General features: G+C 43.3%; 2 protein-coding genes across 3 annotated transcripts; one reads left to right on the top strand and one right to left on the bottom strand.

Annotated features, from left to right (window-relative positions):
• Nucleotides 1-29896: 29896 nt before the first annotated feature.
• Nucleotides 29897-42864, top strand: LOC106577773 (uncharacterized). Of its 2 annotated transcripts, none has more exons than XM_014156111.3 (8): nucleotides 29897-30034; nucleotides 38094-38154; nucleotides 38763-38804; nucleotides 39072-39104; nucleotides 39788-39883; nucleotides 40176-40244; nucleotides 40589-40631; nucleotides 42369-42864. In XM_014156111.3, the coding sequence occupies exons 2-8, from the start codon at nucleotides 38103-38105 to the stop codon at nucleotides 42412-42414; spliced, it is 381 nt and encodes a 126-aa protein (XP_014011586.2). In that variant the 5' UTR covers nucleotides 29897-30034; nucleotides 38094-38102; the 3' UTR covers nucleotides 42415-42864. The 2 variants fall into 2 exon arrangements, with proteins under 2 accessions (XP_014011586.2, XP_014011592.2); XM_014156117.3 differs by lacking the exon at nucleotides 29897-30034 and adding an exon at nucleotides 32096-32237.
• A 3522-nt stretch (nucleotides 42865-46386) lies between these two features.
• fxyd5a (FXYD domain containing ion transport regulator 5a) lies at nucleotides 46387-70340 on the bottom strand. Its single transcript, NM_001123723.1, has 12 exons — nucleotides 70290-70340; nucleotides 68383-68428; nucleotides 64383-64469; nucleotides 53105-53377; nucleotides 52692-53018; nucleotides 51929-52003; nucleotides 48857-48907; nucleotides 48292-48348; nucleotides 47814-47843; nucleotides 47610-47684; nucleotides 47424-47469; nucleotides 46387-46754 (listed from the first exon to the last, which is right to left on the bottom strand). Exons 1-12 carry the CDS (start codon nucleotides 70299-70301, stop codon nucleotides 46730-46732), a joined length of 1104 nt encoding a protein of 367 aa, NP_001117195.1. The 5' UTR covers nucleotides 70302-70340; the 3' UTR covers nucleotides 46387-46729.
• Between the last annotated feature and the right edge of the window lie 1749 nt (nucleotides 70341-72089).

The following is a 72089-nucleotide window of genomic DNA, read 5'->3' as shown; positions in this document are numbered from 1 at the left end:
GGTGCTTGGAGAAAGGGCACTTTGGCTAAACTTAACAAAGAAAAAGTGGACCTCCTGGAAGCCCCTGTGACACCCAACGGAAACGCTCTCAGTATAGTAATGTAGGATTTTAGGTGTTCTACACATGAAATTGTCATTCCAAACTTTACCTGCAACTGTACAGTATATTCCATTTTGTTGCGACTCAAGCAATTCTTCTCTGTTCTAGCAGCAGGCTACATGGAGAATGTACCACATCTAAAGACCTGCAAAAGCTATACTGAGAGCGTTTCTGTTTCTAAAAGGATGTATTTGGGTGTTTTTGGAGCATTTGATCATGTTTTTACAGAGCTCCCTTACTGCACAACAAGGATGAGGAAGTTAATATCTAGTTGGGGAAGTTTCTTAAACACAAGTGAAATCACACAAAAAATAAATTGTCTGCGCCCTTCTAGAACATGCCATTTACATAAGAAATGTAGATTTTTTTTAAAAAGCAAACTTCTCCTTTAATGTACCCTTTGCATAAATTGTGATGTAGAAGTTATATACTGTAGTAGTTTTGCAAATTTAAATCCACTGTCAACCCTATTCCTTTGCGGTATCCCACTACGAACTGTGTACCGACACCTGTGGTACTAGCTGTGCCAGCCTGGTGGACTCCTTCACCTACTCTGCTAGCTGCTTCGAGGGCTGCTAGTGCAACGTGAGCTTCGTCTCTGACGGCGACAAGTGTGACTCCATGGATACGTGCGGATACGTCTACGAAGGCCACTATCTGATGGTGAGTCTCTACCTTTTATTTAACACCATTATTAATGCTAGGTCACCCTACAGAATGTTTTATTGTATTCTACATTAATGGCACTGAAGTACCAGGATTCATTTAAATTGCCAATTCAACCAGTATACCTGAGAATTTACACTCAAGTTTCCCATACCACAGTAGATGGATGATCCCTTGGTTCAGCAAATATGTTCTATATTTCCAGGTTGGCCAAGTGGTGTTAACAAAAGTCTGTGACTCCAAGTGTGTTTGCTTGGTCTCTCAGGGCTGGTGAGGTGTGAGAAGCTGATCTGTGCCAGAGGAGAGTTCAGTGGGCTGAAGGACTGTCAGAGGATGCCAATGCAAGCAGGGGCACTGCATGGTCCACCATGGTATCCACTTCACCTCCTTCAATGGCATGAGGAGGCCATGGGGATAGGGGTGTTCGAGGTGGCCTCTGTGTGACCAGACCTTTGGCCAGTGGTTCATTGTGGTGGTGGATGCACGCGTCTAGTAAGGGAGCCTATCCCAATGTGGCTACAGTCTAAGTGTTCTCCATGGATGTCACTGTCAACAGCCAGCACAACACCTGGGTGAGTAAGGCTGAGGAACGAGTGATGAGGGAGTGGATGAGACATATTGCACATTTACTGTAGCAGCTGTTAGGGCAAAGAAATGGACATATGACCATCCACAAAATATATTTTTGATAACACCATTCTGTAATGGATATGACTGTCTTTGTCCTCTTCCTGTATCTCCCAGATCAACGGCCAGAATGTCCATCCCCAGCACTCCAGACAATCAGCGTCGCCGACAGGACAGTGGTCATCGAGAGGGTGTCCCCTACTCCATCTCCCAGGAGCTCTTGGTTACTATTGACAACCACCTGGCGGGCAAGGTGTGCGGTGCTGCGGCAACTACAACGGTATTGTCAAGGAAGACATAACAGCCAACAGGCAATCCTCCACAGATGTGACTGTGATCGTTGGGGACTTCTCTAGCTGGTGAGTGGTTGACCTGTAGAGTATAATGTAACTATTCTTATAGAGCAGTAGTATTACGAGGGAATGTACATAGAACATCACTACAGTATTCCTTCAGTGTCCAGTCATAATATTTGCTTTAATCCTATGCCTAGTAGAAGTGATTTCTCTTTCTCTACAATACTGTAAACTACTTGCGGAGAGACTCTACTTATCCTCATTCCCTCTTTAAATTATTTATCTTGAACTCCATTTTATGCTAAGTGCAAACGTTATTTATCCGCTGCAATAAGCGCACAGATCAGTACCAAACAAGGAGCCTGTACAAGTCCTTTTAAGGGAAGGAAAGTGTGGTTTTAAATTGCATTTGAACCATTTTAATTAAGAAATGTCAGAATCCCTTGCGGTAATTACTGATTAAAAAACAGGTGAGACTTTTGGCATTTCATTATGATCCCCATTAGCTGTTGCAAAAGCAGCAACTACTCTTCCTGGGATCCACACAAAACATGACCGATGACATAATACAGAATATCAATAGACAGAACCAGATCACCAACAAAAGGCACACGTAGCCTACATATCCATACCAATACATACACACAAACTATCTAGGTCAAATAGGGGAGAGGCGTTGTGCCGTGAGGTGTTACTTTATCTGTTTTTTGAAACCAGGTTTGCTGTTCATTTGAGCAATATGAGATGGAACGGAGTTCCATGCAATAAGGGCTCTATATAATACTGTACGTTTTCCTGAATTTGTTCTGGATTTGGACTATGAAAAGACTCCTGGTGGCATGTCTGGTGTGTGTGTAAGTTGACTATGCAAACGATTTGGGATTTAACACATTGTTTCTTATGAAAAGAAGTGATAGTCTCAGCTCTTAGCCAAGAGAGACTGGCATGCATGGCCCCCTTACAATGAAGAGCAAGACGTGCTGCTCTGTTCTGGGCCAGCTGCAGCTTAACTTGATCTTTCCATGCAGCAATCAACCACACGACTGGACAATAATCAAGATAAGACAAAACTAGAGCCTGCAGGACTTGCCTTTGGAATGACATTTCAAAAAAGCAGAGCATCTCTTTATTATGGACAGACCTCTCCCTATCTTTACAACCATTGAGTCTGTACGTTTTGACCATGACAGTTTACAATCTAAGGTAACGCCAAGTAATTTAGTCTCCTCAACTTGTTCAACAGCCACACCATTCATTACCAGATCCAGCGGAGGTCTAGAACTCAGGAAATTATTTGTACCAAATACAATGCTCTTAGTTTTAGATCCATTCAGGACCAGTTTATTAGTGGCCCCCCATTCCAAAACAGACTGCAACTCTTTAAGGGTTTCAGTGACTTCATTAGCTGTGGTTGCTGATGCGTATATGGTTGAATCATTAGCATACATGGACACATGCTTTGTTTAATGCCAGTGGCAGGTCATTGGTAAAATTAGAAAAGGGTAGAGGGCCTAGAGAGCTGCCATGCGGTACACCACACTTAACATGTTTGACAATAGACAAGTTTCCATTAAAGAAAACACTTTTGAGTTCTATTAGATTGACATTATGTGGATTCAGAGCTGAGGTTGAAAAGCCATAGCACGTATATTTTTTTCAACAACCGGTTATGGTAAATAATATCAAAGGCTGCACTGATTTAACAGTACAGCTCCCACAATCTTCTTATCGATTTGAAAACACTTGATGTGTTAACTTCTGTAATGTTTTCCTCATTTGCTTTGTTAAAATCCCCAACTACAATAAATGCAGCCTCAGGATATGTGGTTCCCAGTTTACATGAGGGCTGTTGTGGTACCGGCTTGAGGGGGAATATACACGGCTGTGACTATAACCGAAGATAATTATCTTTTGAGGTAATACGGTCGACATTTGATTGTGAGGTATTCTAGGTTAGGTGATTAAAAGGACTTTAGATCCTGTATGTTATCACAATCACACCATGAGTAGTTAATCATGAAACATACACCCCGCCCTTCTTCCCAGAGAGATATTTATTCCTGTCTGTGCAATGAACTGAGAAACCAACTGTCTGAACGGACTCAGAGAGCCATGTTTCCGTAGAACAGAGTATGTTACAATCCCTTAAGTCTCTCTGGAAGGAAATCCTTGCCCTTAGCTTGTGAACTTTATTATCCAGAGACTGAACATTTGCAAGTAATATCCTTGGAAGTGGTGGGTTGTGTGCGCGCCTCCTGAGTGCATCTTTCCGCCGCCTGAGTTTTTGAACTGCCTCTGGGATCGGTTCAATTGCCCTGGGGTATACGAACAAAGGATCTAGGGGTATACGAACAAAGGATCTAGGGGTATACGAACAAAGGATCTAGGATCTAGTTGCATTATTGGTCGTAATGCCGGAGGAGTTACCGCCGTTCTGATATCCAAAAGTTCTTCCCGGCTGTATGTAATAACACAAACACTTTGCTGGGATAATAATGTTAGAAATAACAAACAAAAATAAAAAAATACTGCAAAGTTTCCTAAGAGCTCGAAGCACGACAGCCTTATCCGTCGGCACTTATTTGCCATGGGACAGGAATTCTAGGCGCAACCACCATCACACCTTACCTGGGATTGCCACTTCCCGACGGTGTTGATGTCTTTTGTCAGCTTGCCAAGTCTCAACTGTCAATGACTGGAGGATGTCACAGCCATGGTTACCATTGCAATTTGAAATTGCCACAGAGGTAGCTGGTCTTGCCCCGGTAGTTTCCAGGCACGGTGACTGTAACGTGGTAGACGAGGTCGTAGGTGACGTGCAGGTCGAAGTCTGTATTGATGGCATAGTGGAAGCCCCCTGGAAGACCTTCACAGCCCGCCACTCAGGGGCAGGTGGTTGAACACACCATTCACCTAGGGCAGAGGATAGACAGTTAAACATGGACAACTGGTGAACATGGTCAAACCTTGTTAAAGCAGTGCTAAAGAATAAAATGCTCTATTACGATTTGCTCAAGTGATCACAGAAAATGGCTTATGTGAAGACTATTAATTAAAAGTAAAACATGCCTTCTCCTGCTTCCCAGGGCTCCCATAATGTTTTTCCTGAGGACCAGTTATTTATACTTCTCCATCCTGGGTGCACTTGCACTCCTCGTCACACTTCCTGTTGGGGTAGAAAACCTGGTCTGTGTTGTAGTAGCAGTCGCCATGGACAAAGCCACACTGGGTGACGGGGACGCAGTGGTAGCTGCTGAGGATGTGTCCCTCGTTACAGGAGCAGCCCTTCTTACACTGGGCCAGGCAGCCTGAGGAGAGGACAGGCTCTAGCAAGTGTCAGGACAGCCAGAACCACACACATGGTGGCTGTGGGCTGGACACTTCACCGCTGGAGACACAGGAAGGAGTTTACTAACAAAAAAACATCTAACTGTGACATGTAAGCAATTTAATGGGTGTAAAAATGTCTCAGCACTTTCCACAGAAACCTTATTTCACCAGTGTGTCAACCGCTTCCAACACTCACAGCAGAAATCAGATATTTTATAATGTAACAGTGTGTGGACTACTCACCACAGAACTGGGCAGTCCTCCAGCTGTACACCTTAACCCTGGCTACCTGACAGACGGATGCATAGGCTGTGATGGCCTGACAGAGCCCACCCTTATACAGACACACGTCAGACACGCATCATGCACACAGTCCTCAAAGTATCCCGCCAGGTCCACTGCGGTTAGGTGGTCCCGGAAAGGCCCCTTGGGGTCCCTCAGGAACCCACAGAACTCCCCCGTCTCAAACCGCCTCTTCAGGCCGTCTTACAGTTAGGGATCTGCTCAAAGCGCCAACTGGCCCCAAAGTCCTCTGGCCGGGCATGGGTGGCCTCGTTCCTAGGTACAAGGTCATCTTTGGACTGGTATCGTAGTTGCCACACAGGCCACAGACAGCGCCCTTGTAGGTGGAGGGCAGGGTGACAAACATTGCACTGTTCCAGTCGAAGGAGACCTTAAGGCCAAAGCTGGTGGTGACCACAGAGTACCAGCCACTCCTGTAGACAGACACCTGAGTGCTGTTCAGGTACATAGGCAAGTTGACCAACTCATTGTCCACCTGGAAGAACAAGGAATATAAATATTGAGGTGAGTGGACTGGAATATTAATTGGGGGGAAGAATCTGAGTGAGGGGCATGTAAAGGATGAGCATCTAAATTGAGATTTGCTTTTGTTCAGAGTGACATTTGAGCTGCTATTCAGTGTTAATTATTATACTCCATGTGCTCTAAAAACCAGAGCGTAATTGAAAACCCCTCTGGCTCTGGCAGAGCTTGGGAAGTATTCACCCACTTAGCCCAAAGCACTAACTTTGACCAAGTGAACCGAACCAGCTTCATGAGGCAGGTTCAATAATCAACTACATTAATTTAAAGGGGGAAATGTTAAATTATTAGACAGAAATGGATTAAAAGGTCATGAACTAGGCATCAGAGATGGTTAACCCTGTGAGACCCATGGATGCAAAAATTGAACTTTACATTTTACTATTCCTGAATTTGCATCCTGGACTGGTCCTAAACTAAAAATATGTCAAACACTACCTAGTGAATCTCCTTAGACCCAGATATATTGCTTAGTAGTAGTTGTTGTGTTTCAGTATGATTATTGTGGCATCACAAATGGTTCTGATACTTAATTTGTATTATAAATTGAGTAGTCATTCATTTTAAGCAAATTGGCACTAAGATTAATAGAATGCAAAATAATAATTACTGTAATTTCATATTCTCATGGAGGAATTATTTGTCAACATTCCATATTCATAATAATTAATTGTCACATAATTCAGATAATTAGTCAACAACTAATTAAACCCACTTACCACAAATCATTCCAGTAGATTGGTCCCCATGGCTGAAACCAAAGAAATACAGACAATACAATTCTCATAATTTTATTTGCACCACGTCACTCACTTATTTCTTAAATTATGAAACGTATTATAATGAGAATTTTTTTTTAAAATATTGTCAAAAGATCTTACCTGAGAGGGGACTTTGGCATGAGGAAATCAAAAGGATGCCATCCTTAAATACTAATATGATCCCAAGCTAATTACTAATCAGAGCCCTTACAAGCTTAGAGGTGAGCATTTGACCCACTAATCAAATTAATACATTCTCTCTGCCTCAATAAGGGCATGAAAGTCAACTTTATGCCATTGGGATCCTGTATTGACATAGGCCCGACATCCACAGATCACATTTTAGTCATTTAGCAGACGCTCTTATCCAGAGCGACTTACAGTAGTGAATAGATACATTTCATGCATTTTTATTTTTTTGTACTGGCCCCCCATGGGAATCAAACCCACAACCCTGGCGTTGCACACACCATGCTGGCGTGGCAAACACCATGCTCTACCAACTGAGCCACAGGGAAGACGTGCAACATTAAATGGAATACATGAGCAATATTTAGTGTGTGAGAAAATCAGCTCCAACCTGTGAGTAATTCTCATAGATACTGTTGTTGGTCAATTTCTTCAACAGACGATCAGGTCTATAATTATCATACATATATTAGTAATGGAAAGGAAACACAGACTCTTTGTTTAAGTATTAAAATTATCCTTTAGTAATACAATTGTAGGCAGAAGTTGGTACAGAGTACAGTATGTGTCTCTCCCCAGGTTCTGCGAAATGTCTAAGACATCCTGTAACTCATATAGCCTCCCCAGTCCTCCTTGCGTGAGTTTCCCTGGCAACAACATTTTAATAAATCTAACCTCCCCCTGGCAGCAGCAACCATCTTGTCAGCAATTAAAAGCTCAGAAGTGGGTTTGACCGAAACTTGATCTTTCATCACAAGTATAGGGTCATAACAAGGTGAACGAGTCTAAGCATCTTCTGACAGGTGGCTGTTTTCATCAGGCCTGTGGCAGCCTTGTGTTCTTAGAAAACCAGTCGTATTATCAGAACCTCAGATAGACAGACAGGTGGGGCCCAGACAGGAGGAATCTGAGCATAGGCGGTTTCCGCCTTCTGATAGTGTCTGAAGGGCACAACACTCAAAACAGGTGTTAATTAACACACACACACACACACTCACACACACACTTACAGTTTATCAACCCTTTAAAAAGGTATGAGGCCTTGGTTTAACTCCTTCACTGTATATGTAATTTCCTGTCATGGGGTGAAACTTGACATTCGTACACAATTTCAAATGAATTAACAGTAATGGAAGAACATATGTTATTGTCACTGTGGATCACTATATAGGTCGCAGTTCGTTTGGGGAAAATATAAATTCTGTTCCACAAATTCTGTAAACATTATTAGTGTTCAATGTCTATGTACAAAGGGCAGCAGCCTCCAATGTGCAAGGTTGAATAACCGGGTGGTAGCCGGCTAGTGACAGTGACTAACTTCAGGGCAGAGTACTGGGTGGAGGCTGGCTAGTGATGGCTATTTAGCAGTCTGATGGCCTTCAGATAGAAGCTGTTTTTAGTCTCTCAGTCCCAGCTTTGATGCACCTGTACTGAACTCGCCTTCTGGATGATAGTGGGGTGAACAGGCAGTGGCTCGGGTGGTGGAGGTCCTTGATGATCTTTTTGGCCTTCCTCTGACATTGGGTGCTGTAGATGTCCTGGAAAGCAGGCAGTGTGCCCCCAGTGATGTGTTGGGCAGAGCGCACCACCCTCTGGAGAGCCCTGTGATTGCGGACGGTGCAGTTGCCGCACCAGAAGGTGATGCTCTCGATGGTGCATCTGTAAAAGTTTGAGGGTCTTACCAACGGGATGATTGCTACCAACCTGTTGCTTTGGCCCAATTAAAAATAACAACTAAATGTTTAGTGCCACTAACAACGTTTACAAAAACTAGCGGCCAAGAGATGCTTGCTAAGCATTTGGCATATTTATGTAAAAAGACCATTAGATTTACTATTAAGCAATGTTGACACCTTGATTACACTTGCTCCAGATGATTCTGAGCTGATTCAATGCCCCATGATTTACACGAGTACACCAACTGCCATCACACCTACAGCCACAATTACAACCTTCAACATTTGTGGAACACCAGTGAGATTCTGGTTAAACCAACCAGAATGTAGGCTACACTTGCAAAATATCAGGTGTAACTAAATAAAACAGACATTAAAGTGAGTCATTGGCATTTTGCACAATTCACCACAGGTAGAATTTGACCATTACGGACCACTGCTTTTCAGTATTCATTAGTCATATTTATCTTTATTTAACCAATGTTTGAATGCCCATTTTATAAGCCATGTATAATCACACTTACTAGGGAAATAATTGAAACCTTTTCCATGCTCCCTTGTGCCTAATGTAACTCTGTCAGGGGTACCTCTTTAGAGCATTATTTGATAAGACCATTATAAGAGAAATCTAAGCAATAGTTCACTACTAAGGTGAATTTTTTTATAAACAAGGAGCAATCCTGTGGTTCACATAGATTATCAATACAATGAACCTGGGAAACTCCAACACTGACTATGCATGAAAGTAGACCTCATGTTGTGTAGGTGTTGAGCTGAAACTAAGTCTACTGAAGGCGTTTTAAATCGATTTTGAATGGTTGTGTGAAGGAAGGAGTATGAATTAGACAGGGAAAGTCCCAGTTGTGGTCTCCAAATACTGTGCCTCTATTGATCCCAAATCAATGATTTGAAAACCTGGTATGAGGGGGAGAGGGAACAGTAACCTAGTTGATAGCAGCTGTGATTTTAGGCTTTCTACACAACCCTGATAACTCTCTGGCCTCTTGATCAATGTTGGTGTAAAGTAGGGCTGTTCAATGTCAGTCCTGGAGGGCCGAAACATTTTTGGTTTTCATCCTCTTCTAATAAGGGACTAATTCAGACCTGGGACACCAGGTGAGCGCAATGAACTACCAGGTAGAAACAAAGTGTTTCGGCCCTCCAGGAGCGGAATTGAGAAGTCCCGGTGTAAAGGGTGGAAGTAGCTGACACATTGAGCAGTCCAGGGAGGCAGAGTGTCTGGGGCAACCAATTATTGCAAATCGAGGGAAGGCAAACCCTCTTTGGCTTGATCAAATAAAACATGACAAAGTCTAATTTACTTCTTGTGAAGTTGGTTGGCAGGTAGTGGGGTTGGATAAATGTAGGCCGGTGAGTGATTCTATGGAATATTCCCAAGAAAAAGCTTATGAAACCAACTCCACTGTGTACATACAGTGCATTCGGTAAGTTTTCAGACCCCTTGACTTCTTCCACATTTTGTTACGGCCTTATTCTAAAATGGATTTAAAAAATTGTTGCAAATTGTATAAAATGGAAATATAACATTTACATAAGTATTCAGACCCTTTACTGAGTACTTTGCTGAAGCACCATTGGCAGTGATTAGCCTGGAGTCTTCTTGGGCTTGGCACACCTGTATTTGTGGAGTTTCTCCCATTCTTCTCTGCAGATCCTCTCAAGCTCTGTCAGATTGGATGGTGAGCCTCACTGGACAGCTATTTTCAGGTCTCTCCAGAGGATGTTCAACTGGGTTCAAGTCCGGGTTCTGGCTGGGCCACTCAAGGGCATCCAGAGTTGTCCCAAAGCCGTTCCTGCGTTGTCTTGGCTGTGTGCTTAGGGTCGTTGTCCTGTTGGAAGGTGAACCTTCACCCCAGTCTGAGGTCTTGAGCACTCTGGAGCAGGTTTTCATCAAGGATCTCTCTCTGTACCTTTCTCTGTTCATATCTCCCTCAAACCTGATTAGTCTCCCAGTCCCTGCTGCTGAAAAACATCCCCACAGCATGATGCTGCCACCACCATGCTTCACTGTAGGGATGGTGCCAGGTTTCCTCCAGACGTGACGCTTGGCATTCAGACCAGAGAATCTTATTTCTCATGGTCAGAGTCCTTTAGGTGCCTTTTTTTAAAACTCCAAACGAGCTGTCGTGCCTTTTACTGAGTGTCTTCCGTCTGGCCCCTCTACCACAAAGGCCTGACTGGAGTGCTGCAGAGATGGTTGTCCTTCTAGAAGGTTCTCACATCACTGCAAAGGAACTCTGGAGCTCTGTCAGAGTGACTATTGAGTTCTTGTCACTTCCTTGACCAAGGCCCTTCTCCCCCGATTGCTCAGTTTGGCCGAGTGGCCAGCTCTGGGAAGAATTTTGGTGGTTCCAAACTTCTTCTAAGAATGATGGAGGCCACTGTGTTATTGGGGACCTTCAATGCTGCAGATATTGTTTTGGTACCCTTCCCCAGATCTGTACCTCGACACAATCCTGTCTCAGAGCTTTGTAATTATGTGGTATCGTGTGTAGATTGAGGAACATTTTTTATTCAATACATTTTAGAGTAAGGCTGTAACAAAATGTGGAAAAGTCAAGGGTTCTCAATACTTTCAGAATGCACTGTAATGTGGGCTTCTGGGGAGCTTAACTCAGTGGAACTAGTGTGTGTGAAATTTCCTTCCATTCCGGTAATGTAAGCAACTAGATCAGCGGTGAAGACCATTGTGTCAAGATTCAGTAGGATGGCTACCACTGAAACCAACAACCAGCCTACACTCATTCATATTGAATGTGACAGTCCCATAAGCATGGCACTCATGTGAAATTCAAGTATGTATGAATTAACCTGTCTGGGCTAGGGGGCAGTATTTTCACGGCCGGATGAAAAACGTACCCAATTTAAACAGGTTACTACTCTGGCCCAGAAACTAGAATATGCATATTATTAGTAGATTTGGATAGAAAACACTCTGAAGTTTCTAAAACTGTTTGAATGGTGTCTGTGTATAACAGAACTCATATGGCAGGCAAAAACCTGAAGCTACAGTGTCTGTGGGGTGACATTGCACTTCCTAAGGCTTCCATTGGCTGTCTAAAGCCTTCAGAAAGTGGTTTGAGCATTCTACTGTCACTGGGCAGAGTATAGGAGCTCATTCACTGAGTGGTCTGCCTGGCAACAAAGGGATTGGATATGCACAGTCACGCCGTTCCTTCTTTTTCTTCTTGAATGAATATGCTATTGTCCGGTTGGAATATTATCGCAATTTTATGTTAAAAATACCATAAAGATTGATGTTAAACAGCATTTGACATGCTTCTAAGTACGGTAATGGAACATTTTGACTTTTCGTCTCTCGTTCCGCACTTGCGCGTTATGCCTTTTGGATAAGTGATCTGTACGCTTTAACAAAACGGAGGTATTTGTACATTTAAATATGGATTATTTGGAACAAAAACAACATTTCTTGTGGAAGTAGCAGTCCTGGGAGAGCATTCTGACGAAGATCAGCAAAGGTAAGAGAATATTTCTAATACTAATTCTGAGTTTAGGTTGCCCCGAACTTGGCGGGTGTCTGAATAGCTCACCGTGATGGCTGAGCTATGTACTCAGAATATTGAAAAATGTGCTTTCTCCGTAAAGCTATTTTAAAATTTGGCACAGCGGTTGCATCCAGGGGTAGTCTATCTATAATTCTTAAAATAATTGTTATATATTTCGTCAACATTTATGATGGTATTTTTGTAAATTGATGTGCACATTCACCGGACGTTTTGGTGGGAATACATTTTCTGAACATCACACGCCAATGTAAAATGCTGTTTTTGGATATAAATATGAACTTTATCGAACAAAACATACATGTATTGTGTAACATAATGTCCTAGGAGTGTCATCTGATGAAGATCGTCAAAGGTTAGTGCATAATTTAGCTTCTGTTTCGGGTTTTATTGACACGTCCTTGCTTGGAAAATGGCTGTGTGATTATTTTGGTCTATGTACTCTCCTAACATAATCTAATGTTTTGCTTTCGCTGTAAAGCCTTTTTGAAATCGGGCAATGTGGTTACATCAAGGAGAAGTGTATGTTTTAGAAAGTTGAATTATGACATTTTGTTGTTTTTTAATTTGCCGCCCTGATATTTCACTGGCTGTGTCCCGCAGGTGGGACGCTAGCGTCCCACGTAGCCCATAGAAGTTAACAACCACACACATATGTTTTTACAACAGATTTGCATACATTAGTCATTCGTCATCCTTTTATCTATTGAAGCCACTGTGAGGAGAGAGGTAGAGAGAACGGTTTTTAGAAACATAACTGACTTGCAGTACTGACAAATAAGGATTATAGGGATGAATACTAGATGGACTTAAATGCGTACCAGCCAGGGAAGTCTGCGAGGATAGTGGCCTGGTCTTACTCAGACAGCAGTGTGTTGTGGTTTCCACAGAGACCGCACAGCTCCCCGGCAGACCACTGCGACAGCTTCACCGTCACCACAGAGACGCCCACTTCAACCTCCAGCTTAGTGTCCTTCCAAGGATCCCTCAGGACCACCTTGACCGCTGACCTCTCCCGGGTCACACTGAGGGACAGGGACGAGGAGGACAGAGTAGGGGTGGGACAAGGTCTGTTCACCTAGTGGTGAGAGGTATTATTGGATACTTTAAGCTTTATTTTATTAAAACTGTCCAGAGTGACCATAAACATTACAACTTAAAAAAAGTCTTCCCTCTACACAACTCCACATGGCCATCCTGGGTCACAAAGTTGTTGCCATTCAGCCGGACATGCAGCATGTTGACAGGCTTGGAGTTTCCACAGGCCCCACGGTAGGACAACATTCTGAACTACACGTCACTAGCTATGTCACACAGGGACACCAGCAGGTAGGGGGCCTGGGGCTCCAGGGTCTGCTGCAGCCCACTCAGGGTGGTCAGCTTGAAACCATCCTGGAGGGAACAGACTCAGGCCTCGCAGCGGCACCCCCAAGCCCAGAGGCTACACTGCTGCCCGGGACTGCAGGCCGTCATCTCCCACACCACCCATCCCAGGGGATGACGCCATCACTTCTCAGCACAGCCCATCGTGTAGAGATGCTCCTCATCCTGAGAGGACAGTGACACATGAGCCACATTAAATTGACTGGAACACAAAATGCAATAGATATCACATAGAATTTATACATTTTAAATGTCAATTCACCCAACACCAAATATCAATTCACCCATTCATTACACTACTGTAGCTATTCGAGTTACCTTTCTGTAACGTCAGGCTGAGGCATGTGGCCGCACTGCCCTCACATACTCGTCCCTGTAAGGCTGGGTCTCCACCCTGCTCCAGCAGCCTCCAAACACACTGTTCCTGGCCATCATCACGTCACATGGCCTCAGGGGATACGTCACGCTGGTCGTCACAGCTGTGGAAGTAAGGCTAAGGGTTCAACACTGCGGCACACTCTCCAAACAGGCCCAGATCATTGAGCAGCACCTCATAGATAATCACTGGTCTCAAACAGCTCTTTGTGGTCCTGTTCTTCGCTGTACCACAGCAGACTGGAGCCACAGGTTGAAGCCGGCATTACAAAAGCAGCCCTGCACACAGATCTGGATGTACATTTTGGAGTTGTGTGGATAGGCTGAGCCACAGTCATCATAGTAGCTGATCACTGGACAGATCACATATGGGGAGAGAAATCAATTTGAGACGTTTTATTCTGGAAATAAGCAAGATATCCTAGTATATGTACTCCAACAAGGGAAGTGAATGTAGTACAGGGTTGTCCATATTTCCAATCCCCCAATGTTAACTCAGCCTGACAGTCCATATTGCTGACTACAGTAGATGACTAAGCTGGTGCAGGGACAGTAATGTTAGCTTCTGTACCTGTGATGTGGCAGCCGAGGACTTCGTTTGAGACAGTGCAGACATGCTGGTCGGGAGAAGCAAGTGGTTCACAGACCAGGGAAGCCCCACAGGTGCAGATAGTGCAATTCTGAAGAGGCCTGCTCTCTGAGGCCAAGTATAAAGACACCGGTTTGAATAAACAAACTATACCCAGTAATTAAACATTACCAGATCAACCATAGCATAGACTTATGACTTTGATATGCATGATGTGCTGTTTGGGTGAGTTTTTAAAGGGAAGTATATTGAGATTGACATTTCAACATTCGCTTTTATTTGATGAATAATCAGCTCTGCTTATTCCATCAATAGGCTTTTCTATAAATGTTCCTAAAACCTCCTCCTGTCCTGACAGCAGCCACACTGCCATGCTGGTATGCAGGCCTGACCATTGGTCACATTGGCACCACTCCTCACAGCCATCTGGGCATGGCACAGACCCCACGGCTCCAGGGCACAGAGAGGAACAGGCGTTGGCACACAAGCTGTAGTGGCTGAACTGGGGGCAATGAACTGAGGAATAGAATATTCATGATTAATACATGCATTTGTAAATAGGCCCAGATTAATGTTAAACAGATCTCCAGTGAAGACCTAGATGACTAATTAGACATTCATGGCATTTTGTTTGCCTTCATTAGTGAGAATATGTATTTAGCTTAAGTTTCCGTATTCTAATTATTAAAGGGCAATCAGCAGAGTTTTATAGATTGAATGCATTGTGAGGGCCACATTTGAGCAATATGATGCCATTTTCTGTCAGAGGGGAAACTTACCACAGCCAGTGTGTTTCCTCCATGGGCCCACCTTGACCCCATGCCTCCTGACACTCCACATGATAGGCCTGCAGCTGCTCACACAGCGGCTGCTGGGTCTGGTTCCCTGCCACACACAGATCAGCCATGCAGTGGGAGTAGTGGGTCTGTGGCTGGACTACTTAGTGATAGGAGGTGAAGGGGCCACCAGGCAGTGTGAGTAGGCCACAGTAGAGCTCACAACCATGCAGGGGCACTGACAGAGGGGGCAGTTAGCCCCAAACCCATCACTGCAGGGGGATGCAGGCCTGCGCATGACCCATCTCAACAGATGACACAAAACCCATCGGGGTTAGAGGTCAGGGTTCCGTTGGGCAGCTGTAGGTCATCCATGGGGTCATTGTTGTAGCTCCCACACAGGCCACAGGCCATGCTCTGGTAGGATGAGTCTGAGGTATTTACTAGGAGCAGGTTGTGTAGACTGGAGATGACCTGGACTGACCCCATGGCCTGGATGGTTACCAGATGACCATTCTGATGCAGACTCACATCACTGTGGGAGAAGAGCAGGTTCTCAAGGACTCCATTGACCTGGGGGAAAAGGGAAAGTTGAGATCACTATTGATTACATATTGTACAGTCTTAACTACGAAAAGTTAATTTGTAAAATAATACAATAAAAAAAGGCATGATCTGCATCAAACTACATAAAACATTAATGCTGATGGTGAAACCCATCCTTTACCTGAACTTCTCCAAGATGGTCAGAGAACCATCTTCATCCTATTGATGACCATGTGTATTTCCCGGGACGCATTCTCACTGCCATGACGCACAGCCACCATAAACTCCTCCGCAGTTTTAGTGTGCAGCTGGCAGGTATGGAGCAGGATGTAGTCACGTCCCATGGAACTCAAACGCCTGCCCGTCAAATGTGTTGTAGTGGGATCTGCCATCCACTAGGCAGTGTGCCACTCTGGGCCTTGGGTAGCTGCCATGTACTCCCTTCTGAACCCCACACTCCTCACCCTCCCAACGAGACATTTTATGGCAGGACGTGTCCACCTGCACGGCACACACATCTCTTCTCACAGGACAGCACCAGGTACTCGCCATGGTGGAAGTAGCCACAGTCCTCGGGCTGGACACAGAGGGAACCACTGAGCACCAGGCCTGGTTCAAAGACGCAGTTCTCCCAGTAGTCTGCAGGCAGGGTCACAGTTTTGTTGAGCCAACCTTCACAGATGAGAGTAGGACCAGAGAAGTGTTAGGTGTAGCTTGTGCCTTTTGGACAGGCTCTGTCTGTGAAGGGAGAATGACATTGTTTAGTTGTTATACAGTGAATAGGCATGAGTCATTTTGGCTCCACTGGGTAAATCAATGATGTTACTGCCATCTAGTGGTAAAGAGGTAGCAGAGGCACTGGCCTTAATAATAGTAACTGTTTTCTAAACAAGCACCTGCTAGTAATTTTCAGCCTTATAAAACCCATCAACATCTTAGCTGGAGAATAAATTGCCCGTAAAAAAATCCATGGTGCAAAACTACAAGGCAAGTATGTGTGAATGCAAATAATACCACTGCTCTGGCATTTCCCTACAATGTGTGTCCCAACAACGTGTGATCAATATCAACTAACCAAACACAATGAAATGTTAATACCGCACTTTCAGAAGAATCTACAGGCCGTCCATATTTCATTTGGTACACAGCAATGCTTAACGCCAAACAGCGCAGTGTTGCAATTCCAGAGAATGTTCATTTGTTTTTGCTTGTGGACAAGCTGATAGAGGTGCATAATTACAGCACAAAATCTTCCCACACACCCTTGAGCTGGAGTAGAGGGTCAGCTGCTCTGGGGAACAATTTTGACAGTTTCCAAACCCGGGGTCCACACACCATGGGTAGTCTCTTCCACAACTTCAAGAACTCTGTGGAAACCCGCCCTGTTAGCTCATCAGCAGGGACAGTTGCCACACAGGCCGCAGGTGGGGTTGGAGTATTTTCCAGAGAGGATGATGGCGATATTTGCCTTTACTCTCAAGCTGATGAAGAACCCCCAGTCTGTGTGGATGTAGATGATCAGACCAACAGCATGAACCACTGTGGAGGGACTGAAGAGGAAGGGCATGTTCTTCTGGATTCCATTCACCTGTAGGGGGAGGAAACCCTGCACTCAAGTGTTTCAGAATGATGACTGTAACAGGCCCATTCACAGATTAGGCCTGGAATTTCTGCCTGAAGTGTCGAATCGAATATACCCTTTTTTATATACACTGCTCAAAAAAATAAAGGGAACACTAAAATAACACATCCTAGATCTGAATGAATTAAATAATCTTATTAAATACTTTTTTCTTTACATAGTTGAATGTGCTGACAACGAAATCACACAAAAAGAATCAATGGAAATCCAATTTATCAACCCATGGAGGCCTGGATTTGGAGTCACACTCAAAATGAAAGTGGAAAACCACACTACAGGCTGATCCAACTTTGATGTAATGTCCTTAAAACAAGTCAAAATGAGGCTCAGTAGTGTGTGTGGCCTCCACGTGCCTGTATGACCTCCCTACAACGCCTGTGCATGCTCCTGACGAGGTGGCAGATGGTCTCCTGAGGGATCTCCTCCCAGACCTGGACTAAAGCATCCGCCAACTCCTGGACAGTCTGTGGTGCAACGTGGTGTTGGTGGATGGAGCGAGACATGATGTCCCAGATGTGCTCAATTGGATTCAGGTCTGGGGAACGGGCGGGCCAGTCCATAGCATCAATGCCTTCCTCTTGCAGGAACTGCTGACACACTCCAGCCACATGAGGTCTAGCATTGTCTTGCATTAGGAGGAACCCAGGGCCAACTGCACCAGCATATGGTCTCACAAGGGGTCTGAGGATCTCATCTCGGTACCTAATGGCAGTCAGGCTACCTCTGGCGAGCACATGGAGGGCTGTGTGGCCCCCCAAAGAAATGCCACCCCACACCATGACTGACCCACCGCCAAACCGGTCATTCTGGAGGATGTTGCAGGCAGCATAACGTTCTCCACGGCGTCTCCAGACTCTGTCACGTCTGTCACATGCTCAGTGTGAACCTGCTTTCATCTGTCAAGAGCACAGGGCGCCAGTGGCGAATTTGCCAATCTTGGTGTTCTCTGGCAAATGCCAAACGTCCTGCACGGTGTTGGGCTGTAAGCACAACCCCCACCTGTGGACGTCGGGCCCTCATACCACCCTCATGGAGTCTGTTTCTGACCGTTTGAGCAGACACATGCACTTTTGTGGCCTGCTGGAGGTCATTTTGCAGGGCTCTGGCAGTGCTCCTCCTGCTCCTCCTTGCACAAAGGTGGAGGTAGCGGTCCTGCTGCTGGGTTGTTGCCCTCCTACGGCCTCCTCCACATCTCCTGATGTACTGGCCTGTCTCCTGGTAGCGCCTCCATGCTCTGGACACTACGCTGACAGACACAGCAAACCTTTCTGCCACAGCTCGCATTGATGTGCCATCCTGGATGAGCTGCACTACCTGAGCCACTTGTGTGGGTTGTAGACTCCGTCTCATGCTACCACAAGAGTGAGAGCACCGCCAGCATTCAGAAGTGACCAAAACATCAGCCAGGAAGCATAGGAACTGAGAAGTTGTCTGTGGTTACCACCTGCAGAACCACTCCTTTACAGAAGTGTGATTGACTTGGAGTTACATTGTGTTGTTTAAGTGTTCCCTTTATTTTTTTGAGCAGTATATAAACATACAATGACTGAAAAACTGTTTGTTCAAAGCCGCCACAAATAAATCAGCATGTTGTTACTGTGTCTTGAATAGATGTAGGCTATACTGGCAATGTTTAATTTAATTATTAGCAATGTGAAAACCTACCTGTACAGTTTCATCATTTTTTTATGGTAATCTCCACGATGGTGCCGTTCACCTTGACCAGTAAATTCATAGAACAGTCTTGATGCCTGTCAGTCTGGAAATGCACTTCAATTGGAGTCAGGCTATCCCTGTCCCCACACATTTCCACCAGCTGGTACCAACAAAACCCCTGGAAGTCATACACAACCTGGTCAAAGTTGGACAGGTGGTTGCTGCTCTGCCAGCACATCTGCCAGAGGTAAGCCATGCAGTCCCTGACACCATCCTCACTGATACCACGGAACTAGTTGCCACAGGAGGCCGGATGGCACAGAACCCTGTGGGTGTGTGGCTTACAGATGCAGTGCTCAGCGCAGTTGTCATGGGACCAGATGGTGTCATTGGCATGGTAGAGGAAGCCATTGTGTGTGCAGCCCACTGGGACACAGGAACATAGACGTACCCCTCTAGGACAAAGCCCTGGTCACACTGGCAGATCTACACTCAAGCCAGGGAACACGGGCTGGAGCTTAGGGGTTCCTCACAGGTGGCAGTGCAGGCTGAGCCACACAGCTCAAAGTGGCTGTGTACTTACTGGACAATTCTCTCTTCCCTGAGAGAGGGAAGAGAGAATGATGGAGGGGAGGGAGAGAACTACATGATCACAAACTGCCGCCATGACACCATCTAGACCAGAGGTTCTCAAAGTTTTTCTCTCGGGGCCCCCCTTCCAACATTGGCGAACACCCCTCTTGTTGGTGGAGATAATTTAGTAGATTTAAAGCTAATTTCCTGCAGTTCTATACATTTTGTAATGGGGTGAAATTTAGATGTTGCTGTTTAAAGAAACATTTCTTGCAATTCTTTACATTTTGTCATGTCTAATCTGTAGTCATGTAATATTTGAGTGACAAATTACAACAATGTCAATGGCTAAAAAACCTAAATAAAAACCGTTAGCTGACATGGCTAGTTGATCTGGATATTTCTGACAAGTTATAAATAAATCTAAGGTATGCAATGACTAACATAACAAGGAACTGATGCACTACCCAATTTTGAAATTGCACTGTATGTGTATCTATAGTAACAGTCAAAAGTTTGGACACACCTACTCATTCAAATTTACTTTTATATTTTTACAATTTTCAACATTGTAGAATGGGATGGTGCCAGGTTTCCTTCAGATGTGATGCTAGGCCTTCAGGCCAAATAGTTTAATCTTGGTTTCATCAGACCAGAGAATCTTGTTTCTCATGGTCTGAGAGTCCTTTTGGTGCCTTTTGGCAAACTCCAAGCGTGCTGTCATGTGGCATCCATCTGGCCACTCTACCATAAAGGCCTGATTGGTGGAGTGCTGCAGAGATGGTTGTCCTTCTGGAAGGTTCTCCCATCTCCACGGTGGATCTGGAGCTCATTCAGAGTGACCATCGGGTTCTTGGTCACCTCCCTGACCAAGTTCCTTCTCCCCCTATTGCTCAGTTTGGCCCGGCGGCCAGCTCTAGGAAGAGTCTTGCTGGTTCCAAACTTCCATTTCAGAATGACGGAGGCCACTGTGTTCTTGGGGACTTTCAATGCTGCAGAAATGTTTTGGTACCCGTCTCCAGATCTGTGCTTCAACACAATGCTGTCTGAGCTCTATGGACAATTCCTTTGACCTCATGGCTTGGTTTTTGCTCTGACATGCACTGTCAGCTGTGGGACCTTATACAGACACGTCTGTGCCTTTCTAAATTATGTCCAAGCAATTGAATTTACCACACGTGGGCTCCAATCAAGTTGTAGAAACATCAAGGATGATCATTAGAATCAGGATGCACCTGAGCTTAATTTCGAATCTCAAAACAAGGGGTCTGAATACTTATGTAAACAAGGTATTTATTTTTTTATATATAAATGTGCAAACCTTTCTAAAAACCTGTTTTTGCTTTGTCATTATGGGGTATTGTGTGTAGATTGAGGATTTTTTTTTTTTTAATACATTTCAGAACAAGTATGTAACATAAGAAAATGTGGAAAAAGGGAAGGGGTATGAATACTTCCTAATGCACTACATACATACATACATACATACATACATACATACATACATACATACATACATACATACATACATACATACATACATACATACATACATTAAAAAAAAGCCAGTTTTTGCATGGTCCCTCAAATCCTCAAAGTTCTACAGCTGCACCATTTAGAGCATCTTGTCTGGCTGTATCACTGCTTGGTATGGCAACAGCACTGCCTTCGATCGCATGGCGCTACAGAGGGTGGTGCAGACAGCCCAGTGCGTCACTGGGGCCGACTTCCCTTCCATTCAGGAACTCTATAGCAGGCGTGTGAAAGGAAGGTAAGAAAATTGTTAGACTCCAGCCACCCAAGCCATAGACTGTTCTCTCTGCTTCCTCACGGCAAGTGGTACCGATGCAAGTGATAAGTCTGACACCAACAGGCTCCTGATCAGCTTCTATCCCCAAGCCATTAGACTGCTAAATAGCTAACATAATGGCTACACGGACCAAGTTGACCCTTGTATTTTATTTCTGCACTCTCTATGCACACTCAAAAACATTACCATATAACATGCACACATTTATACTGACTCTACACACAATCATGTATGCTGCTGCTACTCTGTTTATCATATCCTGATGCCGAGTCCCCTTACCCCATACATACATTATCAACCTCTATCACTCCAGTAACCCTGCACATTGTAAATATGGTATTGGATGTTATTTATTGTGTGTTTTTGTTCTACATTACGCAGTGGTGTAAGGTACTTAAGTAGTACTGAAAAGTATTTTTGCTTAAGTAGTGTTTTTGGGTATCTGTACTTTAATATTTATATATGACAACTTTTACTTCACTACATTCCTAAATAAAATAATGTACTTTATACATTTTCCCTGACACCCAAAAGTACTCGTTACATTTTGACTGCTTAGCAGGACAGGAAAATGGTCAGATTCACGCACTTATCAAGAGAACAGCCCTGGTCATCCCTACTGCTTCTGATCTGGCGGACTCACTAAACACAAATGCTTTTTTTGTAAATGATTGCGTAAGTGTTGGAGTGTGCCACTGGTTAGCCATAAACATAAAATAAAATAGTATATTGTGCTGTCTGGTTTGCTTAATAAGGAATGTGAAATTATTTATACTTTTTATACTTAGGTATATTTTAAACCAAATACTTTCAGACTTTTACTGGATGACTCACTTTTACTCTAATTTTCTATTAATCTACAGTATCTTTACTATTACTGAAGTATGACAATAGGATACTTTTTCCACCACTGACCCTCATTTTTTTTTGGTGCTACATTGATTACGGCATTGTTGGGTTTGGAGCTGGCAAGAAAGGCATTTCACTGTACTTGTGCATGTGACATTAAAACTACATAAAAGACAAATGACACTGCAGAGCCACGTCAAATACATTTACATGTCTGAATGTAACACCAGTCTGAATGCTTACCACAGAAGGTGCTGCTCCTCCATGGCTTGATGGGAACCTGGGAGGAGGCCTGGTAGGCCTGCAGAGCCTGACACAGGACTTCCTGGTTCTTGCCCTTACTGATGACATTAGACCCTAGGGTCCACCACATCATGGCACCAACTGAGAGGGTTTTGCTGCGACCAGATCCCAGACGTCCTGGAGCTTTCCTTACTGTACTATAGATCCGTGTCGGAGCAGGGGCCTCCACAGTCCGCATGGCAGAACTGACCCTCCTAGTCCAGGACCCTCCTCCAGCTCCAGCCGAAGGCCGCCTCATCCACAGCAGTAGCACCCTCTGGTATGCGAAGGTCATCGTCCTTGTTGCCATGGTTGTTGCCACACATGTCAGAGCAGCTCTTGGGCAGGCTTACCAGGATGTAGTAGAACCAGTCGTATTTGACATGGAGGCCGAAGCTGGTGTCAACGACCGAGAACAGACTGCTCTGATGGACCTTCACTGAGCCAGAATGGAGAGTCACAGGCAGGAGCCTTCTCTGGCCATTCACCTTCAAAGAGAGAAAGGAGACAAAGGGTAATTTCAGAGTAGAGGGTTGATGTATTTCATGTTAACATTTACTTGTGTGGAATAATTAATATAATCAAATGTGTCAATAGGTAATGATTAACTAAAATGGCATTGGAACATGTGATTGGCAGCTCTCAAATTGTGCAATCAACCCGAGTAATCATTCCACTTCAAAGTCATTCCACTGAAACATAACTTATTTTTATCTTATTAAAAATGTCTTCCCTGAAAGGCTTTGTACAATTCTGTAACTCCACTTTTCACCCAGTCTGGCTAAAATGCCATACAGACTTGAACTTGACACAAATTACTATTCAAACACAGCCCATCAGTCATCCAGAGAATGACCCAGTGAACACTTATCACAAAAGGGATGTTAAACAATCACTCGATGGAAAACAATTACAGAACGGTTGACAAATAGACATGCCCAGAGGAAAATCACTGCATGGTCTATAGCCTGACCGAGTCTGTTGTAACTTTATATTGAACGTAAAGTGCATGTGTGTATTTGTAACGTACCCAAGAATAGCCTCTCTTAATAACAGTGTGGTCCTTGTACACAGTGAGCTGTAGCGCTTTAATAGATGGAAAGTGGTTCTGAGCATGGTCGTTTTGCACCATGACCGAGAAGGGTTCTGCAGTACTGGCGTGGGTGCATTTCTGGACCAGAGTAGTTTCCATGGTAGGTAAACACCAGGCCATCAAAGGTGTAGTAGTGGTGGCCTCCGAGCACCCAGCAATCAGCTTTCTGGGCCAGGTCAACAGATCAAGGGTTTGTACTGGAAAGAATTAGGCTCTTGAGAGAATTCATACAGATTTGACGACTACTGCAGTTGACCGTGTTCCTAATTGAATATATCAAATTTCAAAGCATGTCAAAATTGTCCGTTATTCTTGTGATTATTACAGTCTGTTTCGTTTAAACTAGATGATTATACATTTGTTGACTATTGAGTGGCATCAAATATTCCGAACAGGCATTCTAACCTGCACAGAGGAAAAAACTACGCTGTTGGAATCTTTCTAAAGTTGATGTATATTCAACCAGCAGTGTGATAGACTGACATGCATGCCGTTAACCTGTCAATTGTTCAGAAGCGAATTCATTCTGAAGTTTTTGATTGACAATAACAATTCCACTAGCCCCTGTAGGCTAGCATTCAAGATTTGGTGTAAAGTGTGTGCAAAATGGTGAAATAAATAAGGTCATTGCCAACTCAGGGAGAATGAAAGCATTGAGGAAGTATGAATCATAGGTATAATATAAATCCTTGTAAATACGTCAGGCTGAATACATCCAATGCATACGGAACAAAAATATAAACGCAACATGAAACAATAAAGCTTTTACTGAGTTATAGTTCATGAGGAAATCAGTCAATTCAAATAGGTTCATTAGGCCCTAATCTATGAATATCACATAACTTGGAATACAGATATGCATCAGTTGGTCAAAGATACCTTAAAAAAATAAATGGCCCTCAGGATCTGATCATGGTATTTCTGTGCATTCAAATTGCCATCGGTAAAATGCAATTGTGTTTGTTGTCCATAGCTTATGCCTGCCCATACCATAACCCCAATATGGGGCACTCTGTTCACAACATGGACATCAGCAAACCGCTCGCTTACACAACGTCATACACATGGTCTGTGGTTGTGAGGCCAGTTGGACGTACTGCCAAATTCTCTAAAACAACTTTGGAGGTGGCTTATGATAGAGAAATTAACATTAAATGATCTGGCGACAGCTCTGGTGAACATTCCTGCAGTCAAAATGCCAATTGCACACTCCCACGTCTGTGGCATTGTGTTGTGTGACGAAACTACACATTTTAGAGTGGCCTTTTATTGTCCCCAACACAAGGGGCACCTATGTAATGATCATGCTGTTTAATCAGCTTCTTGATAATCCATCCACCTGACAGGTATGGCATATCTTGGCAAAGGGAAAATGCTCACTAACAGGGATGTAAACAAATGTCACAAAATGTGTGTGTATGGAACATTTCTGGGATCTTTTATTTCAGTGCAGGAAACATGGAACCAACACTTTACATGTTGCTTTTATATTTTTCTTCAGTGGTACAACACCACAACTCAAAAAAAGCTAATCAGAGAAGTGGTTTAGTGCAACTAAACAAACAAGCCCTCCAAGTTTGGTAACTTTCAAGCTTCTGTGTGTGTCAGCGAATCCAGCTGACCCAGCGGGGTAGTGATTACCTTTCCCAACACAGCCCAAGGAACCTTCAAGAAGGGTGTAGCTCGACCCTTAGGGCAGAGTCAGCCTCTCAGTGCAGGGAGCCAGGGGCGGGACATGTGTACCTCAGAGCACCCATCCAACCAGGAAACCTCCCCCTTCTGCAGAAACACAATGAGTCAGTGTGTGTTCGTTACACAACCCTCCAACTGACACCCCACAAAGGTTTTGGGATTAGTCAAGTCCTGTACAGAGGTGTAGTGACTCACATACAGTTAAGACATTAATCATAGGGCTGTTTGTGACAGCCTGGGCTAAATGAAGCATGGCACATTTTGGTCTGTGGTGTAGTTGTGGCAACATGTCAGGGATTACAGCTGCATAAATTCAGGTTTGGGAATTGATGATAAATAATGTCATAATAAATGTGATAATGTGTCATTACTGACTACGCCCTCAGAGTAATCAAACCTCTAGTCTTGGAACATGATAAAACAGTCAAATGTTCTGGTCAGAGCATGTACAACAGAAATGTATTCCTTTGGAACCAAACAGGACTACTATATACAAACAATTATTTTCTGATGCAAAGGTGTGCACCAATGACTACAACTCATTGGTTGAAGAAAGAAAATGCATACTGAACAAAAATATAAATGCAACAATATAAATGCAACAAGTGTCCCACGTTTCATGAGCTGAAATAAAGATCCCAGAAATGTTCTATATGCACAAAAAGCTTGTTTCTCTCAAATTTTGTGCACAAATTTGTTTACATCCCTGTTAGTGAGCATTTCTCCTTTGCCAAGATAATCTGTTCACCTGACAGGTGTGGCATATCAAGAAGCTGATTAAACAGCATGATCATTGCACAGGTGCACCTTGTGCTGGGGACAATAAAATGCCACTCTAAAACGTGCAGTTTTGTCACAACACAATGCCACAGATGTTTCAAGTTGAGGGAGCATGGATTTGGCATGCTGACTGCAGGAATGTCCACCAGAGCTGTTGCCAGAGAATGTAATGTTCATGTCTCTATCATAAGCTGCCTCCAACTTCGTTTTAGAAAATGTGTCAGTATGTCAGTATCGGCCAGTATCGGCCTCACAACCGCAGACCACATGTAACCATGCCAGCCCAGGACGTCCACATCCGTCTGAGACCAGCCACCCAGACAGCTGATGAAACTGGGGATAATTTCTGTCTGTAATAAAGGGCTTTTGTGAGGAAAAACTCATTCTGATTGGCTGGGCCTGGCTCCCCAGTAGGGTTGGCTGCGCCTCTGCCCAGTCATGTGAAATTCATAGATTAGGGCCTATTGATTTTTATTTAGGTTGAACTGTAACTCAGTAAAATCTTAGAAATTCTTGTATGTTGCATTTATATTTTTGTTCAGTATAGTTCGAATAATTTGGGAGTACAGTCAGTCTGACTGAACCATAAAACTGTCGCTAATGACAGTTCCACGCACACACACACCTCATAGTAGCATCCATTCTGGAAGCAGCCACACTGCTCAGGCTTGGCGCAGTGATCATGAATTTCACTAACTTTTCACTAACTTTAAATATCAGCTATCTGAGCAGCGAACCGATCGATGCAGCTGTACATAGTCCATCTGTAAATAGCCCACCCAATCTACCTACCTCATCCCCATATTGTTTTTATTTACTTTTCTGCTCTTTTGCACACCAGTATCTCTACTTGCACATCATCTGGTCCTCAAGTGCCTGCCTCCCACCACTTTGCACTTCCCTGAAACTGTCGCTGGATAGCAGTCACGGGTGCCATTTTGGATCCTACACTCTGTTCAACTGGTAAAGGTGGTCTTAGCTGGCCATGACCGACAAGTGCAGCAACCTGGCAGTGGTCATGGGGGTAAAACCCCTCCTTGATCTTGTGGTACAACCCGTCAGAGGCAGCCGCACTCAGTGTTGGGGGGACACTTCCCACCGCAATGGAGAACTCAGGTTTACACAAGATGCCACACAATTATTGGGCACAGGGATGGAGCACAGGCTGTATTCAATGTTGGCTGGACAGTACAGACCTGTACAGGACACAGGAAGGGAAATTTACCAAAACATGTCCATGTATAGATCATGCAGAGTTTCACATCACAGACTTAGATGAAATAGTCATCAATACAGCGCAAAAGGATTTATCAATTCAAGCTACTTACCACAAAATTCTGCAGCCCTCCATTCATCTATGTTTGCCCCTTCCTCCTGGCAAGCAGCAGTGTAACTTGAGAGAATCTGACACAGGGCAGTCTGCTTGCCATTGTTGTAACAGAGGTCGTAGACAGTTGTCAAAGGCAGCGTTTGGGTTGACCAACCCATGGCAGTTCTGGAACGCTCCCTCAGTAGTCCCTGCCTAAATAGAGAGCCTGCTCCTGATGGGGCACTGGGGGTTGTTCACAGTGCCTCACAGGCATTGATGTCCCCGTCGTCTGTTAGATAGTCCTCTGGGTCCATGTTGAAGTTGCCACAGAGGGAGCCAGAGAAGACCCTGGGCACTTGGACAGTCAGGAGATCCTGGTTGTATGTGACCAGGACACCGAAGTTGGTCTCAATACACTTGGAGAGCCCAGTCATGTAGATCTTCACTTTGCCTTGGCTCAACGCTGAGGGAAGGCTCAAAATAATCCCATTCACCTGAAACAAGATTGAGAAGTAGTCAAAAGGGCATGTCCAAGATGAGGTGGTATTACAAATCTTCTGACACTGATATTTTTAGACAATAGTGAAGACAGGAACTCTATTCAATATGTATCCAAATCAGGCCAACTCACCACAACTACTTCATCCCAGTAATGAGAGATCTCAATAGAGTAACCATGGACCAAAATATTGACCCTTCTGGAGTAAGACGTGTTGGCCCCTCTTGTTCCGCGTCGCCACACTGAAACCAGTCAGGTCTCCCAAGCTAGGGAAGTGCCTCACCAGCTGGTACACACAGGTACCTTGGAAGTCATACCTGTTCCTGTCAAAAGTGGTGCGATGCCGATCCCCTTGAGCTGTGCACACCCTTAGCCCTTCCTTATGGTAGCCCAGCCAGAATCTTGCACTTCTCGTCCTCCTGACACTGGGCCTGGACACAGGTGACATTCTTGGAGGAAGGCTGGCAGGTGCACTGCTTCCGACACTGGCGGTCCGTCCAGACCATCTCCTTGGGGAGGTAGTAGAGACGCTGATGTCTGCATTCACACCTCCTGTATGGGACACGGTGGCTGCCACTGAGCAGGTAGCCAGCCTAGCACTGCGAGGTAGCCGGCCTTGAAAGACTCTGAGCCCCAGCCTCTAACATATGTCAGAGTAGGCCTGCATCAACCTACAGACAGCAGAAGGAGCGCCATCGGCAGCACACTGGTCAGCCTTGCAGCTGCGGACGTCCGGGTCAGGATCAACATGGCCGTGGCTCTGCAGCACCCTGAAACCGAAACCAATGCAGGTTTAGAGTTCACTTGGCCTGTACTGCACACAGGACATGAGGTGCTGCAGTCCTCTGTGCATAAGGCTCCGTCAGTGTTCACTTTCCAGCAAAGCCCACAGCTGCCACGGTTCCATCAGGGGTGGCAAAGTCAGTAGTTGCATTGTGGTTGTAGTTTCCACAGAGACCACACAGTGAACCAGACAGCTCTGGTGCCACTTCCAATTCAAGGTTGTGATGCCAGTCATACTGCAGCATCAGGCCAAAGTCTGTTTCCAAGACAACGGTGGAGCTGCTAGGGTATAAAGGCAGAGAGCCGGCGGCCAGGGCTAGGGGCAGGTTCCTCTTCTGACTATTGATCTGCAAAAGCAACAAGACGGTATGGACACGTACTAGCCACAATCACGGCAAAGTGTTACTATCGACGAAGGTGCGGTAGTAAGAATCCCCCCATGCAGAGCAGATCTTAGACTCTGAAGAGAAGACAGGCTTTCCGTCCTTCTTTACACACAGCCTGTGAGGTCCACAGTGCATCTCCTCACAGGGATCTGCAGATACAAAAACAAAGTAGTCAGTGGTTATGTTGCGTGTACCTACCTGAAGAAACCACATTTTACTTTCTTAATTAAAAAGGTTGAAAAGTAAAATCGTCTACGGAGCCATGATCGCGTCTCTAGTTGTAGTACATATCTTGTTTTTCACACATGGCTGGATAGTTCATGTTAGCGTTAGTCAGGGGAGGGAAAACAAAGTCAGACTCCAAGTTAGAAACTGGCTTTAGGTCAGCAAAGCCGTAAGTGCAGTTGTCAATGTCCTGTTTAGAGCATGTGTAACCTGTTGCGACACCTACAGCCTTCTGAGAGTGAATCCCTGTCCTAGACAGGGTGGCGTTACTCTGGAGCTGAACCCTCTCCAGCGCCTATGTGGAGGATCAGGCTATAGGACATTCCCATGTTAAAACTAAAATGGGGCTAATGAGATGTCTTCAATCTGAAAAAGTTATAAATTGTACAAACACTAGTTGAGGAGAGCAAATTAAAATGTTATGAAACTAATTGTTGGAAAGTTGCATTTGCAGAAAGGTGATTACTTTCACAGCTCACACTGATCACCTGTAAGTAAAACCTACTGTATATGTTTCACACCAAGCTAAGAGCACTGAGCAAGTACTGGAAAACAGATAACACTATCAGGGCATGTGTCAGATTTCACCTGGCTCAGCAGCCAATGAGAGAATTCAGAGCACAGATCCTAGTTCCTGACCTCTGTCTGATGTGCACCTGTGCGCACATTCTCAGGAAGCTCCCATGTTGCCAGGGATCACAACAGTGGAACAAAACATAGCAGTGGTCTAGAATCAACTCAGCACAGCTAGAAGTGTCAACCCGACTTGAGGTGAGTGGTGCTTTCCAGTATAAACTTAGAATATAGCAAGAGCCTTGATTAAAAGATGTCAGATGTAAGGCTAAAATTACATTAAAACTATCCACTTTCAGCACTGTCTTGTATAATTTAGGAGGTGGGACTGTGATGAAACGGCTTTAGTATTTTTTGCATGAGCAAACAAAACTCTGTAATACACAGGTCCGGAGCTAGACTAGTTGATGGTTGACAGTCAACAAGGGGGTTACAGTATAATGCTTAGAGGGATAACCACTACAGAAAAGCTTTGTTTTAATATGGACATTCCCTAAAGCATAGCTTACAGACAAAGGTGCTCTATTAGCAGTATGTTCAATTTAAACCCAAACCTCAGTTACTGCGCTGTCAACAATCCTACATAGCTTAGTTTTAATCAAGACTAATGTGACTAAGACAGGGAGGTGACTATCTAAACTGTAGCTTCAACACTTTACATTTTGCATGTCAAAAGCCATTATAAACTGCCAGACAAGGCACTAATCTGGCATTGCTTGTCAGATGGTTGCAAGCTTCTATTGGAGGACACATGACCACCTGACTAACAATGGGAGAGAGGGGCCTAATTAGGAGTCTACGAAGGTGTCCCCAGCATTACCATGACGTTAAATGGCACTATGCTAAGGGATAGAATATCCACTAACCAGGGGAGGCTGGCACGATATCCAGGGAGGTCAATGTCTTCATTATCTCAAGAACTGAGACACAGGTAGCCCCACCCCACTAACAACACGAAACTATACAAATAGTTACTCAACTGTTGAATTTTGAGTGGCTTAAGGGAGAGGCACCATAGCAGTATGTTGCATGTGTGGATTACATGAGATATTTCATGTAAATGGTCTACCCTGAGTGATGATTCACACCACACATACCTGCCCTTACCCGATTCTGTGCAGTCCCATTTTAAATCCATTCAAGTAATACCTTTTAGATAAGGTATATAGATATAGGGACTTTTTGTTATTAAATAATCAAATAATTGTTAGGGCCCCTATGCTACAAGACTATCTAACAATACATCTCAAATAGCTATGGTATAACTTATTAAGAGAAGGCTTATACAACTCAGTATTGGCGTAATTGGCCTGCATGTCAATCCAAGGCTTGGGCCAAGACCTACAACCTTTGTCTTGCATAATCAAACAAACAGGGGTATTTCACTTGGGTCTTCTGCACACAGAAGTCACATACACAATATATGGAAATTTACAACAGGCAAAGGCTTGCAAAACCATAATAAGAATGTAGTACACCTGGAACAGCAATTAAACTTCATTGTTGGGAACAAAAACAGTTATTTAGTTGGATGAAATTTAAATTGTCGTATTTTTTGTTGAGGAAATACGATGCTAACCCCAAATTCACACACATGATCATCATTATTGAAAATTGAAGCATTTGCACAGGAAGCCCAATTCTGATAGTTATTCCACTAATTTGTATTTTGACCAATCACATCAGATCTTTTAACTTTCAATATACCAATTAGTGAAGAAAAGAAATTGGTCTGCCTGTCTAAACGCAGCCATGGACTGAATTGCAGTTGGTGACTGATCTACAAATCACCTTGCATTATAAATAACTATTCATTATTATTTATAGATCAGTCAGACAGTGACACTTTGCCCACAATGCATCACGGATCTGATTCTCTCAAACACCGGCAAGGTGTTGACAGCTGGCCCTAATTTGCTCAGATTGACAGATGAGTTTGAGCTCATGGAGGGAACAACATGATCACGTCACACTGAAATACCTCAATATGGGGAAGAAGGGCTGTAAAATTGACTTCAATGTTACAACCAAATGATAGAGTTTCATTTCAGAACATTGCAATGGAAAATTCTAACTTTCAGACAACTGCCGAGCTGCATATGTGTCTGTTTATTGTGTAGGCCTAGGGGTACTGTAACATAAGGGAATTTTTCATATCTTCCCTGCAAAACATCCGCACAAGCATGTCAACGACGTATTTAGGGTATTTCTTTCTACTTAACGATGTGATACACCGCCAATGAATTCCCTTTTTGCTTCGAACAAGTTCCTCTGAACTTGGCCCTTGCAGCATCACAGTGCTTCCTGCCACCGGCGCGTGAACATCTTGCAGGTTCATTTTAGTCTCATAATAGCCTATTGTGAAACACAGCCAGTCGCACGGTGCAGAAAGTCAGTGTAGGTGAGTACCTTTTGAGTGGGTGACAGACAGACCCAAATCTATAATATTAATACAACCCTATCATTTATAGACAATGATCTTATAGAGGAGAGTATGGAAGTTTACTATATCAAAATGCTTTATTTAAAATCTTTTGGTGTTATTGAAAAGTATAGTTTAAATGGTCTTGCAATGCCTCTACACAAGTTGAGTAAATGTCAGCTCATGTTCTGTTGGTTGTCTGGGGCTGATATATTAATACAAACATGATCAATTAGTCTACAGTAGCCTCAGTCTTGCCTACATAGGCGACCAGGAAACCTTTGCACAGATTCTGTAATGTGTTGGCTACCTGAACAAGGTGAACATCTTTTTGCATCTTTTATGATCATTTTCATATGAGAGCAAAAACATTGGCGAAAGTTGAAGAAAAGGGTATTATGGATTTCTACCAAGGCTAAATAAGCTTATTGGTATGTGTTTTGTTGTCTTGCCAATATTGCTCTCAGTAGGAACAGAAACCACCCTGTCTGTGCACTGCAGTGCTGTTATTCTGTTATTCTGCATTGCTGCCAAAGCGGAACGATTTTGCCTTTATAACTATCTTCTCAGCCAATTTATGACTAAGATTGGAAATATTTTTTCCAACCACCAGGCAAGCTACTGAACCTAAACGTTCTGTTTGTAAGCTGTCTTAACTGTGTAATTATAATGAATCACAGAAAGTTTTCTCATTCAAATAGTGGCTGGATTGAAACTCTGAAGCAGTTCTTCAGTTTTGGGGTATTTATTCTCAACCACATAGTTGAGGTGATGCTAGTGTTTTTTGAAGTTTGTTTATTAGCAGTCATTAACATTGGACCTATAGGCTGCTTCCTGCCTCACTGCCCTTTATATGATGCACTCCAAATAGTTACAGTAAATAGTTACAGTAAGCTACATTTGCAATTCAAATGTGAAGACCCATAAGGAAGCAGGTTTTTGCCTTTAACCAGTTGTGTTGAAAAGGGCTGTTGCTTCAGACAGATAAGGAGCGATCACAGTCAGGCTTCATGACTTAGCATGAAACACAGACAAGGCAGTCATTCTCTCACTTCCTGTCTTGTACACGTGTGTGTATGTTGTGCCTGTGTGTCTGCAATGTGTTTTTGTGTTTGCATGTGTGTGTCAGCCTTACCTGAAATTTTTCTCAGATCAAACAATTCAGTTTTTAGAGACCTTTAGTTCTACTATACTAACTCAAGTTTCCTCCCAAAGAGTGGTGGAAGCCCACATTGACATCAAATGGTTTAAACTTGGTGGGAGAAGTCTGTACACAGAGCAGCCAAGGCAGAGGATTTTGAACATTTGTTTGAATCGACTGTATTTCTGAGAGGCATGTGAGACCCAGCTATGAAGGTCTAGATTATAAAGAGGCTCGGATGAACATGGAATACTGAAATGCTTCAGTGGGCTTGAAACCTCAGGTTTCAAGCTCACTGAAGGATTTCAAGCTCACTGTCTATGTCAGTGTTAGACTAGATAATTTTCCAGGCAGGATGCAAAGGCCCATACATAAATATACAGGGCTTCTAAAAGTTTCAATTGAAATCACTTGAAGACTTCTTCTCTTAGGGATCAGAGCTAGGTTGAGGAGCCCGCCACACCTTTACAGGTATATGGAAAACACTGGTCTGGTCTAGGTGTAGGGATTAGTCTGCTCATGGTGATAGTGCTGTTGCATTAACAAAACAAAGAATAGCAGTGGCATCTCTCCATCAGATGGCTGTTAGAGATGTTTTGTCTAATTGAATAGCATTAAAGTTCCCCTGAAAAAGACACAGTATAATCCTGTTTAACACTGTTATGCAAGTCAGTGTGCCATAGGCCAATCACATCACATGTACAAAGTACTGTACTTCAGTAATGGTGGTAGAGGCAGTCAGCACAGTGGTCATCATCATGTTAGAATCACTTCCTTAGTCTTGTGACTGTCTCTGTTGTCTGTAGTTCCTTTTGTTGGTCAGACAGACAGACATACAGATGCTCAGACAGACACTCAGGCAGACAGATAGCAAAATCTGGGGCCTTGTTAAAAATGTTCCATTTGGTTCTGGGATGACGATGATGAGGGCATGTGACAATCCTTTTGCAGACATCCTCTCTGTGTACTTTGCCACTGTGGGTTTCATGCTGAAACGACCCATTTCTTAATTTGGTTCACACAGAGAGCAACCCAATGCCACCCTCTTATGTTGCCTGATGCTGAATTGCTTCATGGCAACCTGTGTGCATGCTCTCAATAGCAGGTAATGTGCTCTGACTGTATTGTTTGTGTTTATGTGCGTATTTACCTGCTCCATAATTGCTGTTTGTGGCCTGTTGCCATAGCATAAGGGACATTTGTTGTTTATGAGTTATAGAAAGAGGCTATTTGCATTTAACTCACCTAGATAAACAGCTTCTGTGGAGGGGGCAGTTGACTAAACATTTCAATATGAATATTTTCTCACTGAACAATAGAAAGCAGAGCTACCACATTTTGAAATTGAATGGCAATGAATAACAAATCATCAGGTAGCGTTCACTCTTTCTCTCCCTCTCCCTTTCCCCCTCTCTTGCTCACTTGGTTCGTTCTGTCTGTTATTCTTTTGCTCTCTTTTTATATTTATATCTGTTCTTACTGTGCTGTATGATAAAAGCTTAATCTAGCTTTTCTCTCTCTCTCACTGTATCGCTCTCCCCTCATTTCTCAGCTATCTTGCCACATCAGTGTTTTTTTTTTCACTCATGTCAGCATGACAGCAGTGTGTGTTCGTGAGAGACAGAAATAGTGGCGTTTATTCATCTAGCTGCCTGTATGGGAAAAATTGTATGTTTGTGTGCATTTTTTTGTATTTGTGTGTGTGTGTTGGTTTATGTGGGGGGGTGTTATCATTCAGAATTAAACCCTGTAAATAAGATCAAGATGTTCTCTGGGACGAGCTTAGCCAGTGAGGTATGCTGCTCTGCTCAAAATGCGTGTGCTGGGAAAAAAAACATAAGGGATACAAATGGCAGAAAAACAAAGCCAGTTTACAAAACACCTTTCCATGACAGACTGACCAGACGAATCCAGGTGAAAGCTATGATCCCTTATTGATGTACCTTGTAAAATCAATATCAATCCATATAAATGAAGGGGAAGAGACAGGTTACATAAGGATTTTTAAGCTTTGATACAATTGAGACATAGATTGTGTATGTGTGCCATTCAGATGGTGAATGGGCAAGACAAAAGATTGAAGTGCTTTTGAATGGGTGTGGTAGTAGGTACCAGGCTTACCGGTTTGTTTGTGTGTCAAGGACTGCAGTGCTGCTGGGTTTTTCATGCTCAACAGTTACCTGTGTGTATCAAGAATGGGTCACCACCCAAAGGGAAGCATTGGAGTCCACATGGGCCAACATCCCTGTGGAATGCTTTTGACTCCTTGTAAAATCCATGCCCCAATGAATTGAGACTGTTCTGAGAGAAAAAGGGGGTGCAAGTCAATATCAGGAAGGTGTTCCTAATGTTCTGTACACTAATTGTAGGTTGCAGAAGCAGCTTCCACTTAGTGTTGCACTCTTGATTTAGGATGCATAGATTTATGATAGTCTATGATCTTTGTAGCTCTGTGGCTTATGGGCAGGCCTCTTCTCTCTCCTTTATTGGGAGGCCACTGCTTATGATAAGATGCAAATTGGGGCCTAGTAAAATCCTGCATGGATACCAATGCAAATTCAGTCACCATTCAAATATACAACAATATATTACCCAATTTAGAGAAATAAAACCATTGCGCAGGAGGCGTTTTGATTCTGAGGCAATGGACTGTGTTGATAAATGTTTCCAAATTGGATCAGCTTATTATTTCACCCAAACCATATCTTACTAAACTAGATTGGATACAGAGGGGGATTTTATTTGGGGCTGCTGCTTTGGTTGTTGAGAGATTTACTGCAGCTCTCTGTGAGGCCTGAGCAGAACACAGTACACTGCAGCACACTGGTCTCCCTCTGAAATCAGTCTCTCTCCTGTCATCTGATTAACACCTTAAACTAACATATGTCTCCCTCCATGACACGCTTATTCAAGCCTGGCAATTTAGGAGCCCTGTCCACATATCTCTCCCCGTCTCCCTCTGCGGCCCTCCAGAATGGTGATTTGTTTACCATGGCAGTGTGAAGACATCTGGAGCCAAGGCAACACATTCAAATGAGATTATAGGCCATAGACTCCCGATCCTCAGGCCTTTCTCAAGCATCAAATCCCCTGCTGAACTAGTGAACTGAGATGGAGGAGACTGTTACTCTCCACTCCCTCCCCCGCCACCACTATAGTCCACCTCTCCCTCTTTCTTTTTACTGACTTCACCTCACCATTATGGTTCGGGAGTCTATGGGCCATAATCTCATTTGTACCTGTTGCCTTGACTCTTGATGTCTTCGCACTGCCATGGTAAACAAATGTACGGCAACACTGTCCCAACTGGAAGTTCAACTGGAATTCCGTAACATATTATTGGGGGTAGAGGGCAGTGAGGATAGGGGGTAGGAGGTTGGTGGAAACTCCCCAGGCAGCCTCTCGAAGCCCTGGTGTACAGACTGTCCAATGGCCCAACAATGCAGTTCACCTCCGTTCACTTCCCAGAGCCCTCACATAGTAGTGTAGTCATTAGCTAGAGGAAGCAGGGTCCCTGTACACAATGGGCATCGCTGACAATGAGGGGGAGGGCAGTTGCAGCAGCATTTGCTCCAGTTCTCTAAGGGGGAATTCTCCCACCACTCTACCCCTGGTTCCCTGGTAGAGCAGAGGCTTCTGGGCCCGTGCCAGGGAGCCGTGTTATATTTGAGCACCAAGGCGTCATCCGCCCATTCGGACATCGACTGGGGAAGAGGTCATTCCCAAGCCTGGGCCCGTTTTAAAAATACAGCCAATTGTACTGCGGCTGGCCAGCTGGTTGTCGAGGCTTTGTTTAGCTAGGAACAGCTGTGTTCCACATCTGCGTGTTGGAGAGATGAGCGAATAGAGGAAGAGAACAGACTCTGTTCTGGGCCCGCTGCCACCAGGAAGTAGTGTGAGGTTTCTCAAGAAGGCGGCAGGAAAAAACTCCCACTCGCAGCCAAACAAAATGAATGTAACTGTTGGGCCATCTTCCAAAGTGGAGCTGTCAGAAACGTAAATATTTGTTTAGTTACAAATAACTTTTCAGTGTCTAAACAGAGAGTGACAGAGTTTAATGGCTGACATGATGTAAATGAATTACCTTTACCAATCCTAATGATTTATAATGGCTGGTTAGAACAAAGCACTGTGGCCTTACACACCATTCAAACCATTACACACACAGTACACACAATACACAATACAAAATGTAAAAGTACACCGAGTCACACACGGTCCCACACAGTCCCACACCGTTACCCAGGTGGGAGGGGAAAGTGTTGGAAAGGCAATTCATGCCAGCTGGCTGTGACTGAGTGTTCAGAGAGGGACAGGGTTACTTTCTGCTGAGCGCTGGGAAACACAGTTTACATCCACCCCTACCCCTGAGACAAGATGTACATCGTCCTCTAACATCAGGGCAGTGCTTGTGCCACCTGGATGGAGTTGTCATCATGGTAGTCCGTGTCGTTATTGCAGAAGATAGTGTTCCCAATACCTGTAATTTTCCATTGACTACCTGTGGTTCTGAGGTAAACCTAAATGTTTGAGGAAACAACAGACAGCCTCAACAACAGACTATAGATGACTCTTTCACGCCATCTCACTTTCGCTTTTTCAAATGGGAAGATTTTCATTTTTTACACACATCAATAGCAGAATATTAATGACCGGTGTTTATATCTTGGTTTCTTCTCTTCTCTCCCCTCCAGCATTGGAAGATGTTGCGATTTCTGTTTCTGTGTCTGATTGTGACTCTGCGAGGAGCTGCTGGTACGTATCGCATGTTCTCACCTTCCCACAATGCTCTGGCAGCAGACACTGAGACACCGATGAAGATCTAATCACACAGATCAGCTTTCATTTGTTTTTATGCCCTGTATGTGTTCCACACGACAAATATACAATGTCTCTCTCTGAGTCCTATAGCTTCCAGAGATAGCAGAATATTAAGTGGAAAACTCCTTAGAAGAACCTAGGCTGATACTTAAGTATATTTTGAAGAAAGAATACATACGTATTACATAAACCACAGTTCAACATAAAGAAGATATGAACCTGTGTATGCTACAGTAGTGTTTTACCATCTATCTAAAGGTATAGTTAGTTATTCCCACAAAACTCTGAAACTGGTAATATTACGATGGATACCTTTACCATGAGCTAAATGCCCTAGCCACAGAGGTATAGAGTTCATGAGTGAGTATACCATTGAGTGGATGGCACCTCAATCATTCTGTATATCCCACAGCAGTAGATCATAGGAGAGTAGCTCTGCTCCAGTACAGTGCAGAGATGTAACAAATGACCTTCGTGATGTACAGTAAGATGCTGCTGTGAGTTAATCTGGTCCCATCCTCCCCATCTCTATTCCCATACAGCTTCCTCAGAGGAGGAGAGTGAAGGATCAGCAGATGCAGCAGGTATGGAATACATCTTCATCTGGAAACCAAAGGGGACAAAATCACAAGTAGTATGAAATCAGGAGTATATGAAAAGTGTTTTTTAAAATGTTACAAAAGTGATGATTATGTTTAGGAGTACCGTGATGATCCGATAATGTTCCATGAGTGAACCTTCAAATGAAGCACAGCGATATAACTTCTGGTAATTTTTAAATGTAATACAAGCTACTTTATATTGATGCTGACTTGGCTTTTCCCTCTTCCTCTGTTCTGAATGTCCCACAGAAGTAGATGATGAAGACCTAATCAAGCAAAACTGTGAGTTTAACCCTTTAACTTGCCCCCTGTTAGAAATGTGATGGGCAAGCAGCCGTCAGCAGAGTGAGAGCACACCTCTGTTACACCACCGTTCCCCTCATCATTACCCCCAGAATGGAATCAATTATCTGTTGGGAGAACCCCCCTATGTATCCATCAAGCAGAAGTTAGACTAGACAGACACGTAGAGATCCCCCCCTCCGCCCTGTCAGGGCGCTAATCCACATTGGCATTCTAATTTTCTCTCGGCGTCGCTCGCTGCCACTCTTCATCTTCCCCATGATGTTGCTTTGATATAATTACAGTGCTGTTTAGGACAGGGAGGGCTGTCCCACAGGCAGGCAGGCAAGCCACATCTTCTGCAGAAACACCTTCTCTCAGCCAGGCCAGGAGTGGAGCTGCACTGCTGAAGCCCTCCTTTCTCCCTCTCATCAGAACCAAGGAGTGAATGTTGAATGACTAATGATTGGCTGGGAGTGAAATCGATCCAATCGAAATGATGATCTGTTAAATCTGCCAGTTCTGTTCCTCCTCTGCCACGTTGATCAGACAGTGATAGAATTAGTCCACGAAGTCAGTGAGCAGATGAATGAATGTTTGTTTGTATGTGTCTGTACCGGTGATATCCTTCTGAATGGAAATGGAGGTCGGAGAATAATTTGGTGTGTTGTTGCCTGTTTTAGTGAGCCCAAATCGCAGGCAAGATTCCACGCTTGTCAAACCTGAAACTGATGATACTGTGGACACAAACAAGGCAACAGGAGAAAAAGAAGCGGAAGGTAGGAAAAACTTTGTTTCCAAATTGTTCTACTTTTACATTACGTAGAATTTAAGTAACCTTATTTCTGCATATCAGTAGGCCCATAGGTACCTTCTTACTTGATGAACTGTAATTGAAATGTGCTATAAATCCATTTATAAGTAAATATTTTCGCAAATTCATACTTCTTGGTATGTATGAACATTAGCCACGTCATGCAAAAATAATTGTGTTAATTAAGTTTGTACGTTCATTTTGTCTCAGTGTGTTGCAACCATCAACTCCTTTTGTCGTGTGTTATCTGCTCTCAGATGGATTTACTACCATTGTCATCATCGTAGCCGTGAGTGTGGTGGCACTATCAATCGCAGTGATAGTAGGTAAGGATGAAAAGTCAAGATAAGACTGAGACAATATCAGACCAGATATACAGGCTACGTGACTGGCAGACCTCTTTTCACACCTCACAACACAACACATTACAGGGCCTGTATCTGGCACATTATTACTGATGGTTTGATCAGGGACCAGATGTAGCAACCTTTAGAAAAGTGGTTTGTTGAAGTCATTGAGTTTGCAGGCCTTTGGCTGTTAGGCCCTTGAGTCAGGTACTTGACATGATTTACTCCAGTTCCAGGGTGTCATGTAAGCTCTAATACTAAGCAAATGTGAACTATTCTCCAGCGGCAAGGAGGAAATGGTGACCTTTTCTGTTTGGTTTCAGCCATAGTGCTGGTCCGGCGCCGCATGCACAACCGACCACAAGGGTAAGGCCACACTTCTCCATTCACTCTGTTTGACTGAAAGTCTTACAATATGTTGTGCATATCAGATCTCAGTGTAACCTAGTACCCCTAATTCCTCCGTTGACACCATCGTCCTGATAAAACCATCAGGGCTGCAATTTCTGTCCATGGGGGATTCCATTGAGCAGTTATGGAAATTTAGTTAAATTATCATTTTTAAAGCACGTTGAACTGTAAGTTTGTCTCTCCGTGTTATTCCTCTTGGAGTGTTTACTTTCCCTAAGAGGAACAGGCCTTGAGTGGGCCTTGCGATAATAGAGATAATAGAAATCAGTGTCTCTCAGAGAGATGTTCCACTTAGTCCCCCGCTACCTGCCTGCCTGGCTGGAAGGGAGCGACAGAACCAGTCGAGTGAGTAACAGTCAGTCCATCCACCGCACCGCTGGCTTGGCAACACGCTCCGCTACGGCATCATGCCAGCATCATGTAAAACCAGACAAACTCTTGCTGAGGTTGCGAAACTCAATCAGGAGGGGCAGATCCACCCAGCCGCTGAGCCGTCGAGCCCGTCTGGACTTGTGCTGCAATTACCTGCACAGCCTGAAACCATCCAGCACACTCTACTGCTCTACCTCGCCCCACCCTGTCAACTGTTAACAATAACCCAGAGAGAACGGTCGGCCCTTCATGACCCCTACAGGGCAAGACCCAGCCTGCTCCCAGAGCCCAGAACAGGAATAACATGTCCATAGAAATCTAGAGTATAAAGCACATTGCACAGTGAGCAGTAAATCCCAGCTCTGTCTCTATGGTATGACGACATTATCTGACAACATTCAGAGCACAGAGAACAGCCTGAACCAGTTGAACAGACAGTGAGAGATAGTCATTCTGTTAGTCATTCTCCTGGGGCCTCTGAGGGAGGAAGGGGGGGGCGGTTCTAGCTGAGAGCTCTACCGGTCTCTTTCTCTTTTTTTCTTTCTTTCTCTGAGTCTGTCTTTGGGGTTGTGTAACTGTGCTGAGTGCTGTGGGCTGTGGGCTGGTGTTCTGCAAAGTAATCAGTTTCCTTTGTCCCATGCTAGCTGCTATGTGACCTAGCCAACGATAGAGGTTAGAGAGTTTACCTAGCACGTAGCCACCTCGGCACTATAGATCTGATGATGCAGGCTTAGAAAGAGAAAGGGGTTAAATTCCTCTGCAGGATTAATGCTGGGCTCCTAGGGCTGCAGTCAGCTCTGGCTGTGTTGTGTGTTGAGTGATAGGTGTGCTGAAAAGAGGCTTATTCGCACAGCAACCCCCGGCTTGTTGGATCAACAGGGAGGCTTGCCAGGGCCATAAGTCCCACCTGGGGAGAGGATGTGTGGAGGTAATGCAGTCGCCATGTAGCACACCAAACCCCTGCAGCGCGCTATAAACCGACATGCATTTCCTGGATTCCGACAAACAGGGGTTGTAGCTACCTGCTTTCCATGTGCAAACTCGAACAGGCTGTCTTATGGGAAGGATCTAAAAAATTGTAATCCCCAATTCTCCAAAACGTGTAATGTTTATATACTGTAGTCTGGACATCCAATGTTTCTGTAAAATGATGTATCCCCGTAAACTTATAACAAGGAAATAAATATCACTGACGTATACTTTTTTAAATATTTTATAGTAGTGAATTAATCATATTTCAGATGTGTAAAGTCCCACAGAGTTTTTTGGATTGGTATAATGCATTTCCCCCTCTTCTCTTCTCTCCTGTCCTTTCTTTAGGATCTACACAGTGCCCGCAGAACAGGGAATGAAAGGAACGGTCTAACCACAGGATGAGCTCCAGTCCCATTGGACACCTGCAGGGGAGGACCAATGAACTGAGCTCTACAACATACTGCCCTTTGACCCAGGAAGGGTACACTTTCCACCCCAGCCTGCTCTTACTGAACCATTCCCTACTGCTCTCCTCTCTGAGACCATCTGTTACTGTGTCATGGGTCCCCTCCAAAGGAAACTTAGTTTCCTTTATTTGGTCTCTTGTTTGTTTCTGTCCCACATATCCCAAAGTATGTGTGTATATTTAAAAGGGCATTCTGCAGTTGCTGCTTTTGTCCAATGTTATATTTTACAAGAAAAACAAATATCCCGCTAGAAGTCATTTGCAATTGTTCCGACAGGTTTCTCCGCTCCGTCGTGAAACTAAACTGTATTCAGAGATGATTTGGTGCATTCAGAACAGGCTTTTTTGAATGATAAAAGCGAGTTTAATCCACCCTAAACCAGTCCAGTCCTCACTAAATTTCCCTGTTCAGCTCTGTGACATATCCTGTCCTTGGCCTATTAGTGACAACAGCCAATACAGTTGAAAGATAAAGCTTGTTCTCCTATCTTCTCAACCTATGAAGGGAAAAAAAGGAAAAGAAATGGGTGGAAAAAGCCAGAGGTCTGAGATGGAATTAATCAACCTTTGTGAATGATGATGTTTTCTTTTCAACATCTCCCTTCTCTTTTTCTTTTTGAAATGCTTCCTTTCAAAACGTCAACCACATCACTGATTGTAGATAGCTCTTGGATGGCTGAGGAATGTCTGATTTTAATGGTTTATAGTGCTGGGATGGGGGTATGGTGGGGAGAAATTGAGAGGATAGTGCAGGGGTAGTGGGGTGAGTGGGGAAATACCCACGATGCCCATGTTTCATTCATACTGAGTATAAGGCCACTCCACCATTGCTCCCTGGCTCTCTTTTCATTTAAATGGAAATCAATCGTGCCCCGTGAACAAAAGCTTTAGGGCCGAGGTGCTGGCTGGCTTATTTCTTACTCTGCATTACAGAGAAAGGACTTTTTTTGGCAGTGGTCAGAGGAGAGGGGGAGTTGGACATGATGTGCTTTGGCATGACAGGGCTATTCATTTGTTGCGTTATCATGAGGGAACAAGGGTTGTTGTGAGTGTGTGCGAATTACACCCAAGATCAAGTAGTGTTGAAATCACTGGGTCTGTCAAAACAGCGTGCGCACTGTCTTTCTCCACTCAACCTTACCGCTGTGATGTCATCAGCTGGGGATGGGCTTGGCTGGGTTCCAGACTGTACAGAAACACCTGTGTTATTAGTGTCTCCATCACATTTTGTTTTCTCTGGATCACTCAATCAGAATTGTCCCAATCTGTTTAAGTTGATGAAATTCAAATAGTAAACCGATTCTAAATGCATACAGTGTGGTATGTGTGTGTCTGCACTCTGCAGGTGTTTGCGTTTGGGGAGATTGTGTATGTGGGGTTTGTGTTTGGGGAGATTGTGTATGTGGGGTTTGTGTTTGGGGAGATTGTGTATGTGGGGTTTGATTGAAGCATCACAACTAGCCCAGTAAGCCTGAGATGTCATCTAGCTCTGACAGCATTTCAAATGGAGTATAATTTGGCATACAGTAAAAGAACAAAACAACTTTCACTTTCTGTTTGTTTACTGACCACAGTCACATTCAAGAAAGCCTTTTTCCCGTACTCAGAAATACCCTCAGAAATACCCTTCACCTACAAAGTAGACGTTGTGGTTACCAGTCAGCGACTAGTCTCACTATAAGATGAGGTTTGCATAGAACAGTTTTTCTTGTTTGCGATACAAAGTACATCTAAGAACAATTCAAGCAAGCATGTTGAATAAGCCATGAACCAAACAAAGTGCAAAAATCCAAAAATAATTGGTTTGACCTGTGTAATGCTCTGTACATTCAGCTACACTCGCACATCTCCATGGCATTATGCTCCTTCAAAGCCACTTCATCTGTTGCATTGCTATTGTGAATGCATCAAAACTGATTGTCCTCCATTTATTTCTTCCAGGCCTTATGTTGAAAAGGGTATGAAAAGGTCAAATATTGGAAAGAATATTGTATTTTCAAAAGAGCTCCATGGGCTTTTTCAGCTGTGCAAAAGTTTCTCAAGGCCCATTTTTCATCTAATCCTTAAAAAAAAAATTGTCAAGAGAAAGCATTACCGAGTTCAGCCAATCCCTGACACTGTCAGACAGGGATCTCCAAGAGCCCTTACCTATTACACAAAAGTCCTTACACCACCCCCTCTCCAAAAAAAACAATCTGGTTAGGGTTTAGATTTGTCATTTTTACAACAATGTTTCAGGATTGTGCATTCTGTCTTTTGATGAAAATAGGAAAATGATGCGTCCTCTGCACAGCAATACGTAATGCAAATGTATACAAAAAAAATATTTTAGCTTTGTGTATTATTATATTGTTTTTATGAGATGTCCTATTGTAAAGTCAATATTCAAATGATAATTTAGTCTTAATTTTTAAGCACACGTTTTCATCAGTACTCATAATCAATGCTGATAAACCCTGTACATTCTGATGTTTGCTCAGGATCATTAACTGTTTGTAACGTACAGCAGCGATGTGTTTATACAATACTCTATATCTCATCCATTCCTATGTCTATGAATCTGAGTGTGTTTTAGAATAACTAGACCTGCACTAAAGGTGTAATCTTGCTGTTCTACTTGTACTGTAGGTTTCCACAGCCCACACATTCTCCAATCATTCAATTTGGACTAGCATTACTCATGTTCTGTATATGGCTCTTCTATATTATGGATTATGACTATTTTTACATGTGTTCTGCTATGCTTTGTCTCGGCGTGAATGCTTCACAATATGCCATATGGACACAGAGCTGGTACACTATGTGGCATAATCCAGAGTTTTGCTCATTTAAATTGTAAATTGTACAATGAAAAGCCACTAAGAAGCTTAAAATAACTTTCTACTAAAACATTTTGTCAGTCTGTTTTCTGAGTAAAGAACATGCTGGAACTACTGTCCATCTGTTTTCTCTGTGAGTTATACAATACAGGAAAGGGAAGCAAACATGTTTTATTTTTACATCCTGATAGCTTTAGGGGTATTTTGAAGATTAACAGATAATGGAATGTTTTTTTAGGACCATTTTATTCACTGGCTTGTATGAGGCTCGGCCGTTTCTGAGGTGATTTTTAAAATGTTCATAGAAACAGCTTGGCTAGAGTTGAGCAGGCTGTTCGATAGAGGTGGAAACAAACCTAATATCAAACGTGACTCATCTTGTCATTATCCAGCCATACGCAAAATTCATTTTCATTTCAAAGTTGAATTCGGTATGGAAGTAACATTTAACATAGAGTAACAGGAAAATAATGTCCCTATTCTTCACTTGTCAGTGTGACTCATTTTTCCATTGTTTATTCTGGAGTTTTTTTTAAATTTTCTCTTCACCTCTCTGTTCTAAGGACAATCATGGTGTGGCCAGTAACACTATGCTTCTTGAAAGTCCAATATCTTGAAAACTTGACTGCTGACATGCAAAACATTTTGGACAAAATATAGTACATTTTCCCTTTAAAGGTAGAACAGGGAAGCTTCTCAGACACCTATGTCAGTATTGTCCCTGTGGCATGTAGTATTGGCAATTGCCTACCCGGAACCAGAGGGGCTGCTCGGTTAGATGAGGCTGTCAGAGGCATGATGGACCTCCACAATAGCTGTGGAAATGAGACCATGAAGCGGACATGTATGTGATTTATTAGAGAAAATATCATCAAAGTTGATGACAAATCTACAGATAAAATCTACACAATGATCTGTTAAAAGCTAGGCATGAAATTGCCGTCTCTGGGATATCAGAGAGAAAAAAGGATCAGTACCTCTTCCAGTGCTCTTGGGGGCGCCTCTGAGCTACGTAACATCTACAGTATGTATTCTGTAACATTTGGTAAGCATTTGAAAATATACATAGAAACATGAGTGCCAAAGTATAATAAAACTTGCATTCAAAACTACAGGTAAGTCTTTAGAAGAGTGAGGGATGGGTAATTTCATAATGTTGAGTGAGTCTCACTTGCAGTCTGTGGGAAAGGCACATGAAACACATATCACGTTCTCATCTCTGAAATGACAGACGCAGAGTTTTGTCCAACAACGTTTTCACACACACATAATGTGCACTGTCCCAGTAAAAATAAACTCAAACTCAAACGTACACACGCACATGGTCGATAATGTCTGTTGTATCAGTGTTGTTTCTCCATGTCTCTCTGATGAACTCTTTTGGTGTCTTGAGGCCACTCAGTAACATGTTTGTCCCCTCACTACTCTCTGGCCACTTGGTACGACCTGGGAAAAAACACACATGACGTCAATTAATGAAATGTCCATTTACAGTATCCAGGGTCAATTCATCTAAGGTCAGATAATCAAATTTAAATGAATCAAACATTGATTATTCTAACATCAATTCATCAAATGCAAAAAAAAATATTTACAGAACTGTACATGGCTGACAAACCAATGGATTACAGCCAAACAATGCTTTAAGCCATTTGTCAACAATAGGATCTAAGTCAGCAGTCCATTCAGTGATTATGACTGATGTCAAGACTGACTTTAAACACTTACTCTATACAGTGATTTATCCATGTTCACAGTACTGTATCTACATAAACTCATTTAGGCACACAGATACTCACTCATGGTATAGATAGAATACAGTAGCATTCAATACCAACACAGAATGATATCCCTAACCATTGCAACCCTGCTGGTCCACTTGGCTATTTACGTTGTCCCTTTATAGTCAGTCACTTCACTGGAACACTTTCATTACAAATACTTTTGCATGATTGGGCCTGTGTTCCATAATGAGGTCACAGCCACAAAAGCATAGCCACAGTTGTGTCAGTTGTAGTATGTGAAGCTGAAAGTGACGTGTGTGGTTGGGTGTATACTATATGTGTGCGTGAGTGTGTGTCACATTGATGTAAGTGGCTAAAGAGGACTACTCACTTCCCTGTGCCCACATGACACCTAGGCATCCGGCATACTTTACCACCTGTGTGATAGAGAACGAGAGAGACAGAGAGGAAGACAATAAGAGGGATATAAATAGCTGTTTTTATGATAACAGTACAGTATTAACAGCGTGAATACGACAAAGAAAAGAGACATGGAGGGTAAATGTTTTCTACTCACAGCTAATGACCATAATACCCAGGATGAAGAGCGCTGCAGCCATAGACAGACCAACAACACGGAGGAAGTAGTAGTCTGAGCACAGACACAGTGACACATAGATGAGTCTATTACCATGTGATTGTAACCCATGTTTGGAGGCATTGTGGTATTGTGGATTTTAGCTTGTATTTGTTCACTTCGCAAAAAGTCAGATCCTCTTACCATAATTGAATGGTTCATCCCACTTTGCGTCTGTGACCAAAGAAAAATACAATATCACTTAGTTGTTTGAAAGACAGTACTTGCATTGTGTGTTTTTAGAACATAATAGGTATAGCCTATATTCTTGCAAAAAAGAGAGAAGTGGGTCACTTGGGAACAACAACACAATGAGATGACAACAGAGCGGTCTGGTCCAATTGATGTGTTGTTGAAGCCACATCTAACCCTTATGTAAGCCTGCACAGTGCAGAGGGACACACTCAGAGACTTCTTATCTCTTACATCAGCCACAATCAAGCATTAATCTGAGGACAAGTTAGAGACAGTGAGCTGAGGTGCTCTGTTTCTGTTTCACAACTCCTCCAAGGGTTTTGTTTGGGAGACGGGGAATTGTGATACTGTCAAATTTGCTGTGAGATAACAATAACAAACCCCTCCAGATTTAAGGCAAAGTTAGGCTAGGAAATGCCTTTGTTACCCCAGGCAACAGGAGAAAAGATGGTGGTTTTTTCAGAGGTGGTTGGAGATGGTGTCACTATGGAGAGAGAGAGCGAGAGATAAAAAAAAAATTAACATTTTCTCTGTCAGCATTTTGAGTCCTTATCTCTGTCATATGGACCTGTACATAATTACATCTCATTATATTCCAGGTGCATTCCTTTTATGTTCCACTCCCTTTTTTTTTAATAGAATTTCTGCATATTTAAATGGCACGACTCTCATAGGAAATCGGGTCAGTCTAATTACATTTTTTAAAGCATATCAGTGGTGTCCCTGTCAGGTGCTGTAAAATCCACTGTCTGTCTATCTTAACGAGAAAGGGGAATGTAACATTCGCTAATTACAGAGCTAATTCGATTTTAAATTGCATGCACCCTTGACGTGAAAGACAGAACTGGTTATGGGATTTTCTTGATAGCAAAGCATCCATTCACTATAGCTCTGTTGCAGTGTGTTTCAGGGACTACCAATAGGAGTGTTTATTTTTCAGGGAACAGGTAATTCTTATATGTCAAGGAGGGAATAAGAGGTTTGTTATTTACCTGTGGCGGTTAAGGACTTAGCCGTGGGTGTTGTTGACTTGTTTGTGTGAGCTGAGGAGAAAAGCAGAGAGGATGACATTGAGTTAGAAGTGTGGCCTTGGTCTGTGGCAAGGCCACACAATTTGAACTAGAAATGTAATTTTATATGAAATAAAATTGTGTGACTTGCTTCAGCTCTTTAAAATGATTTGTGTGGTAGTTGAAGAAGTTTGAAACGTTTTCATTAAGTGAAGCAGTGAAATATAGTCAAAGTTAAATATATTAAAATATCAGGTCTGATTACTTTGATAGACTGCTATATCAACCTTATTACTGGAGTGTGGGGTGTCATGTAAAAATGCCCACAGTGTGACATTGCTCACATTCAATGATTATTGTGAGCAAATGTATAAACTTGTGATTGGCTGGGATTGTGACATCACAGCATGAAATAGCTCACAGCTTGAGAATTCTCACTGGCCAATTGGATATCTGTGTTTTTTTAGGTAGATAACGTCAGTGCCTGACTGAAATTGACACTAAAGTAATGACCACTTTTTAAATATATTATTGTTTGTTTTGAGCTTCTGTCTGGGCTGACTAGTTAGCTTGCGTCAGGTAACTTTAGCAAATGGGTGGAATGGCGAGAGTTAGCTGTTTATGTGTTAGCATAGCGAGTGCTGCATTGCCTTTTTGCTGGAGAAATGTTGATTGGTAGAAGTTCTGATTTCAGATTTATACAGCAGAGAAATAGACGAAGATTTCATAGCCTCCACGGTTTTGTCTAAGTTGTTGGGAAAGTAGCTGACTTGTGTCAAAAGCTACATTGTTTACAGTGAATAGAATGTTGGAAGTCATGGGAGTTTTCAACAATGGGAGATTTAGAATGTTGAAAAAATCTCATTACAGTGGATAAAGTTGTTTTAGGAGGACAAAAAGTCAAATAGTTTAAAAAGTAAACATTTTATCAAAAACTTTTATGAAAGAAACTTAATCCAGATGGAATGGCATTTCTATTTTAAACTGTGTAAGAGGAGTGGTGTTCCAAATAACTACAAGTCAGAAATAAGTGATTCATCCTTTAAATTGTGGCATTTAAATGTTTTACTTAAGTGAAGTAGTGAAATATGTCAAAAGTACATATTTAATCATAAATAACTACACTTTTAGTCATAAGGAATTAGAAAAGTTGTAGGCTATTATTTTGCATCTAGTGGAAGAAGTTTAGAAGTTTGTTAGGCTGGTATAGTAGAGGCAGTGACTGTTTTATAAATAGCTATGGTAGCCTTTAGTGGGAGACTAGGTAGTAGTAAGTGGCCCAGAAGTACTAGTAGCAGTACACTGTAGTAGTAATTCTGAATGTTTTAGGTAGGTAGGCCATGGGTTAGCTATAGTAAGTGGAGTCAATATTGTAGTTTAGTTAATGAGTGTGGGGGGTTGTTATAGTGGTTAGTTTAGTGGGTTGGGGTGAGCTGTGTGGCATAATCAGTCTTATGTGCTCCCCCAGTGCTATAATCTGATTGGTAGAAGATAGTATGTGGAAAGGAATAGTCCCCAGTCCGTTAAAAGGTCACTTTAGTCCACCAACCCCCAAAATGAAACAAAAAGACTTTCAGTAAACAGTAAAATTAAGAGGTTTTGATGACCAGTATGTCATACCCTCTATGTTTGTGTCTTACTTGCTGGGAAAATGGTCAACATTTCAGTTGTTCGTAAAAATTGAGAAGAAAAGTAGTTGATTTGCTTACTAAAACAGCTGTATCGTTTGATTGGTAGAAGATATTTCTGTTCTGATTTCAGATTTAAATAGGATAGAAGTAGACTAAGATTTCATACCCTCTAAGTTTTTGTCTAGCTTGTTGAGAAAGTGGTCAAAGTAGCTGATTTGTGTCAAAATCACATTGTTTACAGTGAATAGAATGTTAGAAGTCACAGCTACCGAATGGGAGTTTTTAAAGAGTCATTGCCTATAAAAATCCCCTTGAAAATGGCCTGTGTGGCGTCGATATGAGTCAGAAACAGTTATACTAGTGTAAATAGGATAATTTTGCTCATGAAGTCAGTCTTGTCTACAACGGAGTTTGGAACCTCCAGGCCTCACAACGAGTAAATGAAAGTTGTGTTTTGAGTTGATGATGTCCTTTTTCCCACTAACATAGGGTGAACAGCTGCGGTGATTGCTCTCTATTCAATGTAATAGACGGTGAGACTGATCTGCCCAGCAGCTCTGACTTTGTTTACATAAGACATGTCGCACATTTTTTTACTTGAGAAATACTGCACAGAATGCCTTAGTTAGATGTGAAATTGTGCAACTAAAACATCCTCTGCAAAGACTTCAAAGTTATTTAATATTTCTTGAGTATATCTTAGATTCATTCTGGGGATTTTGAAGAAGGGAAACAGGCTTCCGCATCTATAGTGTCTCATGGGGGACAAAAATCATTAACCAAATGCGGAATCAGTCAGGAAACACACCGCCAAGACTGAAATCTGTTTTTTCTAATGAGAAACAGAAAAACACACGTGCCAATCAACGTGTTCAGTGGCTTTTTAACAATGGTATCTTTAGAATGTAGAAGAAATCCCATTAAAGTAGGTGAGGTTTATTAGAAGCTTAATAGGTTAAAAAGTATGAATGGTTTCAATCACACTGGTCCTGACCGGCCTGCGTGTTTTTAAAGGTTGAATGCCGTTTCTAGCTTAAACAGTGTAAGATGAGCAGTGTTCCAAATAATAAGTACAATTTCTTCTGTCGCAAGTTCCATTAATGAAATAGTCTGAAATAAGTTATACATTATTTAAAGTGTGTCTTCTTTCGCAAGTCACCGTAATTCCTCAAATTGATTACAGCTACTGAACCAAAGCTAGTTATGAGGAGGACAAAGTAATTACAAACATTGGTGAGCTAGCTGCCATGGTATACAGACATTGATTTCCATTCATCCTGCTGGTGAAAAAGATTTTAAAAAAAAGGTCCTATTAAGAGTGAAGTTCTTGAGATTAACGGTGAGTTGTGGCAGGTGGAAAGATATAGAGAAATATGAAATAGCCCCATGTGACATCATCTAGAAATGACAAAGAGGACTGTACCAGTTCTGGCTGGAGAGGGAGTCACTTTCACCGGTCGATTGGGGTGTGTGGTGGTAGGGCTCTGAGCAAGGGACCCTGTTGACAGAAAACAAATTACATTTCAAGCATTACATGAACAAAGCAGTTGGGTAAAAGCTAAACAACACATTACAAGACAGTCGGAAGCACAAAACATAGCTTCCAAATAACTACAATAAGTTAGAAATAAGTGGTACATCCTTTAAATTGAGGCATTTAAATGTTCAATGCGAAGTAGTGAAACATAGTCAAAAGTACATATTTAATCATAAATAACTACAGTCAGACTACTACACTTTTAGTCATAAGGAATTAGAAAAGTTTTAGGCTATTATTTTGCATCTAGTGGAAGAAGTTCAGAAGTTTGTTAGTGTTGATAAATTGAGGCTGGTATAGTAGAGGCACTAATTGTTTAAAAAAATGTTAAAGTAGCCTTTAGAGGTTGACTAGGTAGTAGTAAGTAACCCAGAAGTACTAGTAGCAGTACATTGTAGTAGTAATTCTGAATGTTTTAGGTAGGTAGGCCATGGGTTAGCTATAGTAAGTGGGGTCACTATTGTAGTTCGGTTAGTGAGTGTGGGAGTTGTTATAGTGGGTTTGTTTAGTGGGTTGGGGTGAGCTGTGTGGCATAATCAGTCTTATGTGCTCCCCCAGTGCTATAATCTGATTGGTAGAAGATAGTATGTGGACCATTATCAAGTCCCTTTAGTCCACCAACCCCCAAAAAGGAAACAAAAAGACTTACAGTAAACAGTAACATTAAGAGGTTTTGATGAAAAGACAGAAGGTTTTGGTCCCTCTGGTCCCAGGTCCAGCTCTGCCTCACATCTGTACTCTACTTCACCCTCATATCTTCTGTGGGTGATGGTGATAGTGGAGGACATATTCACTGATTCCTTTGTGGAGTCATTAAACCTTTGAGTCTCTATAGTTTCATTCCCTTTGTACCACCTCACAACCAGGTTCTGTAGAGGAGCGATGTTCTGGATGTCACACTGCAGCTGGTACTCCTTCCCCTCCATCATTGGACCAGAGTGGCTCAGAGGAGAGATAGACACGCTGTCTGGAGTCTCTAGAGACAAAATAGTTACATATAGTGAAATATAATTGCTTTTACTGACAAAACTCACAAATATAAGAAAAAGAAAAACAACTTACTATAGAGAATGACAGAGAGAATCTCTGTACACTGACTTCCATTTTGTGACTTGACGTAGCATTTAGGTTCTATTGTCCAGTCCATGAGGCTTCTCACCGTCCAGGTGACAAAGTTTACATTTCCATGCAAACCTGTATCTCCGTACGTGGCCTCCCACCCCATCCCCTCGGGGTCTGTGGATGATGTGCAGTTGACTGAGACTGAGTCTCCATATCTCACCACTACTCTGGGAGGGTTGAGCTCAACAGGACAGGAGGGATGTGTAGGCGCACCTACAGTTCAGAGCATGACAGAGACCATAATCATATCATTTACTTTCTCAAGCAGACTTAGCTTAAACAAAAAATATATCCCAAGTATAGGCCTAGAATGCAGAACAAATAAAAAATAGGTTGCATTAATGGCCTTTTTCAGAAGGCAGTTTCTAATCAGTAACATTAAAGCTGCAAAATGCAACTTTTTGGGCGACCTGACCAAATTCACATGGATATGTGAGTTATACAGTGGAAAGAAAAAGTATGTGAACACTTTGGAATTACTGGGATTTCTGCATAAATTGGTCATAAAATTTGATCTGATCTTCATCTAAGTCACAACAATAGACAAACACAGTGCGCTTAAACTAATAACACACAAATTATTGTATTTTTCTTGTCTATATTGAATATATAATTTAAACATTCACAGTGTAGGTTGGAAAAAGTATGCGAACCACTCGGCTAATGACTTCTCCAAAAGCTAATTGGAGTCAGGAGACAGCTAAAATGGAGTCCAATCAATGAGACGAGATTGGAGATGTTGGTTAGAGTTGCCTTGCCCTATAAAAAACACTCACAAAAGTTTTGTTTGCTATTCAGTAGAAGCATTGCCTGATGTGAAGCATGCCTCGAACAAAAGAGATCTCAGAAGACCTAAGATTAAGAATTGTTGACTTGCATAAAGCTGGAAAGTATCTCTAAAAACCTTGATGTTCATCAGTCCACGGTAAGACAAATTGTCTATAAATGGAGAAAGTTCAACTGTTGCTACTCTCCCTAGGAGTGTTCGTCCTGCAAAGATGACTGCAAGAGCACAACGCAGAATGCTAAATGAGGTTAAGAAGAATCCTAGAGTGTCAGCTAAAGACTTACAGAAATCTCTCAAACATGTTAACATCTATGTTGACGAGTCTACGATACGTAAAACACTAAACAATAATGGTGTTCATGGGAGAACACCTCAGAAGAAGACACTGCTGTCCAAAAAAAACCATTGCTGTACGTCTGAAGTTTGCAAAAGAGCACCTGGATGTTCAACAGCGCTACTGGCAAAATATTCTGTGGACAGATTAAACTAAAGTTGAATTGTTTGGAAGGAACACACAGCACTCTGGTTGGAGAATAAAATGCACAGCACACCAACATCAAAACCTCATCCAAACTGTAAAGTATGGTGGAGGGAGCATCATGGTTTAGGGCTGCTTTGCTGCCTCAGGGCATGGACAGCTTGCCATCATCGACAGAAAAATGAATTCCCAAGTTTATGAAGACATTTTGCAGGAGAATGTAAGGCTATCTGTCTGCCAAATGAAGCTCAAAATAAGTTGGGCGATGCAACAGGACAACGACCAAAAACACAGAAGTAAATCACAACAGAATGGCTTCAACAGAAGAAAATACGCCTTCTGGAGTGGCCCAGTCAGTCCTGACCTCAAACCGATTGAGATGCTGTGGCATGACCTCAAGAGAGCGGTTCACACCAGACATCCCAATAACATTGCTTAACTGAAACAGTTTTGTAAAGAGGAATGGTCCAAAATTCCTCCTGGCCGTTGTGCAGGTCTGATCCGCAACTACAGAACACATTTGGTTGAGGTCATTGCTGCCAAAGGAGGGTCCACCAGTTATTAAATCCAAGGGTTCACATACTTTTCCCACCCTCCACTGTGAATGTTTACACAGTGTGTTCAACAAGGACATGAAAACGTATCATTTGTAGTGTGTTATTAGTTTAGCCAGACTGTTTGTCTATTGTTGTGACTTGATGAAGATCAGATCAAATGTTATGACCAATCTTTGCATAAATCCAGGTAATTCCAAAGGGTTCACATACTTTTTCTTTTCACTGTTGATATGTCATTCTTCATTGAAAGCAGGTCTAAGAAGTGACAGATCACTTCCGTGTGAACTATTTCTATGGTTCCGGTTATCAAGTTTAGTTTTTGCTTTCAGTTTTATACACCAGCTTCAAACAGCTGACAATACAACATTTGTGGCTGTGCAAAATATATTTCACGTCGGTTTAGATGGTAAAATAATTCTCTACACTATACAGTGCATTCAGGACATATTCAGACCTTTGACTTTTTCCACACTTTGTTACGTTACAGCCTTATTCTAAAATGGATTAAACTGTTTTTCCCCTCGTCAATCCACACACAATACCCCATAATGACAAAGTAAAAATAGTTTTTCTAAATGTTTGTGAATTTATGAAAAATATACAACTGAAATATCACATTTACATAAGTATTCAGACCCTTTTCTCAGTACATTGTTGAAGCACTTTGACCGCGATTACAGCATAAAGTCTTCTTGGGTATGACACTACAAGCTTGGCACACATGTATTTGGGGAGTTTCTCCCATTCTTTTCTACAGATCCTCTCAAGCTCTGTCAGGTTGGATAGAGAGCTTTGCTGCACAGCTATTTTCAGGTCTCTACAGATATGTTCAATCGGATTCAAGACCAGGCTCTGGCTGGGCCACTAAAAGACATTCACAGACTTGTCCCGAAGCCACTCCTGTGTCATCTTGGCTGTGTGGTTAGTGTCGTTGTCCTGTTGGAAGGACCTTCGCCACAGTCTGAGGTCCTGAGCATTCTGGAGCAAGTTTTCATCAAGGATCTCTCTGTACTTTGCTCCGTTCATCTTTGTTTCGATCCTTACTAGTCTACCTGTCCCAGCTAATGAAAAACATCCCCACAGCATGATGCTGCCGTCACCATGCTTCACCGTAGGGATGGTGCCAGGTTTCCTCCAGATGTGATGCTTGGCATTCAGGCCAAAGAGTTCAATCTTGGTTTCATCAGACCAGAGGATCTTATTTCTCATGGTCTGAGAGCCTTTCCGTGCCTTTTGACGAACTCCAAGCAGGCTGTCATGTGCCTTTTACTGAGCAGTGGCTTCCATCTGGCCACTCTACCATAAAGGCTTGATTGGTGTAGTACTGCAGAGATGGTTGTCCTTTTGGAAGGTTCTCCCATCTCCACAGAGGAACTCTGGAGCTCTGTCAGAGAGACCATCGGGTTCTTGGCCCGATTATGTCCAATTAATTGAATTTACCACAGATGGACTCCAATCAAGTTGTAGAAACATCTCATTGATGGTCAATGGAAACAGGATGCACCTGAGCTCAATTTTGAGTCTCATAGCAAAGGGTCTGAATACTTATGTAAATAAGGTATCTCTGTTTTTTTATCTTTTATAAATTTGCTAAAATTTCTATAAACCTGTTTTTGCTTTGTCATTGTGTGGTATTGTGTGTAGATTGCTGAGTATTTTTTATTTATTTAATCTGTTTTAAAATAAGGCTGTAATGTGGAAAAAGTCAAGCTGTGTGAATACTTTCCGAAGGCACTGTACGTGTCGACTATTAGAATATAAACACACAGCCTACTCTTTTTTTTCCCTTTCTTTTTTTTTCTTTTTTTTGCAATTAACTGAATTACTTACCAGAGGAGAAGGATGGGAAACACAAGACTCTAATATTTGTGTAAACTGTTCAGAATTGTCTTCTGTGGGTGTCACTGAGTGGGCTGATACCCCATTTCATGAGTGCACAATCCCTAGGTTAGACTGTACAGTGCAATATGAATGTTCAATACACACAATTAGCTGACTGGGTAGGTGATTTGTCAAATAAACAAATTATTGTATTTTGTAAAATTTACAACAACATTCCAACCTTTATTTTGCCTTATTTAGTCCAAATATGGCATGAATCCACTATTTGTATCTGTTTGCATCAGTTTCAATGCGATACTTTTATTTTGATGGTGAACTGACGATTCTACTATTGTGGTCAATTGTTATTGTGGCTCAGTTCACATAGGTGCTTCAGTACATGGGGTCGCTATTGTAGTTTGGTTTGTGTCAGTGGGGTTTCTTATAATGGCTTAGTTTATTGAGTTTGGGTGAGCTGTGTGGCATAATCAGTCTTATTTGCTCCCACAGTGCTATGATTTGATTGGTAAAATATATTTATGTTCTGATTTCAGATTTGAAAAACGGAGAACTATAAGATTTCATACGCTCTACGTTTTTGTCCAAGTTGTTGGAAAAGCGGGCAAAAATGCAGTTCTTCTGAAAAGTTGGGAGAAAGTTGGCAATGTTGTTACTAAAACAGCTGTATCGTTTGACTGGTAGAACATATTCTATTCTGATTCCACATTTGAATAGCAGAGAAGTAGACTAAGATTTCCTACGCTCTACGTTTTTGTCTAACTTGGGAAAGTGGTCAAAATGGCAATGCTTTCAAAAGGTTGAGATAAAAGTACATGATGCTCTTACTAAAACAGCTAAATTGTTTGATTGGTAGAAGATATTTCTGTTCTGATATCAGATTTGAATTGCAGAAAAGTAGACGAATATCAAATAAAATCAATTCCAAGTTTATTGGTCACACACACATGGTTATCAGATGTTAATGCAAGTGTAGCGAAATGCTTGTGCTTCTAGTTCCGACCATGCAGTAATATCTAACAAGTAATCTAACAATTTCACAACAACAAGGAATGAATAAGAATATGTACATATAGATATATGGATGAGCGATGGCCGAACGGCATAGGCAAGATGCAGTAGATGGTATGGAGTACAGTATATACATATGAGATGAGTAATGTAGGGTTTGTAAACATATAAAGTGGCATTGTATAAAGTGACTAGTGATACATTTATTACATCCGATTTTTAATTATTAAAGTGACTATAGATTTGAGTCAGTATGTTGGCAGCAGCCACTCGATGTTAGTGATGTCTGTTTAACAGTCTGATGGCATTGAGATAGAAGCTGTTTTTCAGTCTCTCGGTCCCCACTTTGATGCACCTGTTCTGGCCTTGCCTTCTGGATGATAGCGGGGTGAACATGCAGTGGCTCGGGTGGTTGTTGTCCTTGATCTTTTTGGCCTTCCTGTGACATCGGGTGCTGTAGGTGTCCTGGAGGGCAGGTGGTTTGCACCTGGTGATGCGTTGTGCAGACCTCACTACCCTCTGGAGAGCCTTACGGTTGTGGGCGGAGCAGTTGCCGTACCAGGCGGTGATACAGCCCGACAGGATGCTCTCGATTGTGCATCTGTAAAAGTTTGAGTGTTTTTGGTGTCAAGCCCAATTTCTTCAGCCTCCTGAGGTTGAAGAGGCACTGTTTTGACTTCTTCACCAGGCTGTCTGTGTGGGTGGACCAATTCAGTTTGTCGGTGATGTGTACGCCGAGGAACTTAAAACTTTCCACCTTTTCCCCTACTGTCCCATCGATGTGGATAGGGGGTGCTCCCTCTGCTGTTTCCTGAAGTTCACAATCATCTCCTTTGTTTTGTTGACGTTGAGTGTGAGGTTATTTTCGTGACACCACACTCCAAGGGCCCTCACCTCCTTCCTGCAGGCCGTCTCGTCGTTGTTGGGAATCAAGCCTACCACTGTTGTGTCGTCTGCAAACTTGATGATTGAGTTGGAGGCGTGCATGGCCACACAGTCATTGGTGAACAGGGAGTACAGGAGAGGGCTGAGAACGCACCCTTTTGGGGCCCCAGTGTTGAGCATCAGCGGGGTGGAGATGGTGTTTCCTACGCTCACCACCTGGGGGCGTCCCGTCAAAGTCCAGGACCCAGTTGCACAGGGCGGGGTCGAGACCCAGGGTCTCGAGCTTAATGGCGAGTTTGGAGGGTACTATGGTGTTAAATGCTGAGCTATAGTCGATGAACAGCATTCTTGCATAGGTATTCCTCTTGTCCAGATGGGTTAGGGCAGTGTGCAGTGTGATTGTGATTGTGTCGTCTGTGGACCTATTGGGGCGGTATGAAAATTGGAGTGGGTCTAGGGTGTCAGGTAGGGTGGAGGTGATATGATCCTTGACTAGTCTCTCAAGCACTTCATGATGATGGAAGTGAGTGCTACGGGGCGATAGTCATTTAGCTCAGTTACCTTAGCTTTCTTGGGAACAGGAACAATGGGGGCCCTCTTGAAGCATGTGGGAACAGCAGACAGGGATAGGGATTGATTGAATATGTCCGTAAACACACCAGCCAGCTGGTCTGCGCATGCTCTGAGGACACAGCTAGGGATGCCGTCTTGGCCGGCAGCCTTGCAAGGGTTAACACGTTTAAATGTTTTACTCACGTTGGCTGCGGTGAAGGAGAGCCCACAGGTTTTGGGAGCGGGCCATGTTGGTGGCACTGTATTGTCCTCAAAGCGAGCAAAGAATTTGTTTAGTTTGTCTGGGAGCAAGACATCGGGGTCCGCGACGGGGCTGGTTTTCGTTTTGTAGTCCGTGATTGGCTGTAGTCCCTGCCACATACCTTTGTGTCTGAGCCGTTGAATTGCGACTCTACTTTGTCTCTATACTGACGCTTAGCTTGTTTGATTGCTATGCGGAGGGAATAGCTACACTGTTTGTATTCGGTCATGTTTCCGGTCACCTTGCCCGGTGTCACGTCCTGACCAGCAGAGGGCGTAATTGTATTAGTTTTGGTCAGGACGTGGCAGAGTTTTTGTGTTATGTGTTAGTTAATTGGGGTTGGACTCCCAATTGAAGGCAGGTGTGTTGAGTTGCCTTTGATTGGGAGTCCTATATAGTAGTGTGTGTTTTTCTTTGGGGTTGTGGGTAATTGTTTCTTGTTTAGTGTGTTTGCACATGACATGACTGTTGGCTGTCGGTTTTCTCAGTTTGTTTTTGTATAGTGTTCTCTTTTGCTTTATTAAATATGACGAACACTAACTCCGCTGCATTTTGGTCCATTCCTGAAGACAGCCCTTACAGAATTACCCACCACAACAGGACCAAGCAGCGGAGGAATTCTGGCGAGGACTGGGGAACACAGCGGATAAGGGAACACGAGAGGCAGCCCCAAGAAAATGTTTTGGGGGGCACAAGGGCTGTTTGACGAGGCGAGGATGGAGCTCCAGGCCAGCTCCCCGTACCATGTTTAGGCTGAAACAGACTGGACAGGTCGCGTGCTTTGGGGTTGGGGCTGTGGTGACGCCTGGGATTTTCAGGCCGGTAGGCACAGTACCAGCGCCCCGCATGTGCCAGGGCGAAGTAAGCATCGAGCCTGAAGGGGTGATGCCAACCCTGCGCTCAAGACCGCCAGTGCGCCTCTACGGTTCAGTGTTTCCCGCTATACACACTAGCATGGAGGTGCGTGTCTCCAGGCTGGCACATCCAGTACCAGCCCCACGCATCAGGCGTCTAGTGCGTCAGCCCAGCCTCGCCAGTCAGGAGTCGCCAGAGCTGCCCGCCAGAGCTGCCCGCCAGTCAAGAGTCGCCAGAGCTGCCCGCCAGTCAGGAGTCGCCAGAGCTGCCCGCCAGTCAGGAGTCGCCAGAGCTGCCCGCCAGTCAGGAGTCGCCAGAGCTGCCCGCCAGTCAGGAGTCGCCAGAGCTGCCCGCCAGTCAGGAGTCGCCAGAGCTGCCCGCCAGTCAGGAGTCGCCAGAGCTGCCCGCCAGTCAGGAGTCGCCAGAGCTGCCCGCCAGTCAGGAGTCGCCAGAGCGGCCCGTCTGCCCGGAGCTGCCAGAGCGCCCCGTCTGCCCGGAGCTGCCAGAGCGGCCGTCTGCCCGGAGCTGCCAGAGCGGCCCGACTGCCCGGAGCTGCCAGAGCGGCCCGACTGCCCGGATCAGCCAGAGCGGCCCATCTGCCCGGATCTGCCAGGGTGCCCCGCCTGTCCTCCGGTCCAGCCCGAGTGGCCCGCCTGTCCTCCGGCCCAGCCCGAGTGGCCCGCCTGTCCCCCGGCGCAGCCCGAGTGGCCCGCCTGTCCCCCGGCGCAGCCCGAGTGGCCCGCCTGTCCCCCGGCCCAGCCCGAGTGGCCCGCCTGTCCCCCGGCCCAGCCCGAGTGGCCCGCCTGTCCCCCGGCCCAGCCCGAGTGGCCCGCCTGTCCCCCGGACCAGCCCGAGTGGCCCGCCTGTCCCCCGGCCCAGCCCGAGTGGCCCGCCTGTCCCCCGGCCCAGCCGGAGTGGTCCGTCTGCCAGGGTCAGCCCGAGTGGCCCGTCTGTCCGGCGCAGCTATCGGCGCCACCGAAGTGGGCGACACCGAAGGTGGAGCGAGGTTCACGTTCTGCACCTGAGCCACCTCCAGGATAGGTGGGTTGGGGAGGGAGGGTCTAGCACAGTGCCGTCGTTGACGGCAGCCACCCTCCCTTCCCTCCCTTATTGTTTAGGGGGTATTGTTTATTGGTTTTGTTGGGGTATTGGGGATTTTTTGTGTTTTCTTTTTGAAGGTGCATTCCGGGGTCTGCACCTTGAGGGGGGGTACTGTCACGTCCTGACCAGCAGAGGGCGTAATTGTATTAGTTTTGGTCAGGACGTGGCAGAGTTTTTGTGTTATGTGTTAGTTAATTGGGGTTGGACTCCCAATTGAAGGCAGGTGTGTTGAGTTGCCTTTGATTGGGAGTCCTATATAGTAGTGTGTGTTTTTCCTTGGGGTTGTGGGTAATTGTTTCTTGTTTAGTGTGTTTGCACCTGACAGGACTGTTGGCTGTCGGTTTTCTCAGTTTGTTTTTGTATAGTGTTCTCTTTTGCTTTATTAAATATGACGAACACTAACTCCGCTGCATTTTGGTCCATTCCTGAAGACAGCCCTTACACCCTGATTAATTAAAAGCAGTGGTTGGCGCTTTCAGTTTTGCGAGAATGCTGCCATCAGCATAATAAACTCGTTCACCGAATCAACGTATACATCAATGTTGTTGTTCAACGCTATCCGGAACATATCCCAGTCCAAAAGGAGGGCGAGGGAGTGCTTTGTATGCGTCACGGAAGTTAGAGTAACAATGTTCCAGGATTTTGCCGGCCTGGGTCTCGCATTCGATATGCTGATTTAGGGAGCCTTGTTTTCAGATTAGCCATGTTAAAATCCCCAGCTACAATAAATGCAGCATCAGGATATGTGGTTTCCAGATTACATAGAGTCCAATGAAGTTCTTTCAGGGCCGTCGAGGTGTCTGCTTGGGGGGGATATACACGACTGTGATTATAATTGCAGAGAATTCTCTTGGTAGTTAATGTGGTCGACATTTGATTGTAAGGAATTCTAGGTCAGGTGAACAAAAGGACTTGAGTTCCTGTATGTTGTTATGATCACACCACGACTTGTTAATCATAAGGCATACACCCCCGCCCTTCTTACTAGAGAGATGTTTGTTTCCGTCGACGCGATGCGTGAAGAAACCAGGTGGCTGTACCGACTCTGTTAACGTAGTGAGCCATGTTTCCGTGAAACAGAGAATGTTACAATCTCTGATGTCTCTCTGGAAGGCAACACTTGCTCCGATTCCGTCTACCTTGTTGTCAAGAGACTGGACATTGGCAAGTAGTATACTCGGGAGTGGTGGTTGATGTGCCTGTCTACTGAGCCTGGCCAGAAGACCGCTCCGTCTGCCCCTTCTGCGGCGCCGTTGTTTTGGGTCGCCTGCTGGGATCAGATCCATTGTCCTGGGTGGTGGACCAAACGGAGGATCCGCTTCAGGAAAGTCGTATTCCTGGTCATAAAGTTGGTAAGTTGATGTTGCTCTAATATCCAATAGTTCCTCCCAGCTGTATGTAATAAGACTTAAGACTTCCTGGGGTAACAGTGTAAGAAATAATACATAAAAAAAACAAAATACTGCATAGTTTCCTAAGAACGCGAAGCGAGCCGGTCATCTCCGCCAGAAATCAATCTGTCATACCATCTATGTTTGTGTCATATTTGCTGGGAAAGTGGTCAAAATGTCAGTTGTTTGTAAACGTTGAGAGGAAAAGTAAGTTGATTTGATAACTAAAACAGCTATATCATTTGATTGGTAGAAGATATTTTAAGATTTCATACACTCTAGGTTTTTGTCTAGCTTGTTGGGAAAGTGGTCAAAGTAGCTGATTTGTGTCAAAAGTGTGGTCATAAAGTTTTGGTCATAAAGTTAGTCTCGTCTACGACAGAGTTTGGAACCTCCGGGTGTCACAACGGGTAAATGAAAGGTGGGTTTTGAGTTGATGATGTCCATTTTCCCATTAACATAGGGTGAACAGCTGCGGTGATTGCTCTCTATTCAATGTAATAGACAGTGAGACAGATCTGCCCAGCAGCTCTGACTTTGTTTACATAAGACATGTCGCACATTTTTTTACTTGAGAAATACTGCACCAAACACCTTAGTTAGATGTAAAACTGCGCAACTAAAACATCCTCTGCAAAAACATAGTTATCTTAAATTAATTAAAAAGTCTTCCGCATCTATAGTGTCTCATGGGGGACAAAAATCATTAACCAAGCGCGGAATCAGTGAGGAACACACTGCCAAGACTGAAATATCGTTTTTCAAATGAGCAACAGAAAAACACACGTGCCAATCGACGTGTTCAATGCCTCTTTAACAATGGGAGCTTTAGAATGTAGAAGAATCCCATTAAAGTGGGTGAGGTTTATTAGAAGCTTAATAGGTTAAAAAGTATGAAGGGTTTCAATCACACTGGTCCTGACCGGCCTGCGTGTTTTTAAAGGTTGAAAGCCGTTTCTAGCTTAAACGGTGTAAGAGGAGCAGTGTTCTAAATAATAAGTACGATTTCTTTTGTCGCAAGTTCCATTAATGAAATAGTCTGAAATAAGTTATACATTATTTAAAGTGTGACTTCTTTCGCAAGTCACAGTAATTCCTCAAATTGATTACAGCTACTGAACCAAAGCTAGTTCTGAGGAGGACAAAGTATTTTTTACATTTACATTTTAGTCATTTAGCAGACGCTCTTATCCAGAGCGACTTACAGTAGTCAATGCATACATTACATACATCTTTTCCCCCGTACTGGTCCCCCGTGGGAATCGAACCCACAACCCTGGCGTTGCAAACACCATGCTCTACCAACTGAGTAATTACAAAGTAATTACAAACATTGGTGAGCTAGCTGCCATGGAATACAGACATTGATTTCCATTCACCCTGCTGGTGAAAAATATTTAAAAGAAGGTCCTATTAAGAGTGAAGTTCTTGAGTTAAGCTAGAGAGAAATATGAAATAGCCCCATGTGACAACATCTAGAAATGACAAAGGGGACTGTACCAGTTCTGGCTGGAGAGGGAGCGGCAGTAACATTCGCCACCTGAGTCACTTTGGGGTGTGTGGTGGTAGGGCTCTGAGCAAGGGACCCTGTTGACAGAAAACAAATGACTTTTCAAGCATTACACAAACAAAGCAGTTGGGTAAAACCTAAACAACACATTACAAGACAGTCGGAAGCACACAACATAGCTACTGCTGCAATTATTCTCCACAACAATTGAGTAATGTATTCCTAGCAGCAGCCAGGGTTCAGAATGTGTCCACACACAGCCAGTGGGAGGGACAAAGGGAGGGAGTTACTCAGCTAACAACAAATGTTTCCACAACTTTAGAGAACATTCCCTTAAGAGTGTCATAAAGCCATTAAGTAATGTTTTCATAGGACTGTTCTGGTAATGTGCAATGAATGTTTCCAAGAGACCATTCTCTTAATGTCAAATAGAACTTACCCAGAACGGGGTTACCATGTTCTCAGAATTTAAAATATCAATGTTCTAGACACGTTTCATGGTAACGTTGCAATAACATTCATGTGTCCAGTTTTCTGTGTTATGAGAATTTTCCATCAACGTCCCACCAAACATACACAGAACACGGTTGCATGTTCTCAGAACATACTGTATTAATGTTCTAGACACGTTTCAATGGAACATTGCTGGAACATTTCTGTGTATCGCCTTGTTACTGTTGCCGAGCCAATCAAGGCCCTGAATGGTGAACCACTGATAGCTCTTTGCCTGTTGTGAATGTTAGGGATACTCACATACACAGTGCTTTTAACATAGTGTTTTTAACTTACACATTTTGCACACTTTAAAATAGATGATTACATTGTGAATGTGCATTTACACAATAATTATTCAACATGTCTTCACCTGGGATTTGAATTTTGAACGTCTTGGTTCACGGTACTGTGATCTCAGTGATTTGATTGACTTATTTCAGTATTTTAAGAGCTTTCTGTACAGTTGTCTAATATTGTTGGGGCATGTTAAGCTGTTTTAATGATACTCCTGAATTACTATGATCAATGAAATCTTTTTTTTCTTCAGGGTACTTTTAACATAGCTGAGATTTACTACAAAGTGCACTCAACCTATTGCTTACACCTATCGAGTTGTTTCATCTACATAAGTGCCAAAGGAGGAGGGGTTAGGGTTCCTTCTGGACAGGGCCTAACTATACTGGACTAATAAGCACATGCCCTAGAGCAGGGATGGGCAACGTGTATGCCCGCGGATCAATTTAAAAGTAAAAGTAAATGATAGGAACTCAGTTGGGGTCTCAACTTACTATTGAGAGTTAAAATAGTAGAATACACAAGGTGACGTTTCAAAATTTTGTTCTGCATCAGCAGTTTTTCTCTTGTTATGTCACTCAATTAGCCCATGTCAGCATATATTTTTTTTATTGGTAAGTCTACCGGCAGCTATCTAAACTTGTAGTAATCATTGTTGAATTACCGACCGGGGGGCCCTCATTGATCTTGTTTGTCCACTCTCACACAAATTCACTACATGACCAAAAGTATGTGGACACCTGCTTGTCGAGTGTCTTATTCCAAAATCATGCGCATTAATATGGAGTTGGTACCCCCTTTGCTGCTATAACAGCCTTCACTCTTCTGGGAAGGCATTTCACTAGATGTTGGAATATTGCTGAGGAGACTTTCTTCCATTCAGCCAGAGCATTAATGAGGTCGGGCACTGATGTTGGGCAATTAGGCCTGGCTCGCAGTCGGCGTTCAAATTCATCCCAAAGGTGTTTGATGGAGTTGAGGTCAGGGCTTTGTGCGGGCCAGTCAAGTTCTTCCACACCGATCTCGACAAACCATTTCTGTATGGACCTTGCTTTATGCATGAGGGAATTTTCATGCTTAAACAGGAAAGGGCCTTCCCCAAACTGTTGCCACAAAGTTGCAAGCACAGAATCATCTAGAATGTCAATGTATGCTGTAGCGTTAGGATTTCCCTTCAGTGGAACTAAGGGGCCTAGCCCGAACCATGAAAGATAGACCATTATTTCTCCTCCACCAAACTTTACAGTTGGCACTATAAATTGGGGCAGCTTGTGTTTTACTGGCATCCCCCAAACCCAGATTCGTCTGTCAGACAGTCAGATGATAAAGCGTAATTCATCACTCTAAAGAAAGTGTTTCCACTTATCCAGACGGCGGCGAGCTTTACACCACTCCAGCCGACGCTTGGCGTTGCGCATGGTGATCTTAGGCTTGTGTGCGCTGCTTAAAGGAACATTAAGGGTAACATTACATTCTCTCTCCCTAGAATTGTTAGCTGGGTAGATAGAGTGCTGTGAATGTATTCAAAGTCTGTGATAATAATAGTCTTGAGAGCGGGCAGTGCAGCATTGTTATGAAGGGGCTGCTCTGGCCAACACAGAGGTAGATTGTCCTGGCCCTGAGAGACGTGAGAAGCAGGCCTTTGTACACACTCCACTCCCCATCAATACCTTCCAATTAACCACTCCATGATGAATCGCTACAAGCCCACTATGGGCCCACTGGGTTCCCACAAGCAAATGTGATTAGAACTGAATCAATTTCCTAACAGGGAAATCAGTTCTGTTGCTGAATCCCTGTGAGGTCATTTTAGATATTTACAGTGTGGTTCAGAGGAGGAGAGATGTCACTGAAAAACAGATACATTCGTTGGAATGACTCAGGACTGTTTGGACCCTAGGGGTCTGCGGAGGTACAGCAGGTGAGCCGCAAAAATATATGTAAAAAATGTATATATTTTTATGAATGTCTCTAGCAACAGACTAAACAAATTTTGTGCTACATACCTACAGTAGAAAAGAGGGGATATCTTACATTTAAATTATGTCTGTTTTTCTCAACTCCTAATATTGAGCTAATTACACTTATTGGAGTATCTGACATAGGCTTTGAAAAAGCTCCCGAGAATACCAGTCGCGGCGAATGATGCTAGCTGCTGGCAAGCTTTTTTGACTTGGACATACATTTTTTCCAACACATTGCTAACCTTTAACCAGCTAAACAGCTGCTATTAACCAACATGGATGTGGAGTAGGGCTGGCACATATATCGTATAATTATCAAATAAAGTCAAAATCAAATCAAATTGTATTAGTCACATGCGGCGAATACAACAGGTGTAGACCTTACAGTGAAAGTCTTACATACAAGCCCCTAACCAACAATGCAGTTTAAAAAATCTGAATAAGAATAAGAAATAAAAGTAACAAGTAATTAAAAAGCAGCAGTAAAATAACAATAGTGAGACTATATACAGCGGGTATCGGTACAGAGTCAATTTGCGGGGGCACCGGTTAGTCGAGGTAATCACAATTATCATAATACCCTCATTTCAGGAGAATGAATACATAGAGAGGGTGAAGTTAGTAATCATTTTACAAGCAGAACGGCACAGTTGGGAGGAGAAGCTTCGTTTCCAAAAGTTCAAGGTGGTCAAAATCATTCGTTTTTGAGACAGGGGTGTCACCAAAGCTGTGTTGTATTTGTTAGGTATGTCGTAGCTCATTTTGAAAGATGCATTATGATGTAATAAAAGCTCAAAAAAAAAATCTATAAAAATGACATATGACAACTGTGGCCATTTGCATTACATTTAATTGTTACCCAAAATGCTATAATCGTCGCAGCCCTAGTTTGGAGTTACCTTTCTAACTAATAGGCTATGTTAGAGTTTACACTTTTTCCAGTTATAATGTGTGGAGGTCAAAATAATGAAAACCTATCTACCAGATCTATTCATTTTGAAATGTTGGTTACTTGTCCTTGTGATTAACATTCATGTTCTGCTAACATATGATGGGGTCACCGGTTTGCCTGGGCGGGGATCCCTGGGCAAGGAAAGGTTGAAGACCCTGTTTTAGTTTGAGATGAGAAAGGGAGAGAGTGTGTATATACAGTATGTTTATATGAGAACAGTGTGTTTGACCATGGGCGCATGTATGTGTGTGAGAGAGAAATAAATGGTTCTTTTTCATGGCTTACCTGGTAGTGTGAGAAACAGACATACTGCCATCCAGTTCAGCTGAATCTGAAAGACGTGAGAGAGATGTAAGTGAGAGATTGATTGTGGTACAGAGTCTCAGCAGGGTCTGTAATTAATACAGCATTAAGCTGACTATTACTTCAGCTGGAAATCTGCAAGATAAGCAAAGGCCCTTAAGCAGCACAGGTGACACTGCAATGAATACAGATCACTTACAGGCACATCTGTTATACCGACAATAGATTACAACAGACAATTGACAACCACACATCTATCAACCTTCATTAACGCCCTGCTTGTTTGTGTGCTCCCGCTGCACGTAAACACACTCACACTCAGCCCATTACTGGGCTGAGTAACAGGTTTCAGAACCAGCTCCTATCTCTACAGTTGCTGTAATGGTTTTGTAATGATTCTCTAATGGTTTTCTAAAGGTACTTTACACAACGAGACAGACACTACGAGCTACTGTGTGGAACAAGGGATGCGTTCATGTAGGCCATGACTAATATCAGTATAAAGAGGAAGTAGCCATGTTACTGGTTTTATGTCAGTTACTGAGGCTACATGTCTTTTGAAACACAGGAAATTGTACAGGAAATTGCATAGCGGTTGTTTCTACCACTCCCCTCCCCACACCTAAGTGCAGTCAAGCACATGTTTCACGCAATGAAGATGGCTGACAATCTCAAACGAAATGTATAATACAATATACAACCTAGATGAGTGCACTCTCATTTTCTAATCCATGGAATTATACGGATGCCCTGTTTCCATTTTTCCAACTGAATGCCATGATCTCTGTATAGTTACACATATCATCACCTAGCACACAGCACATGGCCCTGATTTAGCTGTACTGGAAGGTTGAGGTCATGTGGAGATGAGAGAGTCCATGGCTATAACGGGAATCCTCCCACATGCTCCTTAGTACATTGGCTCCTTAGTACATTGTGTTGCTACCGCCGCTCCCTCAGCCATCACACTGTAAATCATGTCTCTGAACTCCTTTGTGTCGCCAATTAAAAATCTAGTTGCGGAATGAGGATCTGTCATAACAACAACACTTACAGCAATCAGGTGCTACTCTCAGAGCTTTCTCTGAGACACACAACTACTGTACAGGGTCATAATAGCTTTTTCTAATCACTCTTCATCTGCACCATATGGTAATCGTACACAAAATAACACAGGCAAACAAGTAAACACATTCATTCTGAGGAGAATTGCAATCACCCTGACAACCTTTTAGTTCTGAGAAAAAGCAGTAGTGTATACAGAAAAATAACATCATCAGTAAACCAACGAGGAACCCAATGATTATTTGTTCTAGAGGGATGGAGAGCAGAGAGCAAGGTGGATGAAGGCAGGGAAGGAGGGAGGGATTGACATCCAGAGGGGTGTTTTGGTGTTGTATCAGTACCTAGCTGAGATGCCTCCCCTGACTTATTCTGATGGCAGCATGTCCTCAGGGCAGGGGAGGCGATGACAGGTAAGCGTCAGTGGGCATCATGAGGCTTGACAGCTCAGATTAGCGGGTCACGCCAGTCCTAATTTCACTCTGAAGCCTCTGAAGCATATGTCAAGGCAAGGGCCTGTTCGCCTGGGGCTGTCCCAGCCTCCCTACCAGACTCTCTCTCACCCCTCTAACCCCCTGTCTGGCCGTCTCTATCTCACTCACTCACTCACTCACTCACTCACTCACTCACTCACTCACTGTCTGTTTATCTTTCTGTGTATCTAGGCTGTTTGACCGTCCGTCTGTCAATCTCGAACATCCGCCACACGTTCTCTCTCTCTCTGTCTCTCACTTCACATATCATACTCTCTCCCTTTCTCATGAGTACCAATGTCCCTCCCTTCTTCCTCTCCTCTTTGAGTCCCCAATGAAAGTCATTCAGCTCACCTTGGTGTCCATCCTGAGTTGTCGTGTAGTTCCAGAGCTCGTTCCAGAGCAGCATCCACGGTCCCTTTCCTCTGTGTGTCAGTCAGGAATCATTGAGGAACCGTTAGTCAACCACACCCTTCTGCTCATGACTTCCTCGTTCCATCCCTTGCTCACTGCACTTTTTTTTAAATTTCACCCACTCTTTCTCTCTCTGTTTGCTGGCTCTCACACGTGGGCCTCCCCACTTTCTTTTGTGTTCTCTGTCTTCCAGACTAGTCTCTCTCACTGTCAGTCTGCCTCAATCGTCTCTGTGTTAGTGGTTCTCGTCTGTCTGTCTCATAGCCTGACAGCTGGTGTTTGCGGCTGGTGTTTGTCTATCTGTCTCTTTTTCTTACTGTGTTTGTGTTTGCTTGTCTTTGTCTGCCTCTCTCTTTTTGGCTGCCTCTCTCCATGTCTGTGTTTCTGCGTGTCTCTCTTTTTGACAGCCTCTCCATGTCTGTGTTTCTGCATGTCTCTCTTTTTGAATGCCTCTCTCCATGTCTGTGTCTGCATGTCTCTCTTTTTGACTGTCTCTCTCCCTGTCTGTGTGTCTGCGTGTCTCTCTTTTTGACTGTCTCTCTCCCTGTCTGTGTGTCTGCGTGTCTCTCTTTTTGACTGTCTCTCCCTGTCTGAGCGTCTCTCTTTTTGAATGTCTCTCTCCTTGTCTGTGTCTGCGCGTCTCTCTTTTTGACAGCCTCTCTCCATGTCTGTGTGTCTGCATGTCTCTTTTTGAATGTCTCTCTCCATGTCTGTGTGTCTGCATGTCTCTCTTTGTGACATCCTCTTGTACCAAAAAAGTTTAAATTAAAAAAGACTTAATTCTCACAGTACTCATACATTTAAGCATCATCAAAGATTAGTGGGAAGGGAACTGTCCTTCACAGATTCAATTAGTGCAGAACTTCCAGTAAGAAAGTGCATTGAAAAAGCCTAGTACTGTACTGAGAAACATAACAAGGAAAATACCCTCACTGGGCACAGACGTTGTCAACTAACGTGAATTCAAAGTGAAATCAACAAATAAATATCAGTGTCTTTGGATTTAGGTTAAAAGTTACTAAATATCCTTACGTTTATGCAATTTTTTTCCAAATGCAATTAGTTTTCCATGTTGATTCAACATCATCACATTTGTTTTTGTGGGTTGAAATGATGCAGAAACAGCAATGATTCCATCAGTTATAGCCCAGCGGGGCGATGCTCTTGGAGAGTTGTCAGCACAGCCTCTCCAGCCACTACAATATTACACAACAGTGAGACACCAGTCCAGGCCAGTCACAATGGACAAAGGGGCCAATTCAGGCCCTCAAACAGAGGACACAGTCTTCGCTGCAGGAGTTGGGGTGGCTTTTGGACTGTCCCCATCCAGTCACGTTCTTTACTTCTCAACATGCTGTACATCCTCCTCCTTCTCCTCCTCCTCACAATACATGCCACTGGCCACACTGCATCAGACCACTGGATATAATACATTTTCTTAACCTTTTCTTCTCTTTTAGATGTCAGCAGGTAGTCTTCTAATAGGTGAATACAATCCAAATCAAATGTTATTGGTCACATACACATGGTTAGTATATGAGGTTGAAGAGGCGCTGTTGCGCCTTCTTCACTATACTGTCTATGTGGGTGGAGCATTTCAGTTTGTCCGTGATGTGTACGCCGAGGAACTTAAACTTTCCACCTTCTCCACTGCTGTCCCGTTGATGTGGATAAGGGGGTGCTCACTCTGCTGTTTCCTGAAGTCCACTGACCATGGCTGAGAATAACAGGCACATAGGC

The sequence above is a fragment of the Salmo salar genome, chromosome 02, assembly GCF_965601325.2.
Source record: "Salmo salar chromosome 02, fSalSal1, whole genome shotgun sequence".
Classification (NCBI taxonomy): domain Eukaryota; kingdom Metazoa; phylum Chordata; class Actinopteri; order Salmoniformes; family Salmonidae; genus Salmo; species Salmo salar.
This window is presented reverse-complemented; position numbering and strand designations above follow the sequence as displayed.

Bases quoted from the DNA above. Each gene is read 5' to 3' on its own strand.
- fxyd5a (NM_001123723.1), bottom strand. The intron at 47,685-47,813 runs GTAAGAGGATCT...GTCTGTGCTCAG, and splicing joins GGATGAACCATTCAATTATG to ACTACTACTTCCTCCGTGTT. The intron at 46,755-47,423 runs GTGAGTAGTCCT...GTTTTTTCCCAG, and splicing joins TGTCATGTGGGCACAGGGAA to GTCGTACCAAGTGGCCAGAG.
- LOC106577773 (XM_014156111.3), top strand. From the start codon at position 38,103: ATGTTGCGATTTCTGTTTCTGTGTCTGATTGTGACTCTGCGAGGAGCT. The intron at 38,805-39,071 runs GTATGGAATACA...AATGTCCCACAG, and splicing joins AGGATCAGCAGATGCAGCAG to AAGTAGATGATGAAGACCTA. The intron at 40,245-40,588 runs GTAAGGATGAAA...GTTTGGTTTCAG, and splicing joins ATCAATCGCAGTGATAGTAG to CCATAGTGCTGGTCCGGCGC.